The 68,568-nt window shown below is 40.8% G+C and overlaps 1 protein-coding gene across 6 annotated transcripts; it reads right to left on the bottom strand.

Moving 5' to 3' along the window:
• Positions 1 to 12,491: 12,491 nt before the first annotated feature.
• eif2ak2 (eukaryotic translation initiation factor 2-alpha kinase 2) lies at positions 12,492 to 59,635 on the bottom strand. 6 transcript variants are annotated; one of them, XM_036126026.1, is made up of 23 exons: positions 59,397 to 59,635; positions 57,247 to 57,376; positions 57,020 to 57,162; positions 56,812 to 56,935; positions 53,623 to 53,681; positions 52,308 to 52,457; positions 52,061 to 52,193; positions 51,918 to 51,994; positions 29,390 to 29,539; positions 29,145 to 29,277; positions 29,006 to 29,079; positions 28,831 to 28,915; positions 25,886 to 25,935; positions 19,346 to 19,427; positions 18,691 to 18,746; positions 18,397 to 18,516; positions 18,165 to 18,287; positions 17,878 to 18,073; positions 17,153 to 17,287; positions 14,413 to 14,511; positions 14,192 to 14,254; positions 13,995 to 14,075; positions 12,492 to 12,955 (listed from the first exon to the last, which is right to left on the bottom strand). In XM_036126026.1, the coding sequence occupies exons 1-23, from the start codon at positions 59,513 to 59,515 to the stop codon at positions 12,911 to 12,913; spliced, it is 2,427 nt and encodes an 808-aa protein (XP_035981919.1). In that variant the 5' UTR covers positions 59,516 to 59,635; the 3' UTR covers positions 12,492 to 12,910. The 6 variants fall into 6 exon arrangements, with proteins under 6 accessions (XP_035981919.1, XP_035981922.1, XP_035981925.1 ...); XM_036126029.1 differs by lacking the exons at positions 28,831 to 28,915; positions 29,006 to 29,079; XM_036126027.1 differs by lacking the exons at positions 12,492 to 12,955; positions 13,995 to 14,075 and having other exon boundaries at positions 14,216 to 14,308.
• Positions 59,636 to 68,568: the final 8,933 nt, after the last annotated feature.

Here is a 68,568-nt window from a genome sequence, read left to right on the forward strand (position 1 = left end):
TTCGTGTCTCTTCTAAATTCGTCCTCTGGAAAGGAGGAATCATGACAAATTTGACCTCCTGTTGCTAATCCTCCAGCTTCCCGTCTAGTGCGTCTGCTCCTGACATGGAGCCCTGACGATGTGTGCTCCGCTCCACGTTTGATTCTTAGTCCCTCCAAGCAACAACAAAAACATCATCCAAAGAGATGGAAATGAAAAAAAAAAAGTAAAGTGTACGTTCAAACCATCTTTGAAACCTGAAGGGACCTTTCCCCTAAATGCGAACAAACCCACTCAGGCAGAAAAGAGGTTTAACAGCTCTCAAGCAGCAGACAGACGGGCTGATTGCAGAGAGGGAGGCAGAGTGTGTCTGCTGTTTTTTAGAGGCTCTGTTGGCTCGCGTGAAGCCAAACTGGACGCAAATCATCTGGAGCACCATCCAGAGGGGTGGGCATGTGGGTGGATGGGAAGGCAGTGCAGATAAAACGAATCCTAAAAAGCTCCTGGCAGCCGGATAAAAACAGCCCCAAAGGCTGTCTGTCATGGCACGGTGTTCAAGCGTTGGCCCCCTCTTTCTGCTTTCTGACTTTGTTCGTGTCCTGGTTTCGCACGGCTTTCATCTCCCTGCTCGCCTGCTTTCATACGAGCCCGTGTAATCACAACTGACACAGGGAGAAAGAGGAAGAGCCGAATGTGCAAACGTTACACACGTAATCATTTCCTCTAGATTCACTCTATCTCTCAGCTTATCTGCCAGCTTAATGAGCTTTCTCTTCTCTGCTTTTGTCTCCCCTATTTACCACTATCACCATGCAACCTGAATTTACTGTTACTCATCATTCAGGCAATACCATTAAACCACCTTACTTCTATCCTTGCCTTTCTCTGTGTCCTAATTGTAGGCTTTATCGCATCCGTTTGCAGCCTTTAACGGCGCGTGGCGCAGCATCCACTTTCCACAGAGTCAGTCTGCAGCTGCAGACTGAAGAAGTTGACGCCTTCTCTTAAAATCAATCGAGAAGCAAATAAAACTTCATAGACTTGTGGAGGAGTGCATGATGGCTCCCATTTAAGTTTTTTATTAATGTCAGCAGAGGGGAGGATGTGCAGATGCCTCTGTCATTGATTTGTAGCCGCGCTTGCATTAAACGGTGCCTTGGAAGAGTGCTTGTACCACTTTGTGTCAGGTTACACCCACAAATTCTGTGTTTTATTTGGGAGGTGAAGGAAAAGTGCAGCAGTCCCATTTAGTTCAGTTCAAGGCCTTTTACAGAGTCAATTAAATCGAATCATACATGCAGAAATTCCAAGTCGATTACAAATACTCCAACTGACCTCCCTAGTCATCAATCAGTGCAGTCGGGGTCACTTTATTTTTCAGATTGGTTAAAAAGTTTTCAACCTCAGGAAACCTGGCAGATTGCCTTAAATCACTGAACATTCACTGGCAATGATCTTTAGGACAATAATGTCCCGTTAATAATTTGCAGTCGCAGAATTAGAGGTCGATAACCTTCAGGAAAACTAATCCTTAATGTTGTGTGGATTAACCCTCAAGTGATTGGTTTTTGAATGAAGTTGAAACAAACCAAGATGGCGTCACTAAACGTTTATGGACTCTCACAAGACGGCGAACGCCGGCCAGCAGTTCAACAGAGGAGATATTATCTTTTAGCCTTAACTGGGTTTGACGCAGGCACAATTAAGCACGCTTTTTAAGGACTATGCTGACATGTTTTATGCAGATTGGTGAGACGACATTAAGGGAAAACACAGATAAAACGGAGCAAGCTCCCGTTGCCGGACCATTGGTGTTTAAACACCGGATACGTTTTGTTGCAACTGTAAAAGGAAAAGCCAAGGCGGATTTTGTAGCATCAAAGCTCAGTGACCTGTTAGCACTAGAGCAGAACGCCACAAATAAATTTTAAAAACTAACAATAAAATGAACAATATTGAAATAGTCCAGTTGTCTCTTGCGGTACGGTACTCTGGTTCTGATGAACAGTGGAGGACCAGTGATGGGGCGGGTTGTGTTGTGTGGCGGCAGCGATCAGTATACCGCGTGGGGACTGGGCTCACGTGACAGCTGCGTGTTGTTCCGGTTTCAACTCTGTCTTCTCAAGCAGTAGGGAAAACTGGATTAGTTGTGGTGATTAGGGACACCGTCTCTTCCTGGGAATCTGCAATTCTTTCAGATTCTTTTCAGCGTGACCTCAGACAGCCAGTTTTAGGCTGTCTGAGCTCCTGATAAAAGAGGAAGAGCTGCTGCTTTTTTATGTTTTTATACCACTATGACCTCACAGGGATTCCAGCTGTGTAGCTCCTCCTCCCTGGAAATCTGCCATGGAAAGACGTCAATGCCGTGCATTCTGGGATTTAGTTTTCACCGGTCCCTTTTTGGTTCACTGTGCAGCTCAGATGTTCTCTATCCATTGGTCATGGAAACTAAACTGACAGGCTGGGGCAAAGAAAACATTAATCAAAACCAGGCTCAGTGTGAACGGTCATCTGCCTCGACCCACTGGGGGTTAGAGAAGACAGAGCAGAGACAAAGAAGCACACATTGATCCAGGAATCCTTTCTACATTATATGGTAATAGTGGATGATCTGCCCTTCCCTGGATGATGTCACAGCTAACAGAACACTACACCAGGTGTACCTGCTATGAAAAGAAAAAAGATAGGGAACAAAAAGTTAAAAGTTGAAATAACAACAAGGAATACATATTGGAGAACAGTGGGAGAACTCAGCAGAGTGAGAAAAATAGACCCTGATGTCCTCCAGTAGCCTAAGCCTATAGCAGCATAACTATAGAGGTAGCTCAGGGTAACATGAGCCACTCTAACTATAAGCTTTGTCAAAAAGGAAAGTTTTAAGATTAGTCTTAAAAGTAGACGGGGTGTCTGCCTCACGGACCAAAACTGGGAGTTGGTTCCACAGGAGAGGAGCCTGATAGCTAAAGGATCTGCCTCCCATTCTACTTTTAGAGACTCTAGGAACCACCAGCAGACCTGCAGACTGAGAGCGAAGTGCTCTGTTAGGAACATACGGGGTAATCAGAGCTCTGATATATGATGGAGCTTGATTATTAAGGGCTTTATACGTGAGAATGAGACTTCTGTTCTTGATTTAAGAGGAAGCCAATGAAGGGAAGCTAAAACAGGGAGAAATATGATCACTGGACTTTTTGTATAGCATGCAAAACCCTAAACACGCAAATAAAACATGATGGCAGCAGCATCGTGCACTGGGGATGCTTTTCTTTCGCAGGAACGGGGATGATAAAGTTAACTACAGGGCAATACCATAACAGGCTGCAAAGGACGTTGGACTAGGGTGGCGGTTCTCCTTCTGTAGGCATGAAATCAGCTCAACAGCTGGCCTGTCAGACGGTGTCATCTTCTGCAGAGACAAAAACAGGAGAAACTGGCTGCAGAGCCTTTCAGACGATCCTCCAGGCGCTCAGTTGCACCCCCATTGCTCTGCAATGAACTGCTCAACTCCAGATGGGGCTGACTCCTTCACCCATTAAAGATTTATAGGTGAGTCTGCCATTGCATCCCTGACCTTCAGTGCTGTTTGCAGGGGCCTGTGCTTAAGAGAAAAAAAAAAACGGTAAGTGGGGACTCGAGAGGGCAGGAAGTTGACAAATGACTTTGCTGGCTTTGCCAGTTGACAGTTGGCAGGTTGACAGAATAGAAAATGCAATATCATTTGCAGTAATTTACCAGACCCCACAACGTGACACAAGGCAGTGTTGCTCTGACAGCGGCTGCTGCTGTCTTACAGGGCAGAAAACTGCCAAAGAACAGCACATGAAACATTTTTTCTTCTATTGGCTTGTGCAATAAAACGCACAACCATAGACTTTACCTAAATATACTTGCAGACGCTAGGAAAATAAAGTTTATAGCTAACAAATAGCTTAATTTCTCCCACTGTCCCACATTAGACTTTTTTCCCCACTCTTTTCCAATCAGAATAAAAAGACAACCTAAAGTACCTTCATGAATACATTTAATATAGATTCTGCTGTGGTTAATCAATAATGCAGACAAAAAATCAAACCTATGTCTCTCGTATTGCAAGATGATTTTACCCGCTGCTGCACAAGTGTTGATAGCAAAGATGTTCTTTTTCTTCTTCTTCTTCTGGGGTGGGGGTTATAAGAAATATAGAATTCAGGTGGTTTACAAAACGGAGCATTGTTTCTAAAACTTTCTAATCTGTGTTTGCATGCCAAAGCTGACCAGAAAAGGACCAGATAAACCGAGTCAAAACAGCAGCTGCACCACTCTGAGTATCGGTGATAAAAAGCAACATCCAAGCGAAAAACAGCGCTGTGATGTGTAGGATCAGTGCTGACAGGCACGCCCTCCAGAGAGAGCCGGATGGTGTTATGGAGCTGTGAAAATCAAACAAAAAGAGGTCTCTGCAGAACATTTGACTGATGTGCAGCAGTTTACAGCACATTTGATATGGACTATTAGGGATGTCTCGTGTGAGATGAGTTTTATGTAACCACAGTACAAAAGGCTGAGGGAGGATTTATTGTAGGTGTTGAAAAAGAGAATCCAATCTCTTCTACAGACAGCAGCTCAGTCAGGTGGACAAAAGCGTTTTCAGCTGATTAGGGGCTGTGAGGCAAAAGTTTGTGGTTTGCAGCTTGCTGTGTTTATAATTTCCATCTTGGCTTTCGTTTTGCTAATCGATGCTGATGTCCTGTCACAGTCAGAACTTTCTACTTACATACAACTTGTTCTGTATACTTTTTATAAACTGTGGTTATTTAAAACAAAAAAAAACAAGAATTGGCCACACAAGTTTGAATTTCAGGCAGATATTCTCTAATTCACATCGGGTCAAGAAACAAAAAACACAGTTTAGAGGTAGCCTTCCTTCATTTTTCCATCTTCGTTGTGCCAGACGAGTACAATTGGCAGCAAAACATGATGCTCCCACCATCATGATGCTTGACAGTTGCTAAAATGTTTTTAGGTTTAAAGGCCTCACCACAGCTTCCCAAACATGCCTCTTGTCTTCTTGCTGGTGAAGATTCTCAGTCATCCAGGACATGGCAAATCCAGAAAAGTTTAAAAAGCAAAAGAGCTGGACTTTAATTCTAGTCGAAGACACTTCGCTCTCTAGCCAAAGGGCTTTCTCAATTCAAATCTACCAAGGGAGGGGTTACAAGCTTTTAAGCTGCAGATAAACAGCAACTATTCAACTACAAGAACTGAAGTCCAGTTGTTCTGTTTTTTTGTTTTGTTTGTTTTTTAGGGAGGGATTTTTGTCTATGCTGGATTTTTGTCTTTTTTGGATTGCTTTTCTTGCGATAGACTGACGACCTGTCCAGAGTGTACCCCGCCTCTCGCCCATTGATAGCTGAAAATAGGCACCAGCAACCCCTCGCGACCCCAACAGGGATAAGCGTGTTGGAAAATGGACGGAAGGGATGCTTTTCTTCTTGACAAATTGCTCAATTTTTGTCTCATCTGACTGGAAAAACGTATTTCTCAAGGGCATCTGGATTGTCCGTGAAGAACAGTTGACATTCCTGTTGAAGCTAAAGGTGTTTGTTTTGGAGAAGGGCCTTCATTTTTGGCCTGCACCATCAGCCACTAATAAATGCTGATAAACTAGTGTCCACATTGACACTGGTGTTTCAGAGGTTTCCAGTTAATGGCCCTTTTAAACCATTGTGGTTTCTGGGTTGTTCCTGAACATGCAAACTAGTTTTCCTCTAATCTGAGGGTGACAGTTTGGGTTTTGTTCCAGGTCTCTTCAAAGTGGAAAAACATCTGATTAACCTCCCGTCACATTCAGTGGTTTAAGCCAATAGTCTTGGAATAGTGATTTAAAAACTGTTTTCTTGGACTTTTCCTATGTTCTGAGTCTTAAAAAACCAAAGCTGTCAAACAGAAACTATGTTTTCATGTAGCCAAAAAGAAACCATGCATTCAACCATAATCAACATTAGGAAGTTGATTCGACTCTTTAGTGTGAAACTCAGAAAACTACCAGGACGTCGTGACTGCCCACTGAAACTGACCGCCTGCCGGCTGGGCATGGAGAGTGGCGAAAAGAAAGCTGCCATTGAAAGGGAGCTACAAGACGTCCATTAGGCAACACCGTCAACATGTCAAAGAAGGTCCTATATTCAGATGAGACTCGGTTTAAAATATTTTGGCCTCTATGCAAAACTCTCTCAATGCAGGAAACCAGTGAAGCTTTATGGTGGCAGCATGAGACTGGGGCAGATGTTCCTCTTCCAGCAAGACAACAACCCTAAACATGCAGCCAGAGATGGGATTCATCCGTGCAGGGGCTCTAAAACGTTTTATACCAAGTTCCACTGTCTTTACAGACGTGTACAGCAGGATTCAGACTTAGAGTTTCTTCATTTGAAGTTGATAAAAATAACAGAAAAACGCCATGAAGCTGGAATTCAAAGAGGACAAAGTCAGAGGTTCCTCAATAATGCCAGCCTTTGCACAAAGATAGAACAAATAACATAAAAAAAGCTGCATGCATTTCTGACTATTTGTATCCAGCCTAATCACCTGTGCACAGCTTGATTTAACCTTAGTAATCCAGTTGCTGCAGTGTTGGAAGGTGCAAAGTTATTAGCTTGTACTGCTAACATCAGGACCCCTGGAGATAGCCCCCCACCCCCACGACCCTGCACTGATAACCGGGAGGAGATAATGGATGGATGGATGCTAACGTCAGGCTACCTCCGGGGGTAAATGGAAGAAAGCATGTTTAGCCATCAGCAGTTTCTCCTGGTTTACTGCCATCCCCTACATCACAGCCAGATTTATAGTTTGCGTGCAAAAAAAGCTTATACCAATGCTTTTCCTGAGTACCACTAAACAAAGCCAGTAAAACCAGCAGTTTGTGTACCACAGTTTGATAGCCATGGGTTTTAGAGCTTATCTGTGTTGTGGTGGTGTTAAGGTGAAGAATTCGCTGTGGCACAGTTTGGTCTTTAGAAAGAAACGTTCTCTGTTTGTTCTCTGACAATAAAAACGACATTATGCACTTTGTTAATATATACAATGTGACAACCATAAATATAACCCAAATATTGACATATTAACGTTACAGGGTAAAAACAAACACTACAACAGCATTGGAAATAAATATGCTCCTAGAAAGAAGAAGATGAGAACTGTTGACAGTTTATGTAATTATAACAAAATTATAACAAAATATGAACCTATTAAGTTTAGATCTAACTTTAATAGAAATTATGTAGGAAGAATTGACAATTGATGTTCATGGTTGGTCTCCATGAAATATGAGGAGAATACAGTAAGAATTGCTGAATATTTCAGTCTTTAGATATGCAAACCTGGTAGAGTCACACCCCAAAAGATGTGCGGCTGAAGTTGCAGCAAAATGTAGTTTCACTAAGATTTTAACTCTGTAGGCCAGAATGAAAATGTCAGGGTTTTTTTATTTGTAAACTTGGAAAACAATATTACCTTTCTCTTCCACTTTGAGCTTCTTTATGTTGATCTGTTGCATTAAATCTCCTGAAATACACTGACGTATCTGGTTGACAACTGTGAAAACGGTTAAAGGAGCAATAAGCGAAATTTCATTATTTCAGATAGTAAGAACTAAAAAATAGTTTTGTGGAGAACTAAAGGTATCTTTTTAGATGGACTATGGTATGCCGTCACACACTATCTATCTGTGTTGTTCTCCAGTCTCTTGTTTACATAGACAGGCGGCAGTGAATGTGTATACGTGCATGTGAACAGCTGCCACTCAGGGCTTAGCCCCTCCATGCCCGTAATAAAGTTATGAGTTACTTACTTCTTCATTAGACATGGTCCTCCGAAAAGTGATGCTGTTTCGCTGCGTATTAATCCTTTGCAAATACACAAGGCGATGGGTGAGTAGGGAAGGGAAGAGAAAGAGTGCTGGGTTGCAGCTGGAGTGGAGGTAGAGAGAGGTGTTGCTTGATACACATCTTATTTTGGTCTACAGACATCACTCAAGCCCTTCCTAGTGGTGAAAAAACACTTATTGCTCCTTTAAAGCTAAAACAGGCGATTTTTGCGGAAGTGTCCACAAGTCCCTTTTTGAATAACTGCGTATGCGCAAGACCGTCTTACCTGCTCTTCTACTCCTCAGGGGGATCGCGTGAAAAAAAACTCCCAAATCTACTCTGGTCTAATTTCTTTCTACTGAGGCCTTCCTCTTCCTTCTCTTAAACTTGAACGCGCTTCGCTTCTTGCAACTCTCAGACACGTTCAAAGTATACAGCTGAGCTACAGTGAACGGCTAACACCAAAGCTAACCGCTAAGCTAATCGGATACACAAACACATGAAGTGCACGTGCTCACACTAGTATTACATGAGCGTGTCAGAATGATTGGCTTGTGGGACAACCAATAGATAAGGTGATACCGCCTTAACTTGAGGAACAAAGGGGGGTTGAGGGCAGAACCAAAACTCTCACCAATCCCTGCCATTCAGACCGAACGGCAGGGATTGGTCAGAGCTTTTATAGGCCTGCGATTGTTTTTAACCTCCTTTTTATGAAAATATAATGTATTGACTACTTTCGGTATGGAAGGAGCATTTTACCCAGTATAACAAAAAGTGTTTCTGAACAGGATTACCAACTATAGCTTTAAGGGGTACGTATGCTTTTGCAAGGCTCTGCAAATCTTTAAAAGCCTTGAATAAACTCAGACTCACGATGAATGTATGTAAACTTCTAACCACAGCTGCATGAAAAGGCAATAAATTTGAATCTGACTCCCATGAAATCATTGTTGGGAATATTACACATAATGATCTAAGCATACAGAGTTCCTAGAAAAATGCGCACCATGATTTCATCAACATGTCTTTAGGTGCAACTGCAGAATAGGGAGACTGTGCACCAGTCAGATGACGTGGACATAAAATCTCTAAGTGCATTTAGGGCCCTTTAAACAACACTGGTGTTGTTTGTTAAGTGTTGTGGACAGTGACAGGATGTGGTTGCAGAGAAGTGGAAAGTCCACGGTGAAAGCCAACAGGGGCCTGGGGGCGAGACACGCCATGTGCTCATGCTCCAGTAAGCCGCAGTTCACCAGAGGTTAAGTGGGTTTTAACATAACAGAAATATATGAACAGGCAGGGAAGGATGGCAGCTTCTCATGAATCCTGAACCCTCATTTTTATTTCGAAACCGGCTCCCGGGCGAAGTTTGGTTCTGGCAAAACAAACTCTGGTTGCTGCTTCTGAGGTGAGGCACTGAGTAATCACATGCCCAGACCCCAGGGACTGCAGGCAGACTCTCTGACTTGTGAGTCCATTTTACCCCTGGATATGTGGTTCATCCCACTGACCAGGAGCTCTGCTTCAGCGCCCACACTGCTCTCTGAGGAAGTGACCTCAATACATCCAATAACGGCTGCTGCGGAGGACTGGAGCTTGCACCAGCTTTCTTTTCTTAGATACCGCTGAGAGGAAAGGACGCTGTTTTGATGGAGAAAACGTCGGGGGGTGGTTGCAAGTTTTCACACCCAGCTGAGATTAAAGAAGATTTTAAAATTAGCTGCTTCGAAAGAAAAACAATTCACCAGAAAACAATATTTACAGTTTAAAGTTTATCATCTATGTTTAGGATGTTTTAGATGATGTAAAATACTGTACAACAGCTGCTAAATTTATAGAAGAGCCAGAAGATCTAAGCAAGACTTCGCAAAAAAATAAAGTCTTGTTTACATAAATGATACAAATTCTTGGTCTCTGCATGTTATTGTGATTTTCGAGGTAGCACTCTGAGCTGCAGGAGCTGATCTGTGCTGATTACCTGGGCCTCGCTGGGTGTTTGCGTGATTGTGTGCGATCTGCTCTTTGGCCACTGTGACTGTTGTTTTCCACCAAGATGCTAATCATGCAGCATGTGCCGGAGGCATGATTAAATGTCACACACACACCCTCCACCCTTTTCGCTCCCCCCTCGCTGAGAACAAACCTGGATCACACTTCTGCCTGAGGAGGCCTGGGGTCTGCAGACATGATCCTGCACAGCTCGACAGAGCAACAGCTCCCCCTACAGGTTCAATCACGAAAGACACTCGGCTCAGTGTGTAAACAGTTGCATCATCCCTGCTCCATCTTCTGTGTATCTGTACTGTGTACTGTGGAGAAACAGGAAGCAGTTTGTGCAAATGAGCTGCTATCAATCATGTTGTTTAGATATGACCCCTCAGGGGTCAGTGTTGGGTTCTAAACTATTTATTCTGCATGTAAATTATACTTTTCAGATATCAAACAAAATAGAATCTGTTTTGTTTGTAATTGACACAAACATTTCAGCATTGGGGAGAATTTAGAAATGCTTTTAGAGACGATTAACCAAGAAATGTGTGGATTAGTGAGATGTTGAATAGAAACAAATTCTCACTAAAGTTCAATAAAACTAAATTATATTTGGAAAAGTGTTAACAAATGAAAATAGATGTAAAATTGTCATGGTTTAAGTTTTGTCTGGCTTTTTTGTTATTTTGCAGTTCACTCAGCTCTCCCTCGCTCAGCTATTAGTTACACCTCTGGACACTAATTAGTCTTTATTCCCGTCACCTGTCAATTACCCCTGATTTGTTGCCACCTGTGTTCACCTCTTTATAAGACGCACCTCATTCTGTTCTCGTCGCCTCTTCCAGGATGAAGGTCTATCTTTCCAGCTTCCCTGTACTTGTTAAAGGAAAGCATCCCCACAACACTGGAGGTCCTACAGTTACCTAAAAAAAGTGTGATGATATTATTTCTTGTGTCGGCGTGTAATCTGTGTGCATTCTGAGCCGGTGTCTCACCAAACATTTTATCATGTTAACATAATGAACATAAATATTCTTATGCCTCTTGGCTGCTTCTCTGATTGATGCTCTCCTACCGTGGTCGGTCAGTTTTGTAGGACAAACACGTCCTGGTAGGTCAGTAGTTGTCCCATACACTTTCCATTCCCAAACCATGCCAGAAGGTTTAAAGCTTGCATTATTATTTTTTATTTTATTTTTTTACTTAACTCTGCTTTAAACTTCTCCACAGCCCTATCCCTGCTCTATTCCTTGGTCTCCATGATGTTATTTTTAATTATTGTTCTCTAACAAACCTCTAAAGCCTTAAATTTCACACAGTTAGATTCTATTTACAGATTAGGTGACTTTCAAAAGCTTAGTTGCCCATATTTTTTGGAGAATCAGTGTACAGGGGACAGAATACAAATGAATGGCAAACATGTCAGGTTTTCTTTTTGGAAAACAAATTTAAAACATGTTTCTTTTCTATACCCAGGTATGCCTCAGTGTACCTCTAATAAATCAATAAAAGAAGATAAATTGCTATTAATCAATTCAAATTGTATTTTTTTTTACCCAAAAGGGTAAATAGAAACCCAGTTAGGTGAGCAGAAATCACCTTAGAGAGTGCAATCACTGAGCATCAGCAGCAAGGTTGCATGTATTTTTTTTATTACATTTTATGTTAAAAACAAAAGACAGAAGCAGATGTTTGATATATATATATATATATATATATATATATATATATATATATATCCTGGATTGTCCCTCAGTGAAGTAATTCAAGTGTACCGGCAGCAAAGTGAAAGGCAAATGGAGGCATGCAGATACAGACAAATGAAAAAATACAAAAGCAGAAAGTAAGAATAAGAAAGTGTACAGTAAGGGCAAATTTGCAGGATAAGAAAAAATCTTGTAATATTTTCCATTATTGTTACAAACAGGACATACATCACTAAACACAATTTTTAGTCCTAAATTCAGGGTTACATGGCATGATTCATCAGAATAAAAATGACAGTGTCTAACAACATTCCTGTTTTCAGGACTTTCATTTATAATCCCCAAAAATTACAAGTTAATTTTTCACCTCATGGCACGCAGGGCTACAGTAAAAAAAAAAAAAAAAGCTTGATATGAACTTTTATGAAATGTTGTTTTTTTTGCAGTAGGATTACTATTTATAATAAGTTTGTTGAAGGCATCCCTTTGCAAATTTTTAGCTGTAAACAAAGCAATTTGTATGCATGTACTTTACAATCATGTATATCAATATTTTTTAAATAGGTCTTTTCATGAATTATGGAGCAAAACAATTAGAAAAAATGGGCAAAAAACCTTATATTGGTTTTGGTTCTGACCCGTTGTTGTAGACTTTTGTAATAAGCGTCTGTTAATGAAAGTGTCTGTTCATTTACAACCAAAACAACAAAAGTACACAACGGCAGTGTCCAGTTTACTAAAACGTGATTTTAAACTAATGTCAATTCGGTTGTTGAAACGGAAGAAAATGTATTTAAAAAAATGAAACTTTGAAATATAAAGCTACGCAAAATCTAAAATATGGACTTAGCACACATTTAGTTTTAAACTTATTTTTGTACATTGTTTAAAAACTAGAGCAGCTGGTTGTTTTACATTATAAACAGTAAATTAAAGTGCATCAAATTGCAAAACTGAAGGCATAATGTATGTTTCAGAGGGGTAACAGTTTAATAAAAATGTTCAGCTTGCTTTCTGGCACCCAACCCAACAAGCCTGTCGTAATTTTTCCCTCCAGCATAAACACAATCCTAGTAAAAAGAACAACTTCTATGATTAATAGAACTTACAAAGCTGAATAGCTTCCAGAGAAGAACCAGAACACCCGCTGTTAAAATCCCGCAAAAAATGGTTATTTAGAGCAAGCATTATTATTTAAATTGTAATTGTTGTAAGACACATTTTAAACTCACAATATGTTGTTAATTTTTGCAAAATTTTCTGATGTGATGTACTTTTTGTAACGTACTCCTTAAAAGTGCATATTGTTGACAACTTTCCTCACATATCATGAGAAAATAAAGCTTCTCCTCCTCCTAGCCAACCAAACTTTCACTCTTTTGACAGTCAGACTGTGTGATTTTCCAGGTGCAGATGTTGTCTTTGACTTAAAGGTATACTATGCAACCGGGGTTGATTTTCCAGCGAGGCTCCCCCAAGAGGGCGAAAGTAAAAGTGCACTGTCGTAAAGATGCTCAGCTGTTCTGGTTCCTCCGTCAAGCCAGGCGCGGTTGTTTTGAGCTTAGCAGACAGGCGAACGCAACGAAAAGTGGAAAAAACGGCAGTACAAACAATGAATAACACAGTGAAGGTATGAACATCAAGCTTCCCGCAGCGCTATCTTGGCGAGGCGGTCGCCGCCGCCTCGCCAAGCCGCGACCGCCGCCGCCTCGCCAGTTTTATTATTATTATTATTATTATTTATTTTTTTTATGTTGGCGAGACGCTACCGCCACCGCCTCGCCAAGCCGCAGCCGCCGCGGTAGCGTCTCGCCAACATAAAAAAAGATTATAATAATAATAATAATAATAATAATAATAAAACTCGATATGCTTGCATGTTTATTTGACCGGCTGAGCGGAGCGGAGCGGAGCGGAGCGGGGGGGGGGCTGAGCGGAGCGGCGCGCATATCGAGTTAGTTTTATTGTTTTATTATTATTTTTTTGGAATGTCAGCGAGGCGGTAGCGTGAGGGAAACCCTACAATGTTACTTACAATCGCATCAGCAGAAACGCGAGGTCCGCGTCAGCCTTGCAGCCTTCTATGTTTACCCGTGTACGACTCCTCTCTCTGTCCAGAGCCCTTTTCCTCTTTCTTGCCTGCTCCAACATGAGCTTTCACTGTTTTCTCGCTGGTTCCGCCATGATAACTGCACAAATATCGCCACTGCGCTACCAACGAGCACACCTTTCACTGCGGGCGTGTAGCAGTTCTCGCCGTAAAGCAAGACCGACTCTCGTGATGCACACGAGACTACTGAGCCTGTGACTGCGGGCCGACTGCTCCTGCAATTGCAAGTGCGGTATTTCCCCCACAGACCACCAGGGCGGCCGAGAAAACCTTAGTTCAACCTGAAATGACTCATTTAATCATCCAAAACGGTATGGAACATATTAATTAACTGAAAAATGTTGCATAGTATGCCTTTAATTTCTCCAGAACTGCCTTTAGTTGACTTGCTTCAAGTCGATGTTCGGGATTGTCGCACAGCAAACATTTCATCATTAGGTGCTGAAATTAAAAATAAAGAATGAAACTCATTTTGCTACGAGGCTCCACAGGACAATTTGTCTTATAAGTGAACTTTGTGCATAACTCAGCAGGGATCGAAGAATATAAAAATGTACCTCTAGGGGAAATGCCTGTGAAAACTCTTCAGGAAACTTCTGATTTCTTGCATCTTCAAAAGTCTAATAGTCACAATGTAGTTATGAAATAAAACATCGGTTCAATAGGACAGAAATCTACAAGACATGTTAGGGAAAACCGTTAAAATAGTTATAACCCATTTGGAGTAAGTTAATTATATATTTTTGCTTTAAAATTGATGTCTTTATGAAAGACTTACCTTTGATCTTTCGTGGTTACTTGAGATTTTCCAAAGGAGTTCAATGAAGATCAGCCCCAAAGAAAATATGTCCACTTTACAATCATATCTTTTAGTCTTCTGTTAAAACAACAACAAATACCATTTTTGAAACAAGAACGCGTACACACCCACATGTCAACTTTAGCTCACAGAACCACGTTTTCGCAGGATAACCCAAATTGTCTCGTAGGATCATGGATTTAGATAAAGCATACTTGTCAACCTTGTCATATCCCAAACATGGGGAATCAAACTCAAAGTGGACATAACATGCTTTTAAATCCTTCCTTTTCACATTGATATAATCCAGTTGTGGTCTATACAAAGGGGACCTGCAAAGCTTTGGTCTGATTTCCTCATCAATTTACCCCCATGTTCCGCCTTTTTACTCCTGTTCTGAGGTGTGTCTGACAGGAACCGGTTTTGGATGCCGTCTCTTTAAATCTAAAGGAGGCAATTCACACTCTGCCCCCCTCCAGGTCACAGAGCGTTCCAGTCCACCCCGATCAGCCATGTTTGTAGTATGCTGGGGCACGGTGAGCAACTGTCCACTTGTAGCTTTGACATCCTTTAGCTTGGACTACAAAATTGTGGCAAGAAATAAAAATGGCGGATTTGAGAAACTGTTTCGCCAGAAGTTTATAGTAGTGATGGGTCCGATGCGTCGGCACATGTGTCAAGCTCATAAAGCGTATCGACACGGGAAAGTCACGTGACCGATAAAGGAACTGTTTCGAACTGACTGACGCGCCAAACTGTTTCTGTTCCCTCTAAGCTGCACGCGTGTGCATTCGCGCACAGCAGCGCGCACAGCAAAGCTATGCTGCACAGTAAATAAAATCCAAGCTGAACTGTAAACAAAATAACGGTTAATAATGGTTAATTTTTAACTATTTTGCAACTCTGGTGTGATGGTGTACCTCGGTCTGCTCAGTGAGCGTCAGGTGCTGATCGGAGCGCACCGCTGAATGATGGGTTGGGCAAACGCCTTTATGGTTGAGCAGCATTGAAAGGACATGGCAGCAAAAAATGTGTAAAAATAAATAAATAAAAAAGTCAGTCCACAAGCATCCTCGTTCACATTGTTTATTGACTGTATCTAAAAAAAAAAAATCAAATATATGTTTGATTCAAATGAAAATATAAGATAATACAATGATTTAAATTGTATTGTGTATACTTGGTCATCTAATCAGTGTCAGTTAAAGGCATACTATGCAACATTTTTCAGTTAATTAATATGTTCCATACCGTTTTGGATGATTAAATGAGTCATTTCAGGTTGAACAAAGGTTTTCTCGGCCACCCTGGTGGTCTGTGGGGGAAATACCGCACTTGCAATTGCAGGAGCAGTCGGCCCGCACACACAGGCTCAGAAGTCTCGTGTGCATCACGAGAGTCGGTCTTGCTTTACGGCGAGAACTGCTACACGCCCGCAGTGAAAGGTGTGCTCGTTGGTAGCGCAGTGGCGATATTTGTGCAGTTATCATGGCGGAACCAGCGAGAAAACAGCGAAAGCCCATGTTGGAGCAGGCAAGAAAGAGGAAAAGGGCTCTGGACAGAGAGAGGAGTCGTACACGGGTGAGCATAGAAGGCTGCAAGGCTGACGCGGACCTCGCGTTTCTGCTGATGCGATTGTAAGTAACATTGTAGGGTTTCCCTCACGCTACCGCCTCGCCGACATTCCAAAAAAATAATAATAAAAAAATAAAACTAACTCGATATGCGCCCCGCTCCGCTCAGCCGGTCAGCGGTGCAAAGTTTGTCTCCACGCCCCCCCGGCGGTCGTCCCAAATTCCTAGGGGAAACACTGCATTGGAATGGTTTCTCTCTCTCTGTGTGCATGTTCATACTTTCACTGTGTTAGTCATTGTTTGTACTGCCGTTTTTTCGACTTTTGTATTCGCTGTGTTCGCCTGTCTGCTAAGCTCAAAACAACCGCGCCTGGCTTTACGGACAAACCAGGAAAACAGCTGAGCATCTTTACGACAGTGCACTTTTACTTTCGCCCTCTGGGGGGAGCCTCGCTGGAAAATCAACCCCGGTTGCATAGTATACCTTTAAGTCTGTCAACCAGGTTGCCTGTAGGGATTTTTAAGGTCCAGCAGGTGTCAGTATTCAGTGACACAGTATCGGCACAGTATCAATACAGTTTGGCAATGTGTCGAAACGCCTCATCGACCCATCACTAGTTCATAGCCTTGTTTGGCAGCAGCTCTGCAGCAAATACTGTGACATTATTGTTCAAAAAATGTAACAGAGAACAGAAATTTGAACAGATTGAAAAATATGACCCAAAAAGAATATAAAGATATATAGGCAGTTCCTGGACTGTCTAGTCTGTCTCAAGTGCCTTGAGATAACATGTGTTGTGAATAGGCCCTATATAAATAAAATTGAATTGAATAGTCTAAAAAAAGGGCCTCCTATAGATTTAAAGAGACAGCACCAAAATTAGTTACTCTCAGACGTACCTCATATCAGGTGTCGAAAGGAGGAGCATTGGGGCAACAATAACGAAGGATTCAATGCATTGCAGTTCCACGTTATATAGACCACAACTGAATGGTTTAAATGGGAGGAAGGATTTAAAAGTATATCTCCACTTTAACGCTTGACAGATGTATAACAAAAATAAGATTTTGCTGAACATGTAAAATTAATACTTTTCTAAACAATAAAACCAATGCTCGTGTTTTTAGCAAATAATTTTACTAACTTGCTCTGGAGCCATGTATGATAGGGTTCCTGTTGCTTGAGTTCTGTCCGTCCATTCTTCACTCCTGTCAGTGGTGACAAGACCAAAGTCCCCAATCTTCACCTTCCCATCTTTTCCAAACATGATGTTGCTAGGCTGAGCAGTAAAAAAACAACAATCACTGTTTAAATTGGCTATCAAACTTTCTGGATCAAACAACTTATCCGTAAAGAAAACTAAAATAACTTTTAGATAATGGAAAGAAACTCAAATACTAAAAAATAAACTAAGGTCTCAACCGACCCTTTGACTGTGCGGGTAATAATCTTAAACATATTGTGTAAAATAAATTGTGTAAACTTCAAGACTTTTCCAGACTTGGCTTTTCAGAGTTCTCAGTCCTCTAAGTACCTAATTTTAAAAATAACTAAACTTCACAATTAATTAATTGCAGATATTAGTACTAGGGGAAAGGTTTAAACATGGAAGCTGTACAGAAAGGAAGAAATGACACAAAGAAGGATGGAAGAAAGGATAGCTTGCATTATGTTGGATAAGAAACATTCCTGCCAGTATAACCATAGACATAATACAAGAGTAGACCCCGCATTGACTGTCGCTGCGCAGGAATTACAGCCGCCATCTTGGGGCGGTCCTTTAGACTTGATTTCTTTCCAGATTGTAGAAACCTTGAAAAGCTTTTCTTTTTTAAACAAAAACCGGCTGTTTGAAAGCCCAAACCTCACCTTAAGGTCTCTGTGAATGTGGTTGTTGGAGTGAATGTATTCGACTCCGCTGACTATTTGCTGAGCAATAGGAAGACTTTCTGCTCCTCTCTGGGAGTGCTGTAGATCCTTCTCATTCATCTCATTAATCCATTGTCGAAGGGTTGCAGAGTTACACAACTCCATCTTAATGAAAAGGTACTCTTCAGATCTCTCACTTGCAGATAAAAAAAGAGGGGTCAGTGAGATATTATTGTTGGTCTGTAAGAGGAATTGAGTTATTCGAAACCAGGGGAGAAAACATTTACTCTTTCAGTTTCTTTTGGATTCTCTCTTGTTGCACTTTTGAATCCTCGACCCAACAGTTGTAGTATCTGACAATGTTGTCGTGTTGGAGTTCAGATAACACCATCACCTCTCGCAAAGCTTTTCTAAGCAATAACAACAACACAATTTAAATCACACAGAGTGTAAAAGTTAAACTGGAATGCATTTACCAATATTTCTGTTCTCGTGTCCAAAGTAGCCCCATGTACTCACTCTGCTCTTGGAACGATCTTCACAGAATAATCCTTGCCCAGCAGTTTTTCCTTTACCATGTAAACACAACCGAAACCTCCTTCACCAAGAGGTTTCAGGATTTCAAACTCTGATGTGAATCTGTAGACATTAAGAGAACTGCTTAGACATGAAGAAATGTGCTGAGGTAAGGCAAGGCAAAGGTAAGTTTATTTATAAAGTATGTTTCAGTAACAAGACAAATACAAGTGTTAAACTGAACTTGAAAACATATTCCAGCTCATGATTTAAGAGCTATTAAATGTTTCTCAATACCTTGACTGGAGTGATGGGGAACTTGCATTTGCACATTTGTGTTCTTCCACATCAATCTAAAAGAAAATTTAAAAAAATTAAAAACACTTTACTGTGTGTGTTTTAAAAAGGATTAACTTAGAACAATAGCCTAGAAATAATATAAATACTATATCTTCAGCCTTTAGAAGCAATATTTCCTCACAGATTTAAAAAATAAGCCAAAAAGGAGAGCTAAACTGCATCTATAGCAACAATATTGTATCATTAATGGGATTCAAAAACACTAATCTCATTCACTAAATTAAAAAAATCATATGTACATCCGGGGTTTTATTACCACCACTAGTCCAACTTGTAATTTTATCCAGCATATCCTGATGTAGTCTTAAAGTAAGCTCAATGTGTGGGCTAATAACGCTGGAACAGGAAGAACGCTCCTGATGTGGCTCACCAGAGCTGAGTTGATCTCAGTACACGGATGCCTCAAGGCAGATTTTAAAGGGACTGATTAGATCTGGGTGTTGTTGTGAGGCTAGGAGTCAATTTATTTCATTTGTCGTAGACACCTATCCCTATGGGTTAATTTTGTATAAATACAAAAGTTTTTTCTCCCCTACCCCCGCCCCCCGGTCTTAGAATGGGATTTCCAGTGGTTTAAACACAAAAGGAAAACCTGGTTTGTAGAAGGTTGGGAAGAACCTTCGGTACGGTCAGATGAACCTGTCGCCTTGCTCTGTGACGGCTCAGTAGACTCTCTGAAACAAAACAGGGACAGAGATTATTATTCTACTGCTCCCCTTAAAACACAAAGTGCTACAAAACTGGTTTAATACAAGTACATATTTTGTTTAGGTGGGATTGTGCCGAGTTCTGAACAATCATTAGATTGCCCTACAGCACAAATCAGTCTCAGTTTTAGAGAAGAAGTTCTTGAAAGCAATTCAAGCTAAAACAGCAGCAGCTGCTGAAGTGCAAATTTCTGCTATGTAAAGCAACTGAAACACAAAGCTTTCTCCATGTTAGTAATTTCTTAAACAAATAATCTTTCTGTTGAAACACATGTATGGTTGCACAGAAGCTGGCTTGATGTCATCCAAAAACAACCATAGATACAGTATTTGAATTAAATCTTTACCACTATAAAATATAAAACTTCTGTCAAAAGTCCGAGCCAGTGTATATACAGGGTTTCCCGCAGCGCTATCTTGGCGTGGCGGCTGCCACGCCAAACTCACGCTACTGCCACGCCAACATTCCAAAAAAAAAAAAAAAAAAAAAAGTGACGTTAACACGCGCTTTCGCGCGTGCGTGAATGGCATGGAAAAAACACATGGATACCCCCACTCCGCGAGTCTGTCCGCGGAAAACGTGTCGTCGTCGTCCCCCCCCCCCGCTCGGCTCCGCGGAAAACGTGTCGTCCACCCCAACCACCCCCCCCCTCCGCGAGTCGGTCCGCCTCGCATAAGCAAGTTTCTGCGGGAAACACTGATATACATGAAGAAATATTGTTTGAAGGGACAAAACTGACAAGGTGAGGGACCAGACAAAGACCTGCCCAAAAAGCCCCTTATGATGAGCAAGATTATTGGATTTCGTGTTCCCTCGCCCGGACGCGGGTCACCGGAGCCCCACTCTGGAGCCAGGCCTGGAGGTGGAGCACGTTGGCGAGCGTCTGGTGGCCGGGCTTTTACCCATGGAGCCCGGGCCCGAAGAGGCGACATGGGTCCCCCTTCCGATAGGCTCACCACCTGTCGGAGGGGCCAAAGGGGTCGGGTGCAATGTGCAACGGGTAGCAATAGAGGGCGGGGACCTTGGCGTTCTGATCCTCGGCTGCAGAAGCTGGCTCTTGGGACGTGGAATGTCACCTCTCTGGTGGGGAAGGAGCCTGAGCTCGTGCGCGAGGCTGAGAGGTTCTGACTAGAGACAGTCGGACTCACCTCGACGCACCGCTCTGGCTCTGGAACCAGTCTCCTCGAAAGGGGCTGAACATTCTTCCACTCTGGAGTTGCCCCTGGTGAGAGGCGCCGAGCTGGGGTGGGCATACTTGTTGCCCCTCATCTCGGTGCCTGCACGTTGGGGTTCTCCCCGGTGAACGAGAGGGTGGCCTCCCTCCGCATTCGTGTGTGTGTGGGGGGGGTGGGTTCTGACTGTTGTTTGCGCTTATGCGCCAAACAGCAGTTCAGATTACCCACCTTTTTTGGAGTCCTTGGAAGGGGTACTGGAGAGTGCCCCTCCTGGGGACTCCCTCGTTTTGCTAGGGGACTTCAACGCTCACGTGGGCAATGACAGTGGGACCTGGAGGGGCGTGGTTGGGAGGAATGGCCCACCTGATCTGAACCCGAGTGGTGTTCTGTTGTTGGACTTCTGTGCTCATCATGGATTGTCCATCACAAACACCATGTTCAAGCATAAGGGGGTCCATATGTGCTCTTGGCACCAGGACACCCTAGATCGCAGTTCAATGATCGACTTTGTTGTCGTTTCATCTGATCTGCGGGCGTATGTCTTGGACACTCGGGTGAAGAGAGGGGCGTAGCTCTCCACCGACCACTACCTGGTGGTGAGTTGGCTCCGATGGTGGGGGAGGAAGCCGGTCAGACCTGGCAGGCCCAAACGTATTGTGAGGGTTTGCCGGGAACATCTGGCAGAGTCCCCCGTTAGACGGAGCTTTAACTCCCACCTCCGGGAGAACTTTGAACACGTCCCGAGGGAGGTGGGGGACATTGAGTCTGAATGGACCGTGTTCCGCGCCTCTATTGTTGAGGCGGCTAGTTGGAGCTGTGGCCGCAAGGTTGTCGGTGCATGTCGCGGCGGCAACCCTCGAACCCGCTGGTGGACACCAGCGGTGAGGGAAGCCGTCAAGCTGAAGAAGGAGTCCTATCGGGCTTTTTTGGCCTGTGGGACTCCGGAAGCAGCTGATGTGTACCGGCAGTCGAAGCGGCAGGCGGCTCGGCTGGTCGCCGAGGCAAAAACTCCGGCATGGGAAGAGTTCGGAGAGGCCATGGAGAAAGACTTCCGTACGGCTTCGACGCGATTCTGGTCCACTATCCGGCGTCTCAGAAGGGGGAAGCAGTGCGGTACCAACACTGTTTATAGTGGGGGTGGTGTGCTGCTGACCTCGACTCGGGACGTCGTGCGTCGGTGGGCGGAATACTTTGAAGACCTCCTTAATCCCACCAACACGTCTTCCATTGCGGAAGCAGAGCCTGAGGACTCTGGGTCGGGTTCTCCCATCTCTGGTGCTGAGGTTGCCGAGGTTGTTAAAAAGCTCCTCCGTGGCAAGGCCCCGGGGGTGGATGAGATTCGCCCTGAGTACCGTAAGGCTCTGGATGTTGTGGGGCTGTGTTGGTTAACGCGGCTCTGCAGCATTGCGTGGACATCGGGGGCAGTTCCCCTGGATTGGCAGACTGGGGTGGTGGTCCCCCTATTTAAAAAGGGGGACCAGAGGGTGTGTTCCAATTACAGAGGAATCACACTCTTAAGCCCTCCTGGTAAGGTCTATTCGGGGGTTCTTGAAAGGAGGGTCCGTCGGATAGTCGAATCTCGGATTCAGGAAGAGCAGTGTGGTTTTCGTCCTGGCCGTGGAACACTGGACCAGCTCTACACCCTCAGCAGGATTCTGGAGGGGGCATGGGAGTTTGCCCAACCAGTCTACATGTGCTTTGTGGATCTGGAGAAGGCATTCGACCGTGTCCCCCGAGGGATCCTGTGGGGGGTACTCCGGGAGTATGGCGTACAGGGCCCTTTAATAAGGGCTGTCAGGTCTCTGTACGACCGGTGTCAGAGTCTGGTCCGCATTGCCGGCAGTAAGTCGGACTCGTTTCCGGTGAGAGTTGGACTCCGCCAAGGTTGCCCTTTGTCACAGATTCTGTTCATAAATTTTATGGACAGAATTTCTAGGCGCAGCCAAGGTGTTGAGGGGATCCGTTTTGGTGACCTCAGGATTGCGTCTCTGCTATTCGCGGATGACGTGGTCCTATTGGCTTCATCAGGGTGTGATCTACAGCTCTCACTGGAGCGGTTCGCAGCCGAGTGCGAAGCGGCCGGGATGAAGATCAGTGCCTCCAAATCCGAGACCATGGTCTTGAACCGGAAAAGGGTAGAGTGCCTTCTCCGGGTTGGGGAGGATGTGCTGCCCCTAGTGGAGGAGTTCAAGTATCTTGGGGTCTTGTTCACGAATGAGGGGAAGATGGAGCGTGAGACCGACAGGCAGATTGGTGCAGCGTCTGCTGTGAAGCGGGCGCTGTACCGATCCGTTGTGGTGAAGAGAGAGCTGAGCCAAAAGGCAAAGCTCTCGATTTACCGGTCGATCTACGTTCCTACCCTCATCTATGGTCACGAACTTTGGGTCGTGACCGAAAGAACGAGATCCCGGATACAAGCGGCTGAAATTAGTTTTCTCCGTAGTGTGTCTGGGCTCTCCCTTAGAGATATGGTGAGGAGCTCAGTCATCCGGGGAGGACTCAGAGTAGAGCCGCTGCTCCTCCACGTCGAGAGGAGCCAGTTGAGGTGGCTCGGGCATCTGGTTAGGATGCCTCCTGGACGCCTCCCACCGGGAGGAGGCCCAGGGGAAGACCCAGGACACGCTGGAGGGACTATGTCTCCCGGCTGGCCTGGGAACGCCTTGGGATTCCCCCGGAGGAGCTGGCCCAAGTGGCCGGGGAGAGGGACGTCTGGGCCTCCCTACTGAAGCTGCTACCCCCGCGACCCGACCCCGGATAAGCGGAAGAAGATGGATGGACGGACGGGACAAAACTGGCACCCGTCATTTATAAGAAGTGGGACATTCTTGAAGTCAAAGTTAGTCACATGCAGTTAGCTTGCAGTTAGCATACCAATGCTGTTCGGTTCAGAAAGCAGCAGAAATCTAAACAATGGTCTTACAGAGACATGACAGGGTGTAAACATAACGCATATAACTAGTGTTTACCTACTGGTAAAGTGTTGCGTTCAGGTTTTAGATGATGCAAACTTTGCACTTGAATGAGCAATGCTCTTAGTAGTCTAGCCTTTTCTTAAATCTGTAGCAATAGGGTGTTTTCACTGACGTCACTGGCCAACTTCCGGTCCGCCATATTGGGTGGCACACTTCCTTATCTCTAGTTGTCTTACACGTATTATCGTATCGCGAATGGATAAGTACGCCAGCACGCTAGAGCGACCAGATAAGGACGTATATCTGAGGAAATGTTCCGTGATCGACCATATGGACCCGTATGCCCTCCACGGTGCCTTGTTTAGCACTTATCCAGATGATTGGCCAAATGTAGAGCACGGCGACATAGTGCATTACCTGGTGTTCGGTGAAAACCCTCTGCACACTCTTGAGGAAATGAGAGCTTACAAGGATCTAGAGGCTCACAACCAGTTCACATCTGGTTATGTACATCAAGGAAATCGCCATCATACGTGGACGGGTGAGTTTTAATAAGATGGTAAAAATGTAAATAATCCGACGCAAATGTGTTGCACCGCCCGCCGCAGGCGGGCGGTGCGCTAAGGCGCTTGGCTGCAAGGCCGATCGACGCCGCTCGCGGCTTTAATTATTTAAGCAGAACAATGACCAGTGAAAAATTAAGTTGTATTTACCGTATTGGCGCCGGTAGGAGCTGCAGATCATAAAGCCAGCAAACAGTGGGAACACAGCAACTCGTTCAAAGGTAAGCTGCGTACAGACGGGTTAGCACATGCTAACCGTTAGCGCTAACAACCACTCGCGCATGTAATGTACTTTTAACTTGCTGCTATGTGTTTCAAACGTTTAGAACACACTCTCATTGACATCGGGATACTGTGGAAAGTTATGTTCGGTCTTACAGCCGCGATCCAAGCGAGCCGACGATCTCTTTATCTCTGTAACTCGTTCAAAGGTAAGCTGCGCTGAGCCGGGCTCTGGCTCATGCTAACCGTTAGCGCTAACAACCACTCGCGCATGTAATGGACTTTTAACTAGCTGCTATGTGTTTCAAACGTTTAGAACACATTCTCATTGACATCGGGATACTGTGGAAAGTTATGTTCGGTCTTACAGCCGCGATCCAAGCGAGCCGACGATCTCTTTATCTCTGTAACTCGTTCAAAGGTAAGCTGCGCTGAGCCGGGCTCTGGCTCATGCTAACCGTTAGCGCTAACAACCACTCGCGCATGTAATGGACTTTTAACTAGCTGCTATGTGTTTCAAACGTTTAGAACACACTCTCATTGACATCGGGATACTGTGGAAAGTTATGTTCGGTCGACTTACAGCCGCGATCCAAGCGAGCCGACGACTCTTTGTTATCGCTAACAGTTGTTCTCCGTGGTTGCGCCTCCAGGCAGGAAAGCGGTGGAAAATTAATCTGTTTCTATGTTTTTCCCATGGCGATCATGTGTTGCGCTGTTACAGCCCACAATACAGCAACGGTTTACCATGGTTGAAAATAAGTTAAGGTGAAATTAATCAAATTAAAACACGGCTGAGAGAGGGAGTACAGTATGCGGTAGTAATAGGCAGTAGAGGCGGCGGAGGCAGTCAACACGACAGCCGTGGAAAGTAATAAGTCATAACGCCCAAGCCCTATTATTAATATATTCTTCTTATATGTTTTAAATACTTAACAGTTAATTACCTGTGACAAAGTGAGCACCGCAGACTCTGGCGTATTCCAGCTTAACACCGTCCAAATCGGACCTGGATAACCGTGTCAGCCATAGGTGACGGCTTGTTCAGACAGCTGTTTTTTTTTTTTTTTCACACTGATTCACTATTACGGCTGGTAGGCGATAGAAAGCGTTGATCTCCACCTCCACGGGCCGTGCAACCAACCATTAAACACGTTTTCCCCATTGTTCACTTCCAATACTGCCTAAGGCGTCATACAATGCAGGTCAACGGTGCGAAACGACTGCCACCCAATATGGCGGACGCGCTGAGTAGTCACGTGAGCGTGACGTCAGCTGAAAACACCCTATAGTGCCCTTTATTTTACAGTTTTAGAAGACAAGACAGGAAGCAGAGAGAGAAAACAGGCCCTTAATGGCCCAGGCTGAGAGTCAAACCTAGGGGAGGTGCATCCCTTTCTACCCCTTGCTCTCTGGTGGCCCAAACAGCACCTCTGCTAGCCAGCAGCAAGAGCCACTAGCTGCTGAAGTAACTGCTCATTAGTTCTCCACACGTCTCCACAAGAACAAAACCACACAAGACAAAGTGCTCTATCATTTAAACAAGACTTACTGTGACATGAGCGATGAAGCATTTTCTCCAGATCCAGCTGGTCTGTCAATCTAAAATCCACAATAGATTAAATCAGATATTTTTACCTTAAACTTGATAAGAAATGTGTAGTGTTTTCTTATTAGAAATTTTAGCCACAATTTCTTTTAGAACCTCATTATTCACTATTTACTCCCAGTACTACACTACGATGCTACCTGTACACAACTACATGATTTCCACATTTCATGACATACAAACCACAATCTTCAATGTTCCTTTTTTTGTCATTTCATGTACCGGATCAACACAAAATAGTGCATAGTTATGATACTTGATAATTCTCCTTCTCATGTCTAAAGCCCTTAATAATCATTCACCACCATATATCAGAGCTCTGATTACGCCGTATGTTCCTAACAGACCACTTTGCTCTCAGACTGCAGGTCTGCTGGTGGTTCCTAGAGTCTCTAAAAGTAGAATGGGATGCAGATCCTTTAGCTATCAGGCTCCTCTCCTGTGGAACCAACTCCCAGTTTTGATCCGTAAGGCAGACACCCTGTCTACTTTTAAGACTTGGCTTAAAATGTTTCTCTTTGACAAAGCTTATAGTTAGAGCAGCTTAGGTTATCCTTAGCCATCTCTGTAGTTATGCTGCTATAGGCTTAGGCTACTGGAGGACATCAGGGTCTATTTTTCTCACTCTGCTGAGTTCTCCTACTGTTCTCCAATTAGCATTGTTAGTTGTTATTTCAGCTTTTAACTTTTTGTTCTCTCTTTTTTCTCTTCATAGTAGGTACACCTGGTCTGATGTTCTGTTAGCTGTGACACCATCCAGGGGAGGCAGATCATCCCCTATTACCATATAACATAGAAAGGATTCCTGGATCAGTGTGTGCTTCAATGCTTTTTCTGTGTCTCTGCTCTGTCTTCTCTAACCCCCAGTGGGTCGAGGCAGATTGCCGTTCACACTGAGCCTGGTTCTGCTGGAGGTTTTTCCTCCCCGTTAAAGGAGAGTTTTCCTCTCTACTGTCGCTTCATGCTTGCTCAGTATGAGGGATTGCTGCAAAGCCATCAACAATGCAGACGACTGTCCATTGTGGCTCTACGCTCTTTCAGGAGGAGTGAATGCTGCCTGTCAAGACTCGATGCAACCTGATGGGTTTCCTTAGATAGGAAATTTGTTGACCAATCTGTATTGTTTGATTTAATTTGACTTTGTAAAGTGCCTTGAGATGACATGGTTTGTGAATTGGCGTTATATAAATAAAATTACTGTATTTTTTGGACTAAAAGTCTAATTTTTTTTTCATAGTTTGGCCGATCCTGCAACTTATAATCAGGTGTGACTTATATATGAATTTTAAAAGGTAAATCATACTGACTAACATGAACCAAGTAGTAAACATTACCGTCTATATCCACAAGAGGGTGCTCTAGGCCAGTGTACTATGTGCTGCTCTTGCACCACTTAAAATTAATTAAAACATTAACTTATAAACAACAAAAATTGAACACTTGTACATGTGTTGTTTCGCTGTTTCAATATGCATTCACGCAGCGCTGCGGGATGCAGCTCAAAGGATACAGACCGCAACAGAACCCAGTTATTGGGCTGTCCGCAAAGCTAATAACAGCTAACGCTAGTTACAGATCTGTTGTCCAGGCGGGTTACAACTTCGCTGATATGCGTCAGCTTTATGTTGTTCTGAAACATCCGTGTCATAATGTTAGCTTAGCTTGTAGCACCGTTACGCTCAGGGTCTAATTTTAGCGTTTATGGAGGTGTGGAAAGAAAAACAAACATTGATGAAATAAGTTCACATTTAAAGTTTGAATTAAGGTGTGCATGGGACCCAGCAAATATTGAAGAAGGTGCTCTGGTCAGATGATGACAGAAGTATATTTTTTGTTCCGCAGATATAGGAAAGATGGCATTAAGCTTTTACATTGAGCTAAAAACAGGGAAAATGTAGAGGTAATCCTGTTAGAGGCTACAAAAAACTCCAGAGGAGGTTCACCCTAGAGCAGAGTAGCGACTCTGAACATGCAGCCAAAGCTCCAGGTTTATATTAAAGCTTTTTCAAAATAGCCACACCTAATTTCAATTTTAGTTAAATTATTTAGAGTTAAAAAGAATTTAACCCATTGTGTTGGTCAGTCAATTAAAATCCACCCAAAATGCACTGCACTTTGAGGTTGTAAGGATTATGAATACTTTTGACAGGCATGTACACTCACCAGTACTTTAGGGCTCCAGGCTATTATGCCCGATTTTATAAATCAAGCTTGTTGTCATTCTACAGATATTTATACCTAGCAATTAGGAATGGGCGATGCAGACATTAAATTTTATCATGATATATAGTGGTACTATTGTAATAATGATAAAAGTGATGATAAAAGTCTATTTACAGCTTCTTGCTGTCTTTTTTAAGTCACTGATGGCTGTGACTGCATGGCACATTAATTATAGCGCAAATGCTATGATTTAAAAATATATTTAATAACATAAAAAAACATTTAAAAAGTTGAAAATAGGCTTCATTACAACACTAGCTGCATAGAATAGTGTGATTTTTAGTCACCAAATCCCACACAGTAACTGCAGGTACATTTTTGAATTTACTGATGTTTATGACTGAACTAAAGGAACCAAAAGTGCAAAAAATATAAAAAATGACAATACTAGCAGTTTTTGGGGTTTTCAGAGAAAGCCAATTGGAATTTATGGTTCTCCTGGGGAAAGCCAAATTTTTATCATGATAAAAAACGTTTCACAATAACGATAAAACGATACGATAAATGCCCGTCCCTTGTAGCAGAAAGGACACATTTTTTAATCAGACTTTAAACATGTCCTGGCTTGGTCTTATCATGTAATTTAATGGACTGTTTTAAGTTATCATACAGAAAGAAGACTGATGCTTTAGCTCTTCCACTTTCTTAAGTACGGTGGCACAAACCTTAGAATTGGAGGGTTTGGAGGAATCAATAAATATTATCGAGTCACCCGTATCCATGTTCTGTGATAATGACTCAGCTGACTCGCTGAAAGAGACACAAGTATGTCCACATGAGTCTAGTTATAGTATGCAGCTCCACAGTCTATTAGGCTACTTTTGTCAGGGAGAGCCTTACGTGTGATGGACTGATTGAGCTGATTGTGATGAGGATGCTCCTTCATCTTCAGAGGTTGTTGATCTGACAGACACCTGAAAGGTAAAGGAAGAGTGAAGAACGTTCTAACCCTAACCCAGAGAATCAGAACATCTTCTACCTTGCTGTCGAAATCCGACTGTTCCTGAAGCTCGGACCATGCCAGCTGAGCTGCCCTCTCTTTGGCCTCCTTTTTACTTTTACCCTCAGCAACAGGGAATTCCTTTGTGCCAATTTTTACTCTGTAGGAAAATCTGCATTAAAGAAAAAGGATCTTGTTATTTGCATGTATGTTTAGTTTGATATCATTAAATGTTTCAGCTGTGTAGGCTCAGCCAATACTGTACCAGCTGAATAGATTCTTACGTTTGGTCATGAGGAGGTCCTTTTTTTTCTACTTCTATATATTCAGGAAGGGTGTCTTTATTCTGGTAGCGCTCGTTGAGAGCCTCAACGTAGCCTGTCGGCTTAAAGCTGGTGTCTTGTGAGTTTAAACTCAGGTTGTTTGGGTTGACACTGTAACAGAGGGACATTTCAAATTTGTGACAACCTTAAATAAAACAACGATTAGATAAAAATCTACTCTTCAAAGCATTGAGATACCGACACAACGATTCAGAGGTGATTAACAAACATCCAGCCTATATTACCTGAATGTCTACTTAGGTAACCTAAAATCAGAGGAACGCAAAGAGTGGAACTTCGATGCGCTCAAGGGTGCAGCCAGAACAGTTTATGGCGAACACATAAAAGACTCAAAATTAGAGGGATGAGGAATACCAGCACCTTGTGCACATCGGAGGAAATAACTGAAAAGGAGCCGTGTTATATACAGGCTGTAATATTATGAACAACTAGAAGCGTCCATAAATTATCAATACCCCGCTCTCCTTGCAGGGTCTGAAGGGGAATATTGCTGGTGCCTATCTCCAGTGATAATTGGGAGAGAGGAGGAATACACCCTGGACAGATTGCCAGTCCATCACAAGTCAACACAAGGCAATTCAGAGTCCTGATTTTGGACTATGAGCGGAAGCTGGAGTAACCAGAGAGAACCCACACATGCCCAGGGAGTACATAACATGCAGAAAGACCCCAGAATGGGATTCAAACTGTTAGAAATGCGGCGTATGAGTAGAATGTAGAAATGGGGTGAACGAGTGGAACGTCGGTCCTGGGAGCGGCATGCACACCTAGACAGTCTGGGACACAAGGTCATCAGATAGCACCCAAGTGGTGACACATTATTTTACTGACGACATGTTAGGAAGTGTACAGTCCTTGCATGGGCGTGTACCTAGACTTCTTTATAATGCTTAAGAAATGATCAGTCGGAGCTCTTGCCACATTCATTGCCGTTGTGTGGTGTTCGATCAGGACCCCATCAGCGCTGATGTGTCTGTAAACATTTCTCTGACTTTGCTAGACTAAACCAGTTAGAGTTCAGACTTCTGTTTCATGCGTCATAATTTGGAAAACACTTTAAAGTGCAAGTGGGGTCACCCTAGGGGTAAAGAGCTGGGGCAACCCAGGGTGTTTCACCGCCGACAGGGTGCGGTAGATTTAACAAATCCCAGGACCTTCTTGCTGCAAGGCAACAATGCTACCAACTGTGCCACAGTGCCAAAACAGACAGGGAACGTTTCCACCCCAAGGAGGAGAAACGGCTGATTGTATCCTATGACCACCAGCCAAAGGATGCCCCCTGGAAGCCTCCTTTTGGTGGTAAGCTGGTGAAGATTCTCAGTCATCCAGGTCATGGTTATTCCAAAACAGTAAAAACAAAAACATTGGACTTTTTCCGAAGGTTGAAGACGTTTCGCTTCCTTTCCAGGAAGCTTTCTCAATTCAAAAAGTCTGGAGTAACGTGGAGTATCAAGCTTTATAGTACTGCCCAACAAAGGCCTTGTAATGGCTTAGATAACGTGCAAATTGAACCGAAACAGGTCCACCCCTTAGTAATGGGGAGTCGTTAAGGTCATTGTATGCCAGCGGATGCCATTAATCCAGAAACGTCTTAAAACTTCGGAAAAAAGTCCAGTTGTTTTGTTTTTACTTTTTTAGAAACTCTTTTTGGTGGGTGTCCAGGCTCGTCCCACTGGGAGGAGGCCCCGGGGGAAGGCCCAGATATCGCTGGAGGGGACTTCAATAAAACTGTTTTGTTTTATTGAAGTTTTTTTTCTGAGGCATTTATTCCTGAATCAATATGCCCAAAGATTCCCAAGATTGTTAAACTGATTTACTCACCTGACATCAATCGAGTTGTTATTAAACATCTGATTTTGCTGAACTGAAGAATCTCCAACCTTTAAACAAAAATAAGATAGTTAACAAAGAGGAATACACGCTGCTAAATAAGTCTGGGGTTATTCAAACAGAATCCTAAGGTACAGAAATTCTGGTGCAGGTATACAATCGTGTAACTCTCAGAAAGAAGAGCAAAGCAATGTAAAAAGCTCTGATTACCCCGTATGTTCCTAACAGAGCACTTCGCTCTCAGACTGCAGGTCTGCTGGTGGTTCCTAGAGTCTCTAAAAGTAGAATGGGAGGCAGATCCTTCAGCTATCAGGCTCCTCTCCTGTGGGACCAACTCCCAGTTTTTGTCCGTGAGGCAGACACCCTATCTATTTTTAAGACTAATGTTAAAATTTTCCTTTTTGACAAAGCTTATAGTTAGAGTGGCTCATACCCTGAGCTATCTCTATAGTTGTGCTGTGATAGGCCTAGGCTGCTGGAGGACATCAGGGTCTATTTTTCTCACTCTACTGATTTCTACTGTTCTTCAGTCTACTGTTCTCCAGTTTTGCATTGCATTGCATTGAAATGACTGTTGTCATTTCAGCTTTTCACCTTTGTTCTCTCTCTTTTCACTTTGTTCTCTCTCTTTTTTTTTCTTCATGGTAGGTACACCTGGTCTGGCGTTCTGTTAGCTGTGACACCATCCAGAGAAGACGGCTCACCCGCTACTACCATCTAATGTAGAACAGATTACTAGATCAATGTGTGCTTCTGTGCTTTTTTGTCTCTCTTGTTGTGTCTCTGCTCTGTCTTCTGTAACCCCAGTCGGTCGAGGCAGATGACCGTTCATACTGAGCCCGGTTCTGCTGGAGGTTTTTCCTTCCCGTTAATGGGGAGTTTTTCTTCCCACTGTCGCTTCATGCTTGCTCAGTATGAGGGATTGCTGCAAAGCCATGGACAATGCAGATGACTCTCCCTGTGGCTCTACGCTTCTCCAGGAGTGAATGCTGCTAGTCGGGACTTTGATGCAATCAACTGGTTTCCCTTATATAGGACATTTTTGACCAATCTGTATAATCTGACCCAACCTGTATAATCTGATTGAATTTCATTTTGTAAAGTGCCTTGAGATGACATGTTTCATGGGTTGGCGCTATATAAATAAAATTGAATTGAATTGAATTGAGCTGAGACTTTCTGGGCTTCAAAAATTCCCCAGATCCTGGTTCTGTTACACGACCTCCAAGCCTTTTTTAATTTTTGTTTGGTCCACTTAATTGACCTCTGCCTCCACGTGTATGACCCTCATCCGTCACTCCGATTCTGGATCCCTTTGCTAAGATAGTTTTGATTGGCAGAAAAGTGGAGCCTTACCGTGTGTTGATGTTGGTCCAGAGCCAGACATTTCAGAGCGTTTTGGGCTGCGATCCGCTTGGCTTGCTTTTTCTTTCCCGAACCACTGGGGTAGGGTTTTTTGTCTAGGACAACTCTAATAGTGAATCTATAAAAAAGGATTGTCAAAGTTTAGTCAAAGACATATTTCTCCTTCCATGTGTACACTATCATTTTAATCCTTTAGATGGCAGCATTGTTCAAAATACAAATTTTGGCCTCACTCATGGCATTTTACACATATTTGCTCAAACTGTGAGAGGATACTAACCTGACTCTAGCCATATAGATTTTGCTCCGCCTAGCTCTACTCACATCCATCTGGGACCTCTCCATAAGAATTGCCTTTGTTGAAGGCTGGGCCTTATCAAAAATCCTTGCATATGATTGGATAAGTCGGTCATCTTTATGTGCTATTTCAACCACTCACACCGAAGCTAACCCGTGACGCTGTGAGAGCGACGCTGTCAGAGAGACGCAGGTTTTTTGTTTTTTTTTATGTGTTTGCGGCTCTAGTGGCATGCGTTTCATTGACAGTGAGCTGAAAGGAAGAGGGTGGAAGACAGGCGGCAAAGCGCCGCAGGTTGGAGTCGATTCCAGGCCAACCACGTCGAGGACTTAGGCTACGTTCACACTGCAGCTTGAAGTGACCCAATTCCGATTTTTTTGCCCATATGCGACCTGTATCTGATATTTTTATGACAGTCTGAACAACACAGATCGGATTTTTTCAAAAGCGACCCAAATCACTTGGATATGTGGTCCTGAATCCGATACGTATCTGACCTTTTCAAATGCGACCTGTGTCTGTACAGCCGGGTCGCATTTATCCGACCTGTACGTCACCGATACTCGACAAACGTCACTATTCTGCGTCCTGCTATGCAGAAGCGGGAAGAAAGACGACACCCATGGCGGACTACAATAAGAAGAGCAGTCAATGGAGGGAAAGCTCCGGTTAGAAAATAAATTAATGACCGCAAAATGTGGGCCAGCATTATAATCCTTGTTTACTTCCGCAAACACTGAGGACGCTTGCTACGTGTGACGTCATCGCGTCCTCGAGCGGCATGCGTGACACTTCGGTTGAACGCATTCAGTTCACACAGGAGATCACATACAAGTCGCATATATGTGGAAATGTGAACAACCATGCAAAAAAAATCTGATTAAGACCTGCAGTGTGAACGTGGCCTAAATACCTCCTAATATAGTTCACGCTAACCGCTCCGCCACGGACGCGCCCCGGAAAACAAAACTTGCCAAAAATCCAGTCGGGAGAAGGGTGAAAACATGGTTTCCACCAACAAAAGCCTTCAGAGCCGTTCTCTGATGTTCTTTTAATGAAACAATATTAGGTAGATTGGACAACACGGAAGAAATAGCAGCATCAATGTTAACGCTTGCTTCCTTGATGCGAGCCGCCATTGCTGTCTGAATGAAAACAGTCTCACGTCACGGTCGCTTCTCCACTACGTCACATCTATGAAACTCCAGCCCTGCGTCCTGATTGGCTAGACAATAAAATTGGTTGAAGAAATCACTCTCTATGGGAGATGTCCCAGATGGATTTGAGTGAAGCTAGGCAGAGCAACATCCATCTTGCTAGGGTCAGATTAAGAGGATACAGTGCCCCACAAAACCAGTGATTCCTCTTAATCCCCCCATATTTAGTTAAGTTACAATCACTAACTTTAGGTTGTCTAATTGTGATTCTAGGTAAGACACCAAGACTGCATAATTAATTATTGTGAAGTTTAAAACAGGATACATTGTGCATGCTAGATTCTCTGACTTTTTACGAATACAAATCTGTGTTGCTGAACCAACTTTTTGCTGTTTTTTACAGTTGCAAGTCCTGGGTGCGCCTCTATCAGCTTTATACATCTAGAAGCTGCAAACAGGAAAACAAGATTAACTTGGAGGCAACTGAACTTTAAAATGCAAACATTGAGCAAAAGCGCAGTTTCCTCCGATTTAAGTCTGATTGCTGTTGCTGTGATCCGGATAACTGGGAATTTGCAAAGGCAAGCTGAGTATGTTTCCTTTTCAGGATAGCTCAGGCTCCGTCAGAATGGATGGGCAAGCACCTGTGAACATCAGTTTCCAAGTTTTGCCACAGCCATTTAGGTCTGGCCTTTGACTAGGCCATTTTAACAAACCAGTATGCTTTGATCTAAACCATTTCACTGTAACTTGGGCTGCATCTCTCGACAGATTATTCTGCTGAAAGCTGAAACTCCACCCCATCAGCTCTCACCGGCTTCCCCGTTCCTGCAAACTTTAAACACCTCCTTTTTATGGCTTTTTATGCCACTCGTCTATAATAGCTTAATTTATTGAGAACACTACTTATTAATGTTTGTCCGGTTGATAGATCGTCTCACCTGAGCTTTGGATTCCTGCAGCTCCTCCAAAGTTACTATGGGCCACCTGGGCACGCCTCTTATTTCTGTCGGTTCATGTTGACGACCATATTTTGGTGACTTTTCAGCTCTGCCACAATCCTAACCTGCTGTTCAACCCAATTTAACATGTTTGTGTATTTTGTCCCTTTGTCTTAATGATGCTGTTTGCTCTCTAACATTCCTCTGAGGCTTTCACAGAACAGCTGAATTTATATCAGGATGAAATTATCACACGGATAAGTGCTATTTACTAATCTAAAGTAAGCAACATGGGCACTGCATAGTAGTTGAGCAATTTATCTCATGTTGTATATTTAATCTAATACAACAACATAATAATAATAATAATAATAATAATAATAATAATAATAATAATAATAATAATAATAACAATAATAATAATTATTATTATTATTATTATTATTATTATTATTATTATTATTATTATTATTATTATTATTATTATTATTATTATTGGCTTGTTTACGACTGCTCACCAGTGGGTGGGGGTAGATGTCACTTTGATTAAGTGGAGATCGCAATAAAGGTCTGTAGGGTTGATAGTTTAGTTTATGACTATTTTTTTATATGATGAGACAGGTTAGTATAACTCATTTACAAAGAAAAAATGACTACAAAGTTTATGTCCGCATCGGTATTATGATGTCAGAATATGGTATAATAGCCATTATTGTTGTTTCTTATTTTATAACTTATAACTTAAATTGAGTTCTGACCATGTACCCCCGCCAAACTGCAGTAAGATGAGACGGGCTTTTATAGACGGGCCCTGTGACTCCACAAAATGCTGATTAATCCTCCCTTAGAAGAAAAGTAAGACTCACTCTTTAAGATGGTCGGGGCCCTTAGAGTCAACCTCTTCATACAACAGCGACAGCTTATTCATCTGCGCGTACATCTGGAGATCGGAAACGGGGTCCACGGGATCTATGGAGGCCATCATACCCAGCACACCGCGGTCTGGGCTCGGTCTGGCTTCTCTCTGGCTCCTGCGTCCGACTTTATCTAAGCTCCGTTTCGATTCAGCTCAGCTTACTTCTCTAAGTTTCGATTCTGTCACCCGGCTACGTGGAGTGTATGGAGCTAGATGGGTCTCGATATTCACAAATGCACAAAAAAATCCACACACTCACACACACACAGGACAAGATCCACGCATGCAAAGCCCGATTCATGCAAGCACAAAAAAATCCTCGCAAGCACAAAAAAATCCACATGTGCACAAAAAAATCCACACGTGCACAAAAAAATCTACACATGCACAAACAAATCCACACATGCACAAAAAATCCACACACACACACAGAACAAGACCCACACATCCACAGCTCTAGGCTTTAAACCTCACAGCATTTGAGAGAGAGCCGATCTGAAACTGATCGTGACAGCTTCCGATAAAAAACAAGCCGTGAACATTACGCAATTTCTTTAAGCACGCAGTGATATTAAATATGTTTGAGCTGCCTTCAAGTCGGCGTTGTTTAATTGAGCGTGTCACTGGTCAGAAACATAAATTATTTTAAAATGTACCATTTCACTTAAAACTTTGAATTCTATATCTATTATTACATCTTTGTTTAAAATACATATGTGTGGGACCATAGACATTATATCACCGAGCTATATAATACACTGGAGTGCTGATTTTGCCAAAAAACTGAAGTCACTGGCCGCCATCTTGCTACTCCCTACTCTCACAGAATCCCATAGGATTTGGTTGCAACAACAAGCAGTTTTCTGGCTGTATGAAAACGTTTCACAGGTAATTTTACAGGCAGTGGATGTACTAAAACTATCAACTACTGGGAAATTAGGTGCTGAAATATTTTACATGTTATTCATATTAAATATATATATATATCTATATATCTATATCTATCTATCTATATATATATATATATATATATATATATATATATATATATATATATATATATATATATATATATATATAGATAGATATATATATAGATATAAGTATGTGTATATGTATATATGTATACATATATGTCAATATATGTTTTTGTATATTGTTATTTATATATTTATAAATGTTTTATATATATATATATATATTTAAATAAATAAAATGCAAAATATTTCAGCACATGACTTTCTCATTACTTGATAGTTTTAGAACATGACATAAAAGTATATGGCATTTGACATTTTAAAAGTTTTAAGCCCCCCCTGAACATGAGAAAAGCCTCGTAATTCGATGCTGTAGCGCACATATTCCCTAGTTACTGGGGGAAAATAGGGAGTACCAATATGGCGGCTGGTGGCTTCAAAGCGACTCGTTCTAACAGCGGGCTATTAGCACTCCAGTGTATAATATAGCTCAGTGCATTATATACGTATTTTTTTTTAAACTTTATTGATCACAAATTAGTTACATGCTCAAGTAGGAATCTCCACTTTGCATTTTAACAAAAACAGTAAATATCAATTATATACAGGAGATCAACTTATTTTGTGCAAGGCAAAGGAAGAGAAATAAATAAACATGAAGACAATATAAAAAAAATAAAAAATAAATACATTGACAGGCATTTACAATAATACCATTGGAAGTATACACGACCAATCCACGATTTAAAATCAATAATTAACAGACGGATCCATTTAAGCAATGAGACATTGCTTACACCATGTTAACTTCAGTCAAAGCAAAGAAACTGTGACATGTCATTAAAAAGTTTTTGTATATGTCCATATTTGTCGGCTAACAAAGATAAAGATATAAAGAAGTTTTTGAGTTTGTTTTTAAAACATATAATTGAAGGTTTTTGATTTTTCCATTTACATGCATGTATATGATATCTTCCCATGACAATATTGACCATGTTAGATATATCCTTCGCAATGTCGTTTTTGTATGTCAATATTTGTTTCATATCAAAAGGTGTTATATTCTCTATTTTTGTACTTAACCAAATGTGCAGGTTCTGCCAAAAATGACGTGTGACACTACACAAAAAGAAGAGGTGTTCAATAGTTTCAGGTTCTTTTTGGCAAAAAACACAGTCATCAACTTCAAATTCAAATCTCTTCTTAAGATTTTCTGCTGTTGGGTAATAACTATTTAAAATTTTAAAATGTACTTCTTTTACTTTTGGTTGAATGGGCCATTTTAAATATGTGAAATATTTTCTTTTCTTGCCTGATTCATTAATTATTCAAATGTTTGTCCGTCCAGTAAAATTATGAAAGGTTCTACATTTAAAGGCTGTCCCGATAAAATGGTTGTTACATTTTTTATCTCCAACATATAGATAGAGCTCTTACGGCTCACTTTAGAGATTGAAGCTCTGTCGCACAACTCTAAATGAGCCGTAAGAGCTCTATCTATATGTTGGATCCTGTTTTGGAAGATAAAATTTTAAGAGTTGGAGACCGTCTTCATAGAAGTGCAATGCCAGATGAGGTAAAACATCCAATAATTCTGGCCAAAGAACAGCACATCTCCAAGTTAATCCTCAGGCATTTTCATCAAGTTCTTGGACATGCAGGACGGACACACACACTGTCAACTGTACGGAAAAGGTTTTGGATTACGAAGGGAAATTCTGCTGTGAGAAAGGTTATTGGTGAGTGCAGCATCTGCAGGCAATATAACAGTCGGCCCTTAATGCAAAAAATGGCTGATTTGTCCGTTGCAAGGATTCTCCCAGATCATCCCCCATTTTTTTAATACTGGGGTTGATTATTTCGGGCCATTTGAAGTTAAAAGAGGACGGACATATTGCAAGAGATATGGTGTTTTGTTTACTTGCCTGGCAAGTCGAGCCGTCCATTTGGAGATTGCAGCTACTCTTAATACAGATTCTTGCATCAATGCATTGAGGAGATTTATCAGCAGAAGAGGACAAGTTAAACAGTTATGGTGTGATAATGGAACAAACTTTGTTGGTGCTGAGAGAGATTTGAAAGAAGCTATTGTTAATCTAGATCAGGACACAATAAAGTTATTTTTGGCACAGGTGGAAATTAATTGGATTTTTAATCCACCTGCTGCTTCACATTTTGGTGGTGTTTGGGAGAGAATGATTCGGCTGGTGCGAAAAGTACTTAACTCAGTGCTGCTTCAGCAAATTCTTGATGATGAAGGACTAAGTACAGTTTTGTGCGAAGCAGAGGCCATCTTGAATGATCGCCCTATTACAACCCTCTCAGATGATCCAAACGATTTGGAGCCACTTACCCCCAATCACCTGCTCTTACTCCGAGGAAAACCTTCACTTCCGCCTGGAACGTTTAAGCCAGAGGATCAGTATGTAAGAAGACGATGGAAACAGGTACAATACCTGGCTGACCTGTTTTGGAAGAGATGGGTTCGATAATATTTACCTTTGCTTCAAGAAAGGCAGAAATGGAACGAAAGGAGGAAAAATCTTGTTGTGGGAGATATTGTGGTCATAATGGATCCTTCTGCACCCCGAGGATCCTGGCCTCTTGGGAAGGTTTTGGAAGTGTTTCCAGATAGTGGTGGTTTTGTGAGATCAGTGAAATTGAAAACGAAGTCCAATATTATTGAGAGACCAATTTCCAAACTTTGTCTGTTGTATGGTGTCTAAATGAATGTATTAATGTTGTATTTGTGTCACATATTGCCTCCTGTACTATTATTGTTTTGGGAATTGGCATATTTGTTTATTATTATATATGCCAATTAGGGGCCGGTGTATTGGAGCCAAATGTGTATTTTTGGGTTTTGGTCACTACACTGTATATAAACCAAGAGGTGACGGGTAGTTGACAGGTGTTGAACCCGGAAGGGCATACAAGTTTTTGATCGCTGTGGCGGAGTCATTGTGAACCAATGTTGCCGTGATGGAATAAATGGATACCTTTATAATGGTTCATCTGCCTAGAACGTTTTTTTTTTGGACACAAAGAAGATCGCTGGAATTCATTTGACAAGCGAACAACAGGTACAACGTTAGCCACTCAGCGCGTCATAACTAAGCAGCAACGGATCAACACTAAATTAGTGCAGTGTTAAACTGGCTACTATAGCCCGCTTCATGACAGGCGGATTGGTGCGCCGTCTGCTATACATACATATATATATGTATATATATGTGTATGTGTGTGTGTGTGTGTGTGTGTGTGGGTATATGTAGATATATTGTGTCCAAATTCTGCAGGCAGTGCTGTGCAGCTCTCTGCCAGCGCTGCCTGCTCTCTCTTCTCTCCCTCTTTCACAGGTGATTGCAGTTTGACAGGTGAGCGTGGTGCGCACCTGCGGCTCGTTCGCCAGCTCCGGGCTGGAGCTTAAAAGCAGGTTGCAGTCAGCTGGAAGACGCCAGAGTGTTAAACCGTTGTGGTACGCTTCAGTGGACGCTGTCTCTCGACAGTTTACCATTCTCCAGCGCTAACTCGTGTTTCCTTTCTCACAGATCGCCTTAAGCTCTGAATCACTCTCCAGACGCTCTTCCGAGTTCTGAAGTCTCAAGTCAAGTCCCTGGATCCTCATCACTCAGAATTTGCTCTGGAATTCCCCTCAAGTGTCTAAAATAAACATCTTAAAACTGCTCTCTGCCTCCCGATTGTGTTCTGCATGTGGGCCAAACACTTAAAAACCATGACAGAAGACTACTCTGGCCACACAGACCCAGCAGACATTTTCGGGAGGCAGCTTGCTGCCTGTGATGGCTGCATATACAGCCACACAGATGTGGTAAAAATACCATTTATGTAATTTAGGTTTTTTTTCATATAGGGCTTCATTTACAGAGCCATTTCATTATTTGGAATTTATTTATCATCATAACACTGTATTTCAAAATTAGTGTGCACATTTTGCTTTACCCCGTTTTGGTATGACTGTTTGAGTTTTTCAGTTGCTCTAGTCCCTTGGCTGAGGAACCAGCAGGTGGCCAAGGGGCTGAGCTGATTTGGACCATACCAAATCAGTGTATGCCTGACTGTCCTTGTTGCTCGGTCCATCACAATTATGTACGAAGTAAGACACAAACTGCTACAGAACATGTTTTCAGACGGAGGTGGATGCTATAATCTCAGAAGAAAATACAATTTAAAGACCCTAAATTTAAGAGGTATGAAAACGTTCTATATGTGAAGAGAATTTAGGAAAATATTCCCAGTGTAGAAATACAGGAATGTCCAAACATCACCCAGTTTAAAAAAAAAAGATTGATAGTTTTTTCCTAAAAATGTTTTTAGTTGAGGAAGGCCTGACATATTCATAGGTCATGTGTTTGTATCTGTTGTATGCATGTGTGGGGAAAAAATTATATAATGCCACTTGTAATTTGATATTGAACTTATTTTTTCATTAGTTATGGACAAAGCTGAATGTTTAAATACAAGTATAGTACCAAAGGGCTATCAACGGATCCATCAACATGGCAGCTTTGATACAGAGGTGCTAGGACAGGATTAAAAGATAACATTACGCTTTAGGCTGTGAATAGTGTGAAATTACTGTTGATTATACACGTTATTATATTCACCTGTTTCTTTTACTCTTTTGTTTTCCAATCATGTTCAAAATAAACTAACTAACAATGAATATGTGGGAAAATGGTCTTTCAGCCATAGGTGTAGGTTTCTCACAATTATATTAGAGGTTCAAACATTTGTGCCTACAAAAGCTTTCACATCCCTTCAACCTTTTCATATATTTAGTTTTTTACAATATAATCAAAAATTCCGCTGTCTTCTATTAAGATTTTATCTAAGAGATCAACATGAAGTAGTGCATAAATTTGAAGAGGATCTACCGATAACTGCCCTTACAGTCACGTGTCTGCAACCCCTTTGTACATCCAGAGAATGACGTTTTTGCACATTCCTCTATGCAAAATATCAACATCAGTTAGACTGGATGGTGCCTTCCAGTATGAAGGTCTATCTTTCCAGCTTCCCTGTACTTGTTAAAGGAAAGCATCCCCACAACACTGGAGTTCCTACAGTTACCTAAAAAAAGTGTGATGATATTGTGTCTTGTTGTGTCGGCGTGTAATCTGTGTGCATTCTGAGCCGGTGTCTCACCAAACATTTTATCATGTTAACATAATGAACATAAATATTCTTATACCTCTTGGCTGCTTCTCTGATTGATGCTCTCCTACCGTGGTCGGTCAGTTTTGTAGGACAAACACGTCCTGGTAGGTCAGTAGTTGTCCCACACGCTTTCCATTCCCAAACCATGCCAGAAGGTTTAAAGCTTGCATTATTATTTTTTATTTTATTTTTTTACTTAACTCTGCTTTAAACTTCTCCACAGCCCTATCCCTGCTCTATTCCTTGGTCTCCATGATGTTATTTTTTACTATTGTTCTCTAAAAAAACCTCTAAAGCCTTAAATTTCCCACAGTTAAGATTCTATTTACAGATCATGTGACTTTCAAAAGCTTAGTTGCCCTTTTTTTTTTGGAACATCAGTGTACAGGGGACAGAATACAAATGAATGGCAAACATGTCAGGTTTTCTTTTTGGAAAACAAATTTAAAACATGTTTCTTTTCTATACCCAGTTATGCCTCAGTGTACCTCTAATAAATCAATAAAAGAAGATAAATTGCTATTAATCAATTCAAATTGTATTTTGGATGTTTATTTTTACCCAAAAGGGTAAATAGAAACCCAGAAATAGAAATCACCTTAGAGAGTGCAATCACTGAGCATCAGCAGCAAGGTTGCATGTATTTTTTTATTACATTTTATGTTAAAAACAAGAGAGAAGAAGATGTTTGAGATATATATATATATATATATATATATATATATATATATATATATATATATATATATATCCTGGATTGTCCCTCAGTGAAGTAATTCAAGTGTACCACCAGCAAAGTGAAAGGCAAATGGAGGCATGCAGATACAGACAAAGGAAAAAATACAGAAGCAGAAAGTAAGAATAAAAAAGTGTACAGTAAGGGCAAATTTACAGGGTAAGAAAAAATCTTGTAATATTTTCCATTATTGTTACATACAGGACATATATCATTAAACAGAATTTTTAGTCCTAAATTCATGGTTACATGGCATGATTCATCAGAATAAAAATGACAGTGTCTAACAACATTCCTGTTTTCAGGACTTTCATTCATAGTCATTCAAAGTGTACTTTTCAATCACGTATGTCAATATTTTTTAAATATGTCTTTTCATGAATTATGGAGCAAAACAATTAGAAAAAATGGGCAAACATATAACTCAATTTAATTGTCTTTAATTGTCTTATGAACCTTTAATATTATACCTTGCTTTATTGGTTTTGGTTCTGACCCGTTGTTGTAGACTTTTGTAATAAGCGGGTATGAAACGTCTGTTATTTACACCCAAAAAAACAAAAGTACACAACGGCAGTGTCCAGTTTACTAAAACGTGATTTTTAACTAATGTCAATTCGGTTGTTGAAACGGAAGAACATTTGTTTTAAAAAAATTAAACTTTGAAATATAAAGCTACGCAAAATATAAAATATGGACTTAGCACACATTTAGTTTTAAACATATTTTTGTACATTGTTTAAAAACTAGAGCAGCTGGTTGTTTTATTTTATAAACAGTAAATTAAAGTGCATCATATTGCAAAACTGAAGGCATAATGTATGTTTCAGAGGGGTAACAGTTTAATAAAAATGTTCAGCTTGCTTTCTGGCACCCAACCAAACAAGCCTGCCGTAATTTTTCCCTCCAGCATAAACACAATCCTAGTAAAAAAGAACAACTTCTATGATTAATAGGTCTTACAAAAGCTGAATAGCTTCCAGAGAAAAACAAGAACACCCGCTGTTAAAATCCCGCAAAAAATGGTTATTTAGAGCAACCATTATTATTTAAATTGTAATTGATGTAAGACACATTTTAAAATCATAATATGTTGTTAATTTTTGCTAAATTTTCTGATGTGATGTACTTTTTGTGACGTACTCCTCAAAAGTGCATATTGTTGACAACCTTCCTCGCATATCATGAGAAAATAAAGCTTCTCTTCCTCCTGGCCAACCAAACTTTCACTCTTTGACAGTCAGACACTGTGATTTTCCAGGTGCAGATGTTGTCTTTGGCTTAATTTCTCCAGAACTGCCTTTAGTTGACTTGCTTCAGGTCGATTTTCGGGGTTCTCGCACAGCAAAGATTTGATCATTAGGTACTGAAATTAAAAATAAAGACAATGAAACTAATTTTGCCACTAGGCTCCACGGGACAGTTTGTCTTATAAGTGAATTTTGTGCATAACTCAGCAGGGATTGAAGAATATAAAAATGTACCTCTAGGGGAAAAGCGTGTGAAAACCCTTCAGGAAACTTCTGATTTCTCGCATCTTCAAAAGTCTAATAGTCACAATGTAGTTATGAAATAAAACAAGAGTGAATTACATCGGTTCAATAGGACAGAAATCTGGTTTATTATTATTTCTACAAGACATGTTAGGGAAAACCGTTAAAATAGTTATAACCCATTTGGAGTAAGTTAATTATCTATTTTTGCTTAAAAATGTATGTCTTTATGAAAGACTTACCTTTGATCTTTCGTGGTTACTTGAGATTTTCCAAAGGAGTTCAATGAAGATCAGCCCCAGAGAAAATATGTCCACTTTACGATCATATCTTTTAGTCTTCTGTTAAAACAACAACAAATACCATTTTCGAAACAAGAATGCGTACACACCCAGATGTCTACTTTAGCTCACAGAACCACGTTTCGCAGGATAACCCAAATTGTCTCGTAGGATCATGGATTTAGATAAAGCATACTTGTCAACCTTGTCATATCCCAAACATGAGGAATCAAACTCAAAGTGGACATAACATGCTTTTAAATCCTTCCTTTTCACATTGAAATAATCCAGTTGTGGTCTATACAAAGTGGACCTGCAAAGCTTTGGTCTGATTTCCCCATCAATTTACCCCCATGTTCCACCTTTTTACCCCTGTTCAGAGGTTTGTCTGACAGGAACCGGTTTTGGTGCCGTCTCTTTAAATCTAAAGGAGGCATTTCACACTCTGCCCCCCTCCAGGTCACAGACCGTTCCACTCCACCCCAATCAGCCATGTTTGTAGTATGCTGGGGCACGGTGACCCAAAAAGAATATAAAGATATATACGCAGTGCCTGGACTGTCTAGTCTGTCTCAAGTGCCTTGAGATAACATGTGTTGTGAATAGGCCCTATATAAATAGAATTGAATTGAAAAGTCTAAAAAAGGGCCTCCTTTAGATTTAAAGAGACAGCACCAAAATTAGTTACTCTCAGACGTACCTCACAACAGGGGTCGAAAGGAGGAGCATTGGGGCAACAATAACGAAGGATTCAATGCATTGCAGTTCCACGTTATATAGACCACAACTGAATGGTTTAAATGGAAGGAAATATTTAAAAGTATATGTCCCCTTTAACGGTTGATAGATGTATAACAAAAATAGGATTTTGCTGAACATGTAAATGAATACTTTTCTAAACAATAAAACCAATGCTCGTGTTTTCAGCAAATAAGTTTACTAACTTGCTCTGGAGCCATGTATGATAGGGTTCCTGTTGCTTGAGTTCTGTCCGTCCACTCTTCACTCCTGTCAGTGGTGACAAGACCAAAGTCCCCAATCTTCACCTTCCCATCTTTTCCAAACATGATGTTGCTAGGCTGAGCAGTAAAAAAACAACAACCACTGTTTAAATTGACTATCAAACTTTCTGGATCAAACAACTTATCCTTAAAGAAAACTAAAATAACTTTTGGACTATGGAAAAGAAACTGAAATACTGAAAAATAGACTAAGGTCTCAACCGACCCTTTGACTGTGAGGGTAATAATCTTAAACGTATTGTGTAAAATAAATTGTGTAAACTTCAAGACTTTTCCAGACTCGGCTCTTCAGAGTTCTCAGTCCTCTAAGTACCTCATTTTAAAATAACTAAACTTCACAATTAATTCATGGCAGATATTAGTATTGGGGGAAAGGAAGCTGTACAGAAAGGAGAAAATGACACAAAGAAGGATGGAAGAAAGGATAGCTTGCATTATGTTGGATAAGAAACGATTTCTGCCAGTATAACCATAGACATAATATAAGAGTAGAACCCGCATTAACTGTCGCAGCACAGGAATTACAGCCGCCATCTTGGGGCGGTTGACCTGCTACCCTATCTTGCTGATTCAGGCTGAACACACTATTGATGCCTCAGCACTGTGCGGCTTATTTTTGTTTAAATCGAGGGACTATTTACGTCAGGGATATATATATATATATATATATATATATATATATATATATATATATATATATATATATATATATATACACACATATATATGTACATATATATATATATGTATGTATATATGTATGTACATGTACATGGCTGTGTTTTGCGACATACATACATCCTGTCAGAATATTCTATTACTTTAAATCCCACTAAGATTATTTAAACGCACTGGACCATTTGTTATAATACCTATAGTTTTAAAGTTTTAAGCAAAAAAAAAAACTTGAAAATTAGTTCAATACTCAACGAGTTATAGTTTATTAAAATTGATTCTGCGCCTGGTCAACACATGACACTGACCTGAGCTGTCGACCGCCCCAAGATGGCGCCCCCAAATCCCGTCAGCGCACATAGGCGAAAGCGGTCGATGCGGGGTCTACTCTTATATTATGTCTATGAGTATAACTATTTCTCAACACTCCTTTAGACTTAATTTCTTTCCAGATTGTAGAAACCTTGAAAAGCTTTTCTTTTTTAAACAAAAAACTGCTGTTTGAAAGCCCAAACCTCACCTTAAGGTCTCTGTGAATGTGGTTGTTGGAGTGAATGTATTCGACTCCACTGACTATTTGCTGAGCAATAGGAAGACTTTCTGCTCCTCTCTGGGAGTGCTGTAGATCCTTCTCATTCATCTCATTAATCCATTGTCGAAGGGTTGCAGAGTTACACAACTCCATCTTAATGAAAAGGTACTCTTCAGATCTCTCACTTGGAGATAAAAAAAGAGGGGTCAGTGAGATATTATTGTTGGTCTGTAAGAGGAATTGAGTAATTTGAAACCAGGGGAGAAAACATTTACTCTTTCAGTTTCTTTTGGATTCTCTCTTGTTGCACTTTTGAATCCTCGACCCAACAGTTGTAGTATCTGACAATGTTGTCGTGTTGGAGTTCAGATAACACCATCACCTCTCGCAAAGCTTTTCTAAGCAATAACAACAACACAATTTAAATCACACAGAGTGTAAAAGTTAAACTGGAATGCATTTACCAATATTTCTGTTCTCGTGTCCAAAGTAGCACCATGTACTCACTGTGCTCTTGGAACGATCTTCACAGCATAATCCTTGCCCAGCAGTTTTTCCTTTACCATGTAAACACAACCGAAACCTCCTTTACCAAGATAATCGAGGATTTCAAACTCTGATGTGAATCTGTAGACATTGAGAGAACTGCTCAGACATGAAGAAAGGTGCTGAGGCAAGGCAAGGCAAAGGCAAGTTTATTTATAAAGTATGTTTCAGTAACAAGACAAATAAAAGTGCTAAACATAGCTTGAAAACATATTCCAGCTCATGTTTTAAGAGCTATTAAATGTTTTTCAATACCTTGACTGGACTGATGGGGAACTTGCATTTGCACATTTGTGTTCTTCCACATCAATCTAAAAAAAAAAAAAAAATTAAAAAACTATTTACTGTGTGTATTTTAAGAAGGATTAACTTAGAACAATAGCCTAGAAATAATATAAATACTATATCTTCAGCCTTTAGAAGCAATATTTCCTCACAGATTTGAAAAATAAGCAAAAAAGGACAGCTGAACTGCATCTATAGCAACAATACTGTATATATCAGGGGTTTTATTACCACCACTAGTCCTTGTAATTTTATCCAGCATATCCTGATGTAGTCTTAAGGTGAGGCTCAATGAATGAGCTAATAACGCTGGAACAGGAAGAACGCTCCTGATGTGGCTCACCAGACCTGAGTTGATCTCAGTACACGGATGCCTCAAGGCAGATTTTAAAGGGACTGATTAGATCTGGGTGTTGTTGTGAGGCTATGAGTCAATTTATTTCATTTGTCGTAGACACCTATCCCTATGGGTTAATTTTGTACAAATAAGTCCGTCTCCCCCCCCCCCAAAAAAAGCCTTAGGACTGGATTTCCAGTGGATTAAACACAAAAAAAAACCTGGTTTGTAGAAGGTTGGGAAGAACCTTCGGCACGGTCAGATGAACCTGTCGCCTCGCTCTGTGACGGCTCAGTAGACTCTCTGAAACAAAACAGGGACAGAAATTATTATTCTACTGCTCCCCTTAAAACACAAAGTGCTACAAAGCTGGTTTAATACAAGTAATTTTTTTGTTTAGGTTGGATTGTGCAGAGTTCCGAACGATCATTAGATTGCCCTACAGCACGAATCAGTCTCAGTTTTAGAAAAGAAGTTCTTGATGGCAATTCAAGCTAAAACAGCAGCATCTGCTGAAGTGCAAATTTCTGTAATGTAAAGCAACTGAAACACAAAGCTGTCTCTATATTAGTAATTTGTTAAACAAATAATCTTTCTGTTGAAACACATTGGAGCACAGAAGCTGGCAGTTTTATCCCAGCATGGCTCAGATTTATTGATGTCATCCAAAAACAACCATAGATACAGTATTTGAATTAAGTCTTTACCACTATAAAAATTTTTAACTTCAGTCAAAAGTCTGAACCAGTGTATATAGATGAACAAATATTGTTTGAAGGGACAAAACTGGTACCCATCATTTATCAGAAGTGGGACATTCTTGAAGTCAAAGTTAGTCACATGCAGTTAGCATGCAGTTAGCATACCAATGCTGCTCGATTCAGAAAGCAGCAGAAATGTAAACAATGGTCTTACAGAGACATGACAGGGTATACCGCATATAACTAATGTTTACCTACTGGTAAAGTGTTGCATTCAGGTTTTAGATGTTGCAAACTTTGCACTTGAATGAGCAATGCTCTTAGTAGTTTACTAGCCTTTTCTATAATCTGTAGCATTAGTGCCCTTTATTTTACAGTTTTCGAAGACAGACAGGAAGCAAAGAGAGAAAACAGGCCCTTAATGGCCCAGGCTGAGAGTCAAACCTAGGGGAGGTGCATCCCTTTCTACCCCTGTGCTCCCTGGTGGCCCAAACAGCATCTCTGCTAGCCAGCAGCATGGGCCACTAGCTGCTGAAGTAAGCTAGTGACTGCTCGTTAGTTCTCCACACGTCTCCACAAGAACAAAACCACACAAGACAAAGTGCTCTATCCTTTAAACAAGACTTACTGTGACATGGGCGATGATGCATTTTCTCCAGATACAGCTGGTCTGTCAATCTAAAATCCACAATAGATTAAATCAGATATTTTTACCTTAAACTTGATAAGAAATGTGTAGCGTTTTCTTATTAGAAATTTCAGCCGCAATTTCTTTTAGAACCTCATTATTCACTATTTACTCCCAGTACTACACTACAATGTACCTGTACACAACTACAGGTAGCAAAGCCATCAACAATCCAGACGACTGTCCACTGTGGCTCTACGCTCTTTCAGGAGGAGTGAATGCTGCTTGTCAAGACTTAATGCAACCTGCTGGGTTTCCTTAGAGAGGAAATTTGTTGACCAATCTGTATTGTTTGATTTAATTTGACTTTGTAAAGTGCCTTGAGATGACATGGTTTGTGAATTGGCGTTATATAAATAAAATGTAATTACCGTATTTTTTGGACTAAAAGTCTATTTTTTTTTTCATAGTTTGGCCCATCCTGCAACTTATAATCAGGTGTGACTTATATATTACTTTTAAATGGTAAATCATACTGACCAACATGAACCAAGTAGTAAACATTACCGTCTATAGCCACAAGAGGGTGCTCTAGGCCAGTGTACTATGTGCTGCTCTTGCACCACTTAAAATTTATTTAAACATTAACTTATAAACAACAAAAACTGAGCACATGTACATATGTTGTTTCGCTGTTTCAATATGCATTCACGCAGCGCTGCATGATGCAGCTCAAAGGATACAGACCGCAACAGAACCCAGTTATTGGGCTGTCCGCAAAGCTAATTACAGCTAGCGCTAGCTTACAGATCTGTTGTCCAGGTGGGTTACAACTTCGCTGATATACGTCAGCTTTATGTTGTTCTGAACCATCCGTGTCATAATGTTAGCTTAGCTTGTAGCACCGTTACGCTCACGGTCTAATTTTAGCGTAATTAGATCGAAATGCTCTGAAAAGAACTTTCCTGTTTGGATTTAATTTACCCTAGTCAACCTTCCAGGTATGTTGCATATTATTCAGCTGATTGCGGATGCAGCTGTGCAATTAAATAAATTGCTTTAACAGGTTAAATGTCAGTTTTTAGTCTTGGATTGTGTGAAATACATTCTTAAATAAATGCAACTTCTATTCCGGTGCGACTTATAGTCTGAAAAATACGCAGCAGGTGGGGACACTTGCTTCCAGGGTTATTTTTACTGTACTTCTTCAGATCATGCATTTATGGAGGTGTGGAAAGAATAACAAACATTGATGAAATAAGTTCACATTTAAAGTTTGAATTAAGGAGTGCATGGGACCCAGCAAATATTGAAGAAGGTGCTCTGGTCAGATGATGCCAGAAGTATATTTTTTGTTCCGCGGGTGTAGGAAAGATGGCATTAAGCTTTTACATTGAGCTAAATACAGGGAAAATGTAGAAGTAATCCTGTTAGAGGCTACAAAAAACTCCAGAGGAGGTTCACCCTAGAGCAGAGTAGCGACTCTGAACATGCAGCCAGAGCTCCAGGTTTATATTAAAGCATGCCCAGTGAACGTTGGAGATAGGCACCAGCAACCCCTGCGACCCCTTGAGGGATTAAGCGGGTCAGAAAATGGATGGAGGGATGGATATTCAAAATGGCCACACCTAATTTCAATTTTAGTTAAAATTTTTATTGTTAAAAAGAATTTAAAATACTTTATCCAACCCATTGTGTTGGTCTGTCAATTAAAATCCACCCAAAATGCATTGCCCTTTGAGGTTGTAGGGATTATGAATACTTTTGACAGGCATGTACACTCACCAGTACTTTAGGGCTCCAGACTATTATGCCCGATTTTAAAATTCAAGCTTGTTGTCATTCTACAGACATTTATACCTAGCAATTAGGAATGGGCGATGCAAACTTTAAATTTTATCATGATATATTGTGGTACTATTGTAAAAATGATAAAAGTGATGATAAAATACTATTTACAGCTTCTTGCTGTCTTTTTTAAGTCACTGATGGCTGTGACTGCATGGCACATTAATTATCCCACACAGTCACTGCAGGTACATTTTTGAATTTACTGATGTTTATGACTGAACTAAAGGAACCAAAAGTGCAAAAAAAATTTAAAAATTACAATACTAGCAGTTTTGGGGGGTTTCAGAGAAAGCCAATTGGAATTTATTGTTCTCCTTGGGAAAGCCAAATTTTTATCATGATAAAAAACGTTTCACAATAACGATAAAACAATACGATAAATGCCCATCCCTCGTAGCAGAAAGGACACATTTTTTAATCAGACTTTAAACATGTCCTGGCTTGGTCTTATCATGTAATTTAATGGACTGTTTTAAGTTATCATACAGAAAGAAGACTGATGCTTTAGCTCTTCCACTTTCTTAAGTACGGTGGCACAAACCTTGGGATCCGAGGGTTTGGAGGAATCAATAAATATTATCGAGTCACCCGTATCCATGTTCTGTGATGATGACTCAGCTGACTCGCTGAAAGAGACACAAGTATGTCCACATGAGTCTAGTTATAGTACGCAGCTCCACAGTCTATTAGGCTACTTTTGTCAGGGAGAGCCTTACATGTGATGGACTGATTGGGCTGATTGTGATGATGATGATGCTCCTTCATCTTCAGAGGTTGTTGATCTGACAGACACCTGAAAGGTAAAGGAAGAGTGAAGAACGTTCTAACCCTAACCCAGAGAAATCAGAACATCTTCTACCTTGCTGTCGAAATCCGACTGTTCCTGAAGCTCGGACCATGCCAGCTGAGCTGCCCTCTGTTTAGCCTCCTTAGTAGTGTTACCCTCAGCAACAGAGAATTCCTTTGTGCCAATTTTTACTCTGTAGGAAAATCTGCATTAAAGACAAAAGGATCTTGTTATTTGCATGTATGTTTAGTTTGGTATCATTCAAAAGTTTCAGGAGTGTAGTCACAGCCGAAACTGTTCCAGCTGAATAGATTCTTACTGAGGGGCGTGAGCAGGTCCTTTTTTTTCTACTGGTATATATGTAGAAATGCTATTTGTCTTCTGGCAGTAGTGGTTGATAATCCCAATGTAGTTTGTCTGCTGAAAGCTGGTGTCTTGTGAGTTTAAACTCAGGTTGTTTAGGTTGACACTGTGACAGAGGGACAATATTTCAAATTTGTGACAACCTTAAAAAAAAACAGCAATCAGATAAAAATCTACTCTTCTAAGCATTGAGATACCGACACAACGATTCAGAGGTGATTAACAAACATCCAGCCTATATTATCTGAATGTCTATTTAGATAACCTAAAATCAGAGGAACGCAATGAGTGGAACTCCGATGCGCTCAAGGGTGCCACCAGAACAGAGTATGGCCAACACATAAAAGACTCAAAATTAGAGGGATGAGGAATACCAGCACCTTGTGCACATCGGAGGAAATAATTGAAAACGAGCCGTGTTATATACAGGCTGTAATATTATGAACAACTAGAAGCGTCCATACATTATCAATACCCTGCTATCCTTGCAGGGTCTGTAGGGGAGGATTGTTGGTGCCTATCTCCAGTGATAATTGGGAGATAGAAGGAATACACCCTGGACAGATTGCCAGTCCATCACAAGTCAACACAAAGCAATTCAGAGTCCTGTTTTTGGACTGTGAGCGGAAGCTGGAGTACCCGGAGAGAACCCACACATAACCAGGGAGTACATAACAACTCCATGCAGAAAGACTTCAGAATGGGATTCAAACCCAGGACCTTCTTGCTGCAAGGCAACAATGCTACCAACAGTCCTAGAGTGCCAAAACAGACGAGGAACGTTTCCACCCCAAGGAGGAGAAACAGCTGATGAATCCCATGACCATCAGTCAAAGGACTATTGAGCCAATGTTATCAAAACTCCCTCCTAACTCAAAAAACTTTTGGGCATCTGATCAGGATTCCTTCTGGAAGCCTCCTTTTAGGGGATTTCCAGGCTCGTCCCACTGGGAGGAGACCCCAGGGAAGGTCCAGAAATCGCTGGAGGGACTACATATCCCATCTGGCCTGGGAACAACTTGGGGTCCCCAGAATGAGCAAGAGGATGTCGCTGGGGGCAGTGATGTCTGGGTTTCCCTCCTAAACCTGCTGCTTTTTTTCATATATACATATTGGTGGTACTGAATTTTTTATGTAACGTTTTGTTTTATTCAAGTTTTTTTCTAAGGTATTTATTCTAATCGATTTATAATTTCATAATCGCTTCCTGAATCAACATGCCCAAAGATTCCCACCCCCGTTAAACAATTCACTCACACTGATTTACTCACCTGACATCAATCAAGTTTTTACTTAACATCTGATTTTGCTGAACTGGAGAATCTCCAACCTTTAAACAAAAAAAAGATAGTTGACAAAAAGGAATACACCCTGCTAAATAAATCTGGGGTTATTCAAACAAAATCCTAAGGTACAGAAATTCAGGTGCAGGTATACAATAGTGTAACTTTCCGAAAGAAGAGCAAAGCAATGTAAAAAGCAGCATTTGCTTAATCTGCTATAATACTTTCAAGCTGTATAGATATTTTTAGAAGAAAACAACAGAGAAATGCAAAGTGAGTTAATGGTGCCATAGATTGACAGGAGTTCTATTAAAGAGTGGATTTGTTTTATGCATGTCAAATACTGCTTGTTAAACTAATTCATCCTCTGCTAGTTAACAACTCGGTCAGCTTTTTATAATGTATCTTCCTGATTTAATATTAAGTGCATTTGTTACCTTTGGGCTTTGTTTAGGAACCGTCTCTTGCTCTTAAAACTTATTTAGGATCTGTGGTGTCTCTGCATTTGGGGCCAGTGGGGCAAGGCCCCACCAGATGTCACTGTGGGATTTTATGGTCAGGATCGTTCTTTATAGAGTAATGTTGTAAAAAAAAAAAAAAAAAAAAGGAAAAAAAAAAGACAGATTCCCTTAACAATAAAATTCTGTTACATTTACATTCTGCCAGATGGTGTGCGACCATCTAGGCGAGGCAAATTTATTGTATAGCACGCTTCAGTACAAGGACAATGCAAAATCCTTTACATTAAAACATTGGAAAAATAAAAACAGTTGGAATAAAATGTAAGAAATTTTTAATTAGGAGGATTGAAACTAAAAGCAAATATTAATCTAGTGTCGGTTGTCCTTGGTAGCTCATTGGATTTATGTGAATCTTATCTGTTCAATAAATAAACAAATGAGATTTTATTTATAATTGTATGTATAAAAACGTAATTACATTGAGCTTATATAAAGTGTGTTGGTTTATGCAAATGTATCTGTTTAATTTAAAATTGATCAAAGTCAGGTTGTATGCATCACAAAAAAATGTGTTGCTGCTGATAGATGTTGAGATTTTGTGCCCCACTTAACTTATCATTCTGAAGAAGCCACTTTTTAGGATTTAGGGGGAAAAAAACAACAGGATGTTTTTCTTAACAAATATTTAATAAGAGGTGGTAAACATCTCTTGACCTTTGACCGATGGACTAAAATAGAGAAAAACCGAACGAGAAACTCAGTTCCTGCTGTTTCGTTGGGACAGCAATGGGGAGAAACTCGTCCTCTGTGGAACTAAGTTTGCAGTCTAACTTCTGCACAACCAGCCGCTGAAGTAAAGAATGCCGAAACTGCTTTGATTATTCTTCTCAGCTGTTGCAGGTAAGCTTACGCGGGACGCCGCGGAGCGTCTCCTATCCTCAACAGGCAAAGCTGAGACAAAAGTTGAGCTGAACTTCCCGTTGTAATCGGCCAACCCTACCCCGACCACGTTTCAGCTAGCCGCAGAGCCGCTAGCCTGCTGCTGAAATAACCAACGTTTTCCTGGACCACTGCTCCCCCTGTGGATGGCCAAAGTGAACCAAACTCAAACGAGGCACCGACAGGTTTGGCAGAGAAATAAACAGGGAAAGTTAAATGGTTATTTTGAAGGTTTGTGTGATGTGTGTACATTGTGTTTTTTTTTTTCTTACACAGGGAGCTAACCAATGTCGCTCCCACTAGCATTTTGATACCATGTTATTGCCGATGTGATTCAAGTGTGTTTTTATGGTTATAACCAGTGTTATCTGCACAAGAGTTTTATACACTGATGGGATATTGATATTTGCGTTATCCAGTGTACTCATTACGACTAAGATAAAGCTGATACTTTTTAAAGTTAGCGCCAAAGGCCCGCTAGCCTAAATGCTATTAGCTTCCGGTAACACCTGTCTATCCGGATACAACTACGGATTATTTCAAACATAAAGTTTGTTTCGTTTCGCTTCACCATCGTTCGATAGTGCTATGAGCATTATAACTGCATTAATATGGACTATTAATGACGATTTAAAGGTGTTTTGTTTAATTTTAGGATTAGCCAATTTTAGCTACCGATCGTCCCTAGCCTCCCGGAGGTATAATTGCATTAATAAAATCAAGCGTCCCTAAAGTTTACTGATGTTTACTGAGAAAATCCTTCAATAAAATGTTATTTTATCAGATAATGTTTTGTTCAACTCAGGATTTGCATTGTGAATGGGTTGAAACACATAACAAATGTTCTGAATTAGTTAAACTAACTTAAGCTCATTCCATGTTCTTTAAGATTAACTTTGGTTCTTTGACTCAGATCTGCATGCTGCTGCTAATGATCAACCACTTTGTTTTGTCTTTTGAAGTGTACATAGTTCCCTATCTTAGCTTCTTTTTATCTTCATTTTGCTTAGTAGTTTTAGTTAAATTTCACTAGCCTAATAGAGAGGATTTGTTGATCGACATATAGTGTTAATTCAGATAAACAGCATTATATAGTGAAGTTCTCTGGATCTTCATTTTATTTCTGTTAATAAATTCTTGAACTTGAAGAGAAGTTGTCACTCATTTATTCTATGTGTGTGCAGAGTTTGCTGTTAAAAGATCGCCAGTACTCGAATCATTCTTTTCAGCTATTGTCCTGATATTAGCTCTAGAGCTGATATTCACCGGACAATACCTAACAGACAGAGAGTTATTTATTAAAGATTAAGTAACTTTAAACAGTGTATAATTGCACAACAACGCTCAGGCCTTCTGGGCTCCAAAAAGCCTCCAGATCCTGTTTATGTGACCCGACCTCCGAGCCTTTTGACTTTTGTTCGGTTGTTAACTGACCTCTGCCTCCACGTGTATGACCCTCATCCATCCCTCAGATTCTGGAGTAGCTACTCTTTGCCAATCTGCCGGACACCGCAGCAGTGAGTTGCTACCTACTAAACTACGTAATAAAGAGTTTCTTGATTTCCTACACTGACTTCTTACTGGAGGATTGACGAACAAATATGATACCATCTCCAGTTCAGATCCTGAGAAGGTTAGTGGCCTTTCCTCTGAGTCTTTCTGTATTTCTTGACTCTTAAAAACACAGCTAAAATGCAACTAAAACACAGCATTCAAATGAAACCAATGCCATGATGGCTGCATGTAAATTTCAAACCTGAACTGTATCACCACTTACCTCTGCAGATTGATCAGCATGTAACATGTCATACACCAGCTTGGCAGCTTCCTCTTTTGCTTCTCTCTTTGTTTTTCCAGAGACTTCTGGGTATTCCTTTTCGCCAACTATAAACTTGCAAAATCTAATTAGACAGTTGCATGGTTACTAATTTCAACCGGTAAATTTGCAGCATAGATTAAAAAGTGCACGGATGTGGCAGACGTACTGAGTGGTATTCTGGGGTCCGGGCCGTGCTGTCTCCACTGGTTTTACAGTCACCCTGTTTCTTTGACCGTACTGATTAAGCCAACATATGTAGTTGATAGCAGGTTGACTTGTAGGTGAAAAAGCTTCTGCTGAACTTTCTGCCTGTCAAGACAACAATTCGTAGCCATTTAGGGACCTAAATGATTGTTTTGAATTTTCTAAGACAGTTTTGATTGGCAGCCTTACTGTGTCCTGATGTTGGTCCCCAGTCAGACATTTCAGAGCGTTTTGGGCTGCGATCAGCTTGGCATCCTGCTTTCTCTTTCCCGAACCACAGGGGTAGGGTTTCTTGTCTAGGACAACTCTCATAGTGAATCTTTAAAAAAGGATTGTCAAAGTTTAGTCAAAACATATTTCTCCTTTTGTGTGTACACTACCATTTTGATCCTTTAGATGGCAGCATTGTTCAAAATACAAATTTTGGCCTCACTCATGGCATTTTACACATATTTGCTCAAACTGTGAGAGGATACAGCGCCCCACAAAACCAGTGAATCCTCTTAATCCTCCAATATTCAGTTAAGTTACAATCACTAACTTTAGGTGGTCTAACTGGGATTTTAAGTAAGTTTTAAGTAAGAGACCAAGACAGCGTAATTAATTATTGTGAAGTGGAAAACAGGATATATTGTGCATGCTAGATTCTCTGACTTTTTATGAATACAAATCTGTTATTACAGTTGCAAGCCCTGGGTACGCCTCTATCAGCTTTATACATCTAGAAGCTGCAAACAGGAAAACAGGATTAAATTGGAGGTAACTGAACTCTAAAAAGCAAACATTGTGCGGAAGCGCAGTTTCCTCCGATTTAAGTCTGATTGCTGTTGCTGTGATCCGGATAACTGGGAATTTGCAAAGGCAAGCTGAGTATGTTTCCTTTTCAGGATAGCTCAGGCTCCTTCAGAATTGATGGGCAAGCACCTGTGAACATCAGTTTCCAAGTTTTGCCACAGCCATTTAGGTCTGGCCTTTGACTAGGCCATTTTAACCCACCTGTCTGCTTTGATCTAAACCATTTCACTGTAACTTGGGCTGCATCTTTCGACAGATTGTTCTGCTGAAAGCTGAAACTCCACCCCATCTGCTCTCACCGGCTTCCCCATTCCTGCAAACTTTAAACACTACTTTTTATGGCTTTTGATGCCACTCGTTTATAATAGCTTAATGTATTGAGAGCACTACTTATTAATGTTTGTCCGGTTGATAGATTGTCTCACCTGACCTTTGGATTCCTGCAGCTCCTCCAGAGCTACTTTGGGCCACCTGGGCACGCCTCTTATTTCTGTCGGTTCATGTTGACGACCATATTTTGGTGACTTTTCAGCTCTGCCACAATCCTAACTTGCTGTTCAACCCAATTTAACATGTTTGTGTATTTTGTCCCTTTGTCTTAATGATGCTGTTTGTTCTCTAACATTCCTCTGAGGCTTTCACAGCACAGTTGAATTTATACCAGGATGAAATTACACACAGATAAGTGCTTTTTACTAATTAAGTAAGCAACAAGGGCACTTGTCCAAGATTTTATTTAGGTGTAGTAGATTAAAAAGGGGTTAAATACACGTGTACGCCCCATTTCTCAGATTTTCATTGGTGAAAACATTTGCTAACCATGTATTGCTTTCCTTCCACCTCACAATTATGTACCACTTTGTTGGTTCTTCACATCAAGTACAATACACTGCAGGTTGTACCTGTAAATTCACTTTTTCTCCGGAGCACCTGAAACCTCCGCTGACTTTATGTTTTGGTCCTCCTTAATCCTGGGTTCAAATTTGAAGTCTTCTTTTATGAGCTCACCTGGAATATGAAGCTACCTTTTCCAGGTGAGCTCATCAAGCTGCTTCATGTGACTGCACAACATGACAGGAAGCAGCAGGGGCTTAGATACTGCATAGGATTTGAGGGATTTAACTCATGTTGTATATTTAATCTAATCCAATATAATAATAATATAAAAAAAAAAAAAAAAAAAGATTGCTCGTTTCCGACTGCTCACCAGTGGGTGTTACCTTGATTAAACTAGAGATCGCAATAAAGGTCTGTAGTGTTGATAGTTTAGTTTATGACTATTTTTCATATGATAAGACAGGTTAATATAACACATTTACAAAAAAAAGACAAAAAAAGTTTTATGTCAGAATCGGTATTATGACATCATAATATGTTATAACAGCCATTATTGTAATTTCCAGTATTATAATAACTTAGATTGAGCTCTGATCATCTACCCCACCAAACTGCAGTAAGCTGCAGACGGGCTTTTATGGACGGGCCCTGTGACTCCACAAAATGCTGATTAATCCTCCCTCCCTTGGAAGAAAAATAAGACTCACTCTTTATTATGGTCGTCTCCCTTACAGCCAACGTCTTCATAACGCAGCGACAGTCGGTGTTTTTGCGCATAGTTGTTGAGTTGGGAAATGGCGTTTCCAGCCTCTATGGAGTCCATCATACCCAGCACACCGCGGTATGGGCTCGGTCTGGCTTCTCTCTGGCCCCTGCGTCCGTCTTTATCTAAGCTCCGTTTCGATTCAGCTCAGCTCACTTCTCTAAGTTTCGGTTCTGTCATCCAGCTACGTGGAGAGAGCCGATCTGAAACTGATCATGACAGCTTCCGGTAAAAACAGGTCGTAAAAATTACGCAATTTCTTTCTTTCTTTCTTTCTTTATTTATTTATATATATTTTTTTTTCCAGTGTCCTGTTTAGCAATATGGCAATAGGAATTGATATCTCAATGCCAGATAGAGCTAGACAGATTTTGCTTTTACAAGTGGAGCAAACAGCTTTCGCCATAGTGCTCCACTTGATTTATGCTTGTAAATAGCTTTATTATGATTCCTGCAAGGAGAATTTCAAATTATATGGACATGACAATGGGAGAGTAAAGGAAGAACAAAAAGTGAAAGAAAAGAAAAAAAGAGTAGAGGTGAAAGAAAGAGGAGATAAAAGGAAGAGAATGATAAAACGTCCTCTGTCTGCTCCATCACCTGGAAAGAGACACAAAAAGAACAGCACAACCAACAGACATAAAGCAACAGATACACTCGAATAACACCTAGATGCCATTGCTAAATCATATATATTATTATGTAAGCTGACATGTGAAATGTGATATTTGAAAAAAGAAAGTGAAAAAACATAAATAAATAAATAAATAAATTATAAGATTACTGTATATAAGTGAACACTTAATACCTGGGACCCAGCACCTGTGGGAGATGTGAAAGTGCACTAGTTTAGGTGAAGATTATCCAGAAATAGCTTGATAGTGATTGTGGAGCACCGGAAGACGACACGAACCAGGACCGGGACAGGGGGCCGGACACAAGCCCACCAGAACGTCAACCCCCCCCCCCCCCCCCCCCCCCCCCCCCCCCCCCACCCGTGGATTTAATCCCTCCCCAACACTAACGTTCAAACAACTCACCATACATTCGACAGTAGACATCCAGGCTGGGTAGATCCCTACTCCCCCTCCTTTCCCCCTCCCCCCACTGGCAGAGTGCCTATCCAATGAAGGAGAAGAGCATCTGCCCAGAGGTGTTAATGACCATGCGCCCCTACCAGCTCAACGGGCCCCGAGGCCCCCCCGCGCACCAGAGGCCCTGTGCAGGGGCGGACACCCGGGCGCGCGCCGGCCCACACCAAAAGCGGCACACCCCCCGGAACCGGAACCCCCGAGGCCCCGCCGGGGCCCGCGCCCGAGGGCGGCGCGCCCCAGGGACCCCAGACCCCCAGACCCACCCCGGCCCCACCCAGCGGCAGCACAGCTACCAGGTCAGTAACCCACGTCCGTCAACACGCAGCTCCCAAAGAGCGCCGCAAGCGGCTGCTGTAGGCCACCCGTAGGCCTCCCAAACTCCTCCCAGATGGGGGCAACAGACCCCGGAGCCGGATCCACCAGGCGCCCTACTCCAAGTGCCCCCAGGGCCCCAGGAACCCCTCCATCCAGCCACTGCGCCCTGCAGGAAGCAACCCACCGCCCCCTATTCCACTAAGTGATGGTGTTGATCAGAGGAGCCCAAAGAGACCATTCAGATGTGGAAGCAGATGCTGTCTCTAGATTAATATGATCCAACAAAAGATCTCTATACTGATTGATACTGAGATTTTGTTTACTTTTCCAATTCATGAGGATAGTTTTCTTTGCGATGCATAAAGCAGTAAATACCATGTAAACTATTTCTTTTTTCAGAGGACTTTCCTCAAATTTACCGAGCAGGCAAACTGATGGGGATGGTGTAATTTTACAGCTCAAGCACCTTGATAAGTCCTTACATATCTGTGTCCAGAACCTCTGGACTGGTGTGCATAACCATAACGCATGAAAATAATTATCAGGATGATTGCCTATGCAGTGTGGGCAGATATTAGATTGTGCCAGACCCATCTTGAATAATCTTTGTCCTGTGTAGTGTACTCTGTGAAGGATTTTGTATTGTATTAGTTGTAAGTTGGTGTTTCTAGTCAATTTGAAAGTTCTTAGACATGTCTGAGCCCAGAAATTTTGTTCAAAGGTGCCTGATAAATCTTGTTCCCACTTCATTATAGGAAGAGATATCGAATCATCTATTTTAGTCAGTGTCCTGTATGATTTAGACAGTAGTTTGGGGGGGGGGTTAAATCTAAGAACTCTATTATATTAGTTGGGACTTGTAAACCACCATTAATATGCTTATATTTATTTTTAATTATAGATTTAAGTTGTTCATATTCCAAGAATTTATTTTTACTAATGCCATATTGCATATTTAGTTTAGCAAAATTGATGAACTCGGTTCCGTCAAGTAGATGTTCCAGATATTTAATACCTTTATTCTTCCAGTATGTAAAGTTTATCATTTTATTATTTTGTAGGATATCAGGGTTATTCCAGATAGGTGTACGACTGCATGGGATAAGGGATGACTTTGTCATTTTGAGGAACTCCCACCATGCTGTCAGAGTAGAACTAATGTTGATATTTTTGAAGCATGTATGCCGTTTTATATTTGAGCTTATAAACGGCAGATCTGAAATCATGATATTATTGCACATTTCCTGTTCTATATCTAACCAAGGCTCATCTAAAAGACTATTTTTTATCCATTTAGAGATGTATTGTAGCCTATTTGCTAAGTAATAGTTATGGAAGTTAGGCAGATCTAATCCTCCCTTGTCTTTAGTCTTCTGTATTGTCTTTAAGCTAATACGTGGGGGTTTATCTTTCCAAAGAAATTTAGAAATGGCAGAGTCTAGAGATTTAAACCAGTCAGATGATGGTTTATTGGGGACCATTGAAAATAAATAATTAATTCTAGGTAGGACCATCATTTTTATTGAAGCTACCCTACCCATAAGTGTGATTGGAAGCGATTTCCATCTTTCAAGGTCCTCTTCTATCCTGTTTAAAAGTGGGGCATGGTTAAGTTTAAGTAAATCTGTTAATTTATTCGACACAGTAATACCTAAATATTTAATATTTCCTGATTGCATTTGTAAATTTAGGGAGTTTTCGAGAGAGCAATTAATTGACAGTACCGTAGATTTAGACCAGTTTAACGAGTAATCTGATACTTTAGAGAAAGATTCTAGTATTCTAATTACTTGTAAAAGAGAATTATTTGAATGCTGGAGATAAAGTAATACATCATCCGCGTACAGACTAATCTTGTGCTCTATTTTCATGCATTTTATACCTTTTACAGCTTTTGTTTGTCTGATTGTTGCTGCTAGAGGTTCTATAAAGATGGCAAAAAGTGATGGAGAAAGAGGGCATCCTTGCCTGGTGCCCCTCTGTAGACAAAAACTGGAAGATATTTGATTATTTTACGCAATTTCTTTAAGCACGCAGTGATATTAAAAATGTATGAGTTGCCTTTGAATCGGCATTGTTTAATTGAGCGCGTCACTGGTCCTGTATGGAGGACTGAAACTAACAATTAAAAATAAAATCAGAAACATAAATTATCTTAAAATGTACCATTTAACTTAAAAATTTGAATTCTATATCTATTATTATGTCTTTGTTTAAAATATACCGTGTATTTACTTTACCACGCGTTTTATAATTTAATTGACCAATAGTATGTAGGATATAAAAAAGAAGGCATCAATAAGTAAAGAAAAAACATGAAAAAAATCAAATGCTTAAATAAACAATATGATATCAATACATAGATAAACATATGAAAGTCAATTAAGATATAAAATATATAATAAAGTAATTTGGATATGTAAAACAGGATATAAAATTACATGAAAAAAAATTAAATGTTTTTAAAATTATTAATTAATAAATGTATTAGTATCAATAGTAGCTCCACTACTAGGCAAGGCAAATTTAATCAACCAAACTACTATTGGTTGATTAAATTATAAAACATGGTGCAAAGTATTTTAAACAAATGCCCTGTGATGGATTGGCGACCTGTCTGGGGTGTACCCTAGGCACCCTCTTTCCTTGTCTTTGTTTATAATGGATGCATTTTAAACAAAGACATTGATAAATATAAAAAAAAAATTACATTTTTAAACTTAATTGGCACATAACAAGAATAAAGTATGATTTTATGTTTGTCGCCATTAGCTCTGTAACTCATTTGTAAATGTTCAGTTTCAGAAATTTAAAAAAATCCTAGTAATGTGCACATCTTGAAATATATAGAATGTAGAAGTAATATAACCTTTTGTTTTGTAGTGGCATGTTTATTTATATATTGTTTGTTCTATCCAAAAGTATTTAGGGCACACAGGTTGATGAAGCAGTAGGTCCCTGACCTCCGTGCAGATGGGATTGAGCCTTTCTTATTTTTGAAATTTTGCACAGTAAGTCAAAAAACAAAATAAATATGGCAAACAAGGGGTCTGGAAAAAAAAAAAACATTTTACCAAACACCATTTCTTTTTTTTTAACCAATGTACCTACAGCTGGAAAATCCAAGGCAGGGCAAGGCAAATAGAGGTTCTTCGGCACATTTCATCAACAAGACAATTCAGAGTGCTTTACATGAAAAGAAAATAAGAACAGAACCAGAGAGAAAAGCACATTGCAGTGGCATAATGAAAGTAGGTGACGAAACGTTAGGCTACAAGCTTAAACTAATGATGTTTTAGTTAACAGCTTAATTTGAACATTCAACCTGAGTGGTCTGGATGGTTGATACTCTGACGACACATCTGTAATGTATTTAGGTGCTAAGCCGTTCAGTGAACTACTTTCTTAGTTCTGGTGATGATGTGGGCAGCAGTGTTCTACATCAACTTTTTAGGCAGACCTGTGAAGACGCCGTCGCAGTAATTAATTCAATAAAAGATAAACACATGGAGGAGATCCTGCTAAGACATTGGTCCTTTCGTCCTGGAAATATTCTTCAGGTGATTCAAGGACTTATCAGTGGTTTCTGTGTGCTGACACTTGATCACTCCAAAAATTATTACTTCGGTTGTTTTCATTCAGGTTGAAGGAAATAATAGCACATCCACATATTGATTTCTTCTGTGTATTTACCCAGCACTTAAATTGGTTCATAGTCACCTGGTGACATTGTAATGCCACTGTGTGTCATCTGCATAGCTGTGGTAAATTGTTGTTCGCTATAATCTGAGATAGGGGGAGCATGTAGATATTGAATATGAAGGGAACAAATATGCAACCTTGGGGAATCCCGGTGCTACAACAGAATAGAGCAGGGGTCTTCAACTCTAGTCCACCAGGTGTGTGTCCTGCAGCTTTTAGATGTGACCCTGGTCCAATATACCTGAATCAAATGGCTGAATTACCTCCTCGGTATGCAGTTAAGTTCTTCAGAGTCCTGCTAATTACCTGATTGACTCAGGTGTGTTGAAGCTGGAAATTTTATTGATGTATGCAACGCTGATCATATCTGGTCTGGATGCACCTGCATAACTATCCTGCGTGAAAGAAGCTCACATGCTTACAAATTTACTATTGTGTTTTCACATCCAAGGACAAAGAGAAGAGTTGGGGTTAGATAGGAACTGGATCCTACCAGTGAGTGCACTCCTCTGAAGAGTACTCCCACTTTCTTTGTTAACCCACAATGTATAAAAGTTTAGTGTGTTCTAATTCTCTTCGCTTTGTTTTCTGACTGCATTGGGGAACAGAGACATTCAGACGCTCATGCCTTTGAATTAAATAAGTAATATTATTAAAGAAGAGAAATAAATAAGACATGGTGCACCTGTTCTTTTCATGAGTTGTGTGCTCACTTAATTGGTAAATATTAATATCCACTACAATGCACAGACACATAAATGTTGCAGGACACTGGACCTCGAGGACTGGAGTTGAAGACCCTTGGAATAGAGGGATCAACGTTGTTGAATGCTGCACCGAGGTGAATAATCACTGCAGTTTCAATAATCTTAGTGACGAACGGGATGTTTGAGATGGAGTTGTACTTTTAATTAGCAGCATGGCTATCACAAGCAAAACTGTCTTAAAGAAAGATGCGGGTATTCAAAAAAAAAGTAAAAACCAAAACAACTGGACTTGTTTTCCGTAGTTTGAAGACGTTTCGCTTCCTATCCAGGAAGCTTTCTCAATTCAAAAAGTCTGGTGATAATGTCGCACACAGCAGCAGGAAAACAAAGACAAAAACAACTTAAAATTTTTCCCATGGTTTTATTCTCCAGTTTGGTCTGTCATTAAAATGACAAATGTTGTAATGCGACATATTCAACACATAAATTTTTTTTAAATAGCTAATCTTTGACAAGGTGACATTCAAAGCCCAAAATGTGATTATTTGTTCATGATGTTATTTGTGTTAAAAAAATTAACATGATAAAACCGATGATTCCATTATTTTGCTCCTTCAAGTAAAGTGCTGGACACACAAAACATCATCACGAAACATGTTTTCTCCTTGTTAACGGCTATTGGGGTAAATATTCTTCAAAATGCAAGAGCTTAGTGAACAGATGTAAAAACACGAGAAACACTGAAGAGTAAATTTAAAAGAGAAAATCTGAACTTTACTGTTATAATGTTTACCTGTAAGACAAATTGCAGGCATGGAAAATTATTTTAAAGTCACAGAAAACAAAATGTCTTAGAAACTATAGCAACATTCTGAATCGATATGTCACTCAATTTGGTATGTATTATTAATTTAAATAAAAGTAAACTAGCTAAAAAGTTATCTGTTATTTAGATATGTTCAAGGCTTGGACCTGTATCTATAACTTGGCGTTCACATCTCAACTCTGCTGGTCATGCTATGAATAACAGAGGTAATTACCATCACTAGACTTGGCTCCTGAAACAGTTCTTGCAAAAAAAAAAAAAAAAAAGCTAAATTGTATCTGTGTAGTCCGAGCAGAGCGGGGGTTGGGGTTATGGGGAGCAGGCAGTAGGGTGACCTACCAGTAAGCCAATCAAAGGCTGGTTTATGTCAGCCTTGGAGTGTCCTTCATCTCACATTTAGCCACCCATAAAGCTCAAAAATGTAAGTTTTACTGCAGAAATAATTACTATTGTTTGCAAAGAATATATACAATTAGTAATTCATGCAGCTTCAATTAGAATAGGACACAGTACACACAGGCTGCAGTGGTAATCAGAGCTTTGTTCATTTGCTGTTTTGCAGCAAATGAACACACAAAACTGCATAGGAATGTGTTTATATTTTGAATTAATCAAGATAAGATGTCGTTTAAAATTGCTCAACTGTTAGATTACCTCATTTGTCGCAATCCGCATCACCAACATCTGCTCTGCTCCAACCTCTTCAGATACAGGAGAGCTTCGTTACACATTTAATGCAAGAACTGTTTAAAACGTCTGAACTCTCATGGATGTATTTTTCTCTGCGGGATCCAGATTTAATTTCAAAATAACCACCTGCCCCGGATCTCCTTGCTTTGACAACCAGTGCTTTAAAGCAGGGGTCTTCAACCCTGGTCCTCAGGACCCACTGTCCTGCATGTTTTAGATGTCTCTGTACCACCACACCGGATCAAATGATTGCATGACCTCCTAAGCAGTCATCAAGGGCTGCAGAGGCCTGTTACTCACCCATTTAATTAAGTCAGGGGGGTGTAAGCAGAGCAACAGCTGAAACATGCGGGACAGTGGGTCCTGAGGACCAGGGTTGAAGACCCCTGCTTTAAAGCAATGGTTGCCAAAGCAAGGAGATCCGGGGCAGGTGGTTATTTTGCATTGAAGTCTGGATCCCGCAGAGAAAAATGCAAAATAAAGTAATAAAGTGCATGTCAACTTACTCGATTAAAACCACAATGGAAATATCACATCAGTATAAAAACTGAGTATAATCAGAATAAAGGAAATAAAAATATTCAATCATTCCCTTCCCACATACATTGCAAGCAGGAATTTTACATCCCCTCATTATCAACATTATTTCTATGTGTTTGAAATTTCAGTAGGGATTTTGGCTTCAAGCAAAAAAATTCACATAATTTTTCAAAGTGATCACATTTTTAACAACTGTTTTTAGGTTTTAGTTTTCAGTATTTAAAATTTTTACTTAAAAAAATTAAACCTTTGAAACTCAAATAATTTTTTTAGTGTGCTGAGATTTGATTGGCTCATTTCACTCTCTGAAATTCAGCGCCTGAAATTCACAGGCAGGGGCTCCATCCGAATACCCTTAATAATAGTTTCTAGCTCCTGCTCCTGTTCCTTGACCTTTGATCAGGTCAACAGTGAGAACTCTATTGCGGGGAGAAAAGGAGTTTTGAACTGCTGTGCAGAATTCGGACAGCCTTTAACTTCAACGTCATTACGTGACATGGATGATTCTAGTCAAATCCGGGCCTACAGCCTTCTGAGAACGAACAACAAAGTGCACAATCTCTTCTCTCCAGACATTTTTGTTGATTTCTGTGAGGTGGACTTTGCTGATACGTCACGCAAAGAATTGTGGGATACATAAAGGGTTCTTAGTGCCATTAAGGAATGTCATGGGGTTCGTAGGGAAAACTAGCTGCAGGGGGAAGCATACAGGCTACCTTTCCTACCTCCTTCCTTACCGACTGCACTATTCAGACAGTACTTATCATGATGATCGCTGACACACTTCTGCTTTGGCTAAAGAGTCCTAGCTCTATAAGGGTATTCGGATTGAGCCAGGGTCACTTCCGATGACAGACATTACCAAAGTATGCCAGCGCAGTTAGGACCACCAGCCACCCAGTCATTCTCTGTTAATCACGTGACGTAACAATTGTATGGCGCTCATATTCAGGGAAAACTAAACTAGAAGCGGTCAACTATTATGGAAGCAACTCAACTCAACTATGAGTTTAATGTTTTCATTTGCCTGTCGTATTGTTTTTGGGACATGAAACAGTATGTTACAACTTGATTTATAACACATGTTTGGGTAACTATTAAACATGTAACATGCAGTGTTCCCATGTGGTGCATTTTCTGTTTATTCCCATTATTTTTTCCTAACCTTAGGTCTGCATTTGTTTTAAAGCTATTAGGAGACAAACCTCTGCTAAAGACCTTGAAAGACAATTTTGTGTTTTC

Source organism: Fundulus heteroclitus, chromosome 22 (genome assembly GCF_011125445.2).
Source record: "Fundulus heteroclitus isolate FHET01 chromosome 22, MU-UCD_Fhet_4.1, whole genome shotgun sequence".
NCBI classification, from domain to species: domain Eukaryota; kingdom Metazoa; phylum Chordata; class Actinopteri; order Cyprinodontiformes; family Fundulidae; genus Fundulus; species Fundulus heteroclitus.

Coding starts and splice junctions, on each gene's coding strand:
- eif2ak2 (XM_036126026.1), bottom strand. CDS start 59,515: ATGATGGACTCCATAGAGGCTGGAAACGCCATTTCCCAACTCAACAAC. Junction 29,278..29,389: donor GGACCTCCTCATGACCAAAC/GTAAGAATCTAT, acceptor TCTTTAATGCAG/ATTTTCCTACAGAGTAAAAA. Junction 18,747..19,345: donor CCCAACCTTCTACAAACCAG/GTTTTCCTTTTG, acceptor ATTTTCTTTTAG/ATTGATGTGGAAGAACACAA.